We start from the raw sequence: 72,089 nt of genomic DNA, 5'->3' as shown, positions 1-72,089 counted from the left end.
TCCCAGAGTATTACAGGTATGATTTTCAGACTGTATGTAAAGCCAACATTGGAACTATGTTCCTGATATCAAGGACGTGAGATTTTTGTGTGGGAGCTTCCATTTCACTGTGTTGATTATACATTGTTGATGTTGCATCTGCGTAATATAACACTCATCATTCTAACATGATAGCAATCTTTTATGGTTTGTTTTGTTTTTGGGGGGTGGGGGGTATGTTTGTTTAAATAGTGATTTTCATAACCTCAGCATTATGAGATCCTGTTTGAATGTTTTGTTGGGTTTTTTCAATCAAATTCATGAGTGATGTGTGGGCTTGGGCAAAAAAACAACTAAACAACACTATGTAGTACATGTGCATTCTTTAATCTCTCCAGATATTTATTTACACCCAGATTGATGCCATTTTTACCTAGTCTGTTAATAGGTAAATATTATTTAATGCTGTGTGAACACAATTGTCTTAACAATTAGCATGTTGCTATTGAAGTTGTCCAGTCTGCTGAACTAATTGCCTTCTGGGAAATACCTTTATTTTTTTTTATTTTTTTGTTGTTGCAATTCCATTAAATTTGTAATTTAAATCAATGACTAATGGCTATGGATCCTTGCATACCAACAAAAGAAATATACTCTGCAAATGAACAAGCTAGTGAAGTGGTCTTTTTTTAAAGCGTTTTCAATGAGGTTTTAAACTGCCAGTCAGCTTTGCTTCGATTTAGTCTTCTGGTGAAGGAGTGAGTCTGGAGTATTAAAAAGCACAGGCTTCCCTGATAGGACCAGACACCAGCTCCTTCAGAAGCACTGGTCTTCTAAGTCTTTAATTAAGTGGGCTTCTTTTTTTAAACATGTGTTTCAGGCTGTGACTCTTAATCTGTTAAGGAGTATATTCTCTTGCAGGCTGCAGTCTCTTTTAACCAGATCCTACATCACAAACTTTGTGGAAAGCGTTCCGTCCTCGTCAAAGCTCTGCCGTTTCTGCTGCTAACCTCTCATTTGACGTGTCCGTTTGTTTTCAACGCTACGGAAACTATTCGGGTAAAACGGTCTTTGATGTGGAACAACTTGCCAACTGTGTTCCTCCCACCAGTCGTTATTCAAAGTTATGTCAGATCTGATATCTTGCCTGTTAAGAAGGAAACTGACTGATGCAGTGATTGTCTTAGGAACTAGACAGAGACCTAAACATTTTGTAAACTTTGAGATCTAATTTTCCTGTTTAAGGTAGACACTTCAGAGGCATCTTCACAAGCCAGGGCTCAAGAAAGTTAGGTGTTTGTTAAAGGTTTTCACTTCAATGTGCAAAAGGTGCACTGTGAAGGGAGAACAAACTGAAAGCACTCAGATATGAACTCTACCTGGAGTTGTTTTTACTGGTTATTGGATTGTTTTTATATATAAAAATATAATTTAAAAAAAAAAAAAAAAAAAAAAAAACTGGGACCCTGTGAGACTTTTATTTCGCAGCCTGGAATGCATATTGCTAAACTCTGCATTTATTTATTGATTTATTTACGCTGTATAGATGCTAAACAATGCATTAATTTATTGATTTATTTACACTGTATAGATGCTAAACGCTGCATTACTTGGAAGATCACACATTCTTTACGATGAAGATCACGCATAGCATTTATTGTCTGAACAGAACTGAACAAAGTGCAGTATGCAGTTCATAAAGAGCGGTATTGTAAGCAAGTGCCTTAAACAGAAGGGTGATAACAAGTGTGGAGATGCCAGCCACCTGGGAGCTGTGTCTGTGGTGTCTGTGGTGTCCAGTCGGAGCATGAACCGTATTAACAGTGTCCAGTCTCCTCTGTTGATGGGTATTATCCACTCAACACTTTCAAGCTGCACAGTAGAAGGGGTGCTCACTCGTAAGGGCTGCAGAAACGCCAGACCACCAACTCAATTGACACAGCAGACGGGGTCTTTTTGGATGAGCCTGTTTGGAGAAAGTGTGAATCCGGGCAAATGCTCCTCGGAGACTCGACATCTTTGTGTTTATTCCACGCTCCTTGTCAAACAGTGGGGTCGAGATTCTGCAGTGTGAAAGACCCCCACCTTATAAAGGATGCCCTGGCTGTGTTGAGAACTCTGCTGCTCACTGAGCACTCAATGAACAAGCCTGGATTGAAAGTGTGGTTGTATTATAATGCAGTATTGATGGCTTATATAAAACAATTTAAAAAAAAAAACTGCTTCTGATAACCTTCATAAGCTTACAAAATGGTTATTTTTCTAAGGGAAGCTGATGCAGAAGATGAATAAATATATTGGATATGGTTATCTCTGCTGTAATGCCTCCCGTTGGTATATTGCAGGTTTGGCTGAGTGTGTGCTTGCATTGTTTGATCTTTGATGAGATCAAGATGTTTGTTGCTGCACTCCAGCCTTTTAGACTGATACTGATGCTGCATCTTTATTAGAAGTGCTGTTGGTCCCATTTATTGAAGGGGCTGCACAGTTTGCTCCTTTTGATATAGGAGCCGCATTTCAAAATGGGCACAGCTCACTTGTTTACATGGTGAACTAGCCACTGCAGTTAAAAACACTACCAAGAAACCAAAATCAGGAACCCTGTTTATTGTATTTATGCTGCTGGCACAAGGCTTGTAATGTTATGTAACTACCACAGGGTGGTGCTAGTGGTTTTTACAGATTCCACAACTCACACTTCTGTCTCTGCAAAGCAGATTCTCTTAATTGCACTGAACTTTGCACAGGCCATTCTATTCTACAGGAACATGTGACTGCCTGATCTCCATGGAAATAATGAGTGTGCCATGTTCTATACCTTCTCTAGAGCGTGACATCATCAGCTCCTTTGTCGTGGGACGATGATGTTTGTTCCAAAGCGATGTAATGTTTTGGAATAAACAGTTTTGTGTTTACAGTATAAGGACGCTCTCACTCGCCGTACGAAACACTGAGCCCTTTTATTATTCTGACCTTTGTTTAACAAGGTAGGGTTCAGATCAAGTTACGTTTCTCACTGTTACAATACCTGCCTTCATGCATTCCTTCATAATGCTTCCGTATATACACAATACCAAATGAAACAGATTTCAAATGCACTAGGCTTTTCTTTCGAATAGTCACTGTAGTTGCTGTTGCTTTTTGGGGTAGACAGGACAAAGTCAGGTTCTCAAAGAGACTGCTTGACTATTGAGTGTGGTCTTCTTAGGACTGTCCTTGTATTAGTGCTGCACTGTTGAGATGGACCTGTGCCGGCCCTGCCTGCAGGCACAAAGTGAAGAAACGGAAGTGTGATTTTATTATTGACAATTGATTGCTTTATCTTGACTTCTCCCTCTATTGCGGTCCTATGTGTTTTTGACTGTGCAGAGTTGGACTATTTCCACTTCTCTGCAGCAGCTTGTAAAGAAAGCCTTGTCTTATTATTATCTCCTCCTCCACCCAGCTTGAAAAGTACAGGCTCTGAAAGCAAAAAGATCAAGTTGGTACAAGTCATCACACCTGCAGGCGTGTCTTTCACTTTATTTACCAGAATCCGCAGCGTCCTTTCTTCTGGAAGCGCATACGTAATCTTGGCTTTTTCACAAACCCTGACAGCCGTTGATGATCAGCTTAGTGTATTCATACATCAATCTTAAATAACGAGGCAAAACACTGAGCTGTTGATTTATGTATTTCTTTGAACTCGGCAGCGGAAAAGTTCCACTTTCAAGAAGCTGGGCGCTCTGCCTGCAGATCGTTGAGGGAACTTCCACGAAGCTGCTTTGCCAGTTTTGTTTTCATCTTTGTCTATTTTAAAGGCAGTCATATCTCATTTATGTCAGTGTCTGTTAGCTGTTTAAAGATTTAAACAGTTGAACACCCCCCCCCTCCTCCCCTTCCACACATAAAACAAATCATATTTTTGTGCCACTGAGCCTTTCAGTTCATGAAAGGTTTCCTGGCCTACTTTTATTACAATTACAAGAATACAATAACTGTCTGAAATAGTTCCCTAGTCTGTTTAGTACACTTCAGAGCGTGCCTGGGGAATGTGTATGTATACCACAATAAGCATGGAGTGCAGAATCGGGAGGGTTTAAAGCCCTCAACACAGTATAGCTGCCCTTTGTGTATTGCTGGCGTTGTGCGACGAGGCTGATTGCCATATTAAAACATGTATGCAGCCGTAACTATACCATGCTGCTGTTTGCTGCACCTTTCATGCAAAATGACTGAAGAGATGGAACAGGAATATGAAGCAGCTTGATCCCGCTTCTTTAGCGTCTCCACTTCATTGACTGTGATACAAAGATGATAAGCGACTGAACCTCTGTCCCAGTTCCAGTAGCTGTAACAGTAAGGGTAGATTTGAGTGAAACAATGTCGTGTTCACTTGCCATGATTTCATTTGTTACCTTTGCTGAAAAAAAACGTTATGGATAGCCTCTTGGAAGAATCCAGCATTGCTTCGCAGGGGACAAAAAAAAAAAAAAAAATGTGTTCAGTTTTTTAGATTTAATTGAATCAAATTCAGGCTGGAAATATGTCTTCCGTTGTACAGCAGTTTGATCCATTCCTGGTTTTACTATGAGTCTGATAATAATACATCTGAGCTTGTTACCTATACAGTGGCTAAAAGCTAAGCCTAGAAAGGATGACACAATGCTACTATGCAAGAGTAGGGTTATTTCCATCCCTAAATTGAATAAGGTAATTTTCAGCTTCAGAAGAAATGAGGTGCTGTAACAAAGCCTCGACTTTGCCAGCCGCGTGTTATGAGTCCCTCGCTACTCGTATCATAAAACCTCTCCTGAAATGCTGAACCCCAGTGTCTCTGCCCCTCATCTCAAGCCCCTCACTATTTTTCTTCCTTTACAAAAAATAAAGACGGCATTCTCAAAGGTTCTTTACATGTGTCTTCTATTATTTAGAATGCTTAATGGAACTAAATTGCACTGCTTGAAAACAACTGCTTTGGTTGGGACCCGAGAGCAGGTAGTTTTCCATTACATCACTCACTGTGTTCTTAATTCATTGGTATAAACAGCATTTGGCAAGTGATCCCCTTCAATACTTGTGGCTGTTTGCATGTTTGTTTGGGTTTTTGCAGTTGTAAATGCTTGCAAAACCCTCATTGCTCATAGAAACAAACAGCGCTAGTATATTCATCGAGAAACCGATCAAATTACCGTACGTAACTTAAAAGAAGAAAAATAAAACAAAACAAAGTCCGTCCCCCCCCCCCCCCCCCCCCCCCCCCTATGAAACGTTTAACTACATGTAAAGAGCAACTACACAATCTGGATAGTTAGCTGTGTGGGGAAGAGAGGGTTTACATACAGACCAGGGATTGCTGGACTGTAGTCAGGCCAAGTACTGCCACAGTCTGCAAATAACAGTTTAATTAAAGGATTACGTTTCGTGGAAATAGATCTTCATCAAGGGGGAAATGTTCTCAAGTGCATTTATGAAAAGATTAAAAATAACCTCTTTTTGTAGAAATTGTAACAATTTAAGATTATCTAGAGCCAACAAGTTGTGTTTATTTTCTTTCAGAATAAATGCTAATGCTCATGTCACATTGGATTGGATGGCTTTGTCACATTCCCCTGCAGTTTGTAAAAGAATAAGACAGTGCTGGATTGTGTATTGATTTGCTGCTGTAGGTTCAGCAGCCTGCTGTGATGCTTCCCTCCAGTGTAACAGGCCACTGATCTGGAGAGGAAACCGGGGAGGTGAAGGGTAAAGAGGGGCTGCACCCAGGAGTCAAACCTGCTGCTGTTTGGATTAGAATGAGAAGTAAGGAAGGGCTTGGGAGCTCACAGAGCTGCTTGTGTTCACATGGTGGAACAGTTCACAGGAAAAGCCAGAGTGCCAGGTAATGGAGGGCAGTCAACCGGGTGAATTGAACGACTGTTTCCTCTGCCTCCTTTCCTTATCTGCTTTTTTGGGGGAATAGTCCAGATTCTTATTGCAAACGATGTCATCTGAAGCATTACAGCCGATTAGAAATCCACAGGAGAGTGACCGGCCCCTTCGTGAGCCTTTTAATGACATCTCCTGTCTGATCCACGATGCAGAAGACATGCTGGTGCAGTGCAGGCATCCTCTCTCGGTGCCTGACTCCAGGGAAGGGGCATGTCTAGATTATACAACTGTTTATAAAGCTCCATGCAAATGTTAGCTAAACACTGGCCCTGTATTTAGTATGAAGCCCGTTTCCTGTTCTCACCTGCTTGTCCATCAGTGTAATATCATGCCTCCTGCCCTCCAATCACCCAGTGCCTATAATAGCTATCAATGCATTCTCATTGCATTCTCTGAGGCTCTTCGCAGCTATCCAGTTCCAAGCGGTTTGCATTAAAGGCAAGGCTGCATTCATAACCCAAGCCTGTAATACTACCCTTTTGTAAAGAAACACAGCAAGGGAGAAAGCACAGGCACAGCTGACAGGTGGCCGTCGTGACTTTAAATGTGATGCAGCTTAGCTGAGGCTTGAATCCCCAAGCCTGTCTTTGAAACGTGAAGGGAGTGGACTTTTTAATGTGCAGCTACAGGGGTGACACCACCAGGGGTTAGTAAGGGTGGTTCACTCAATCACGAAACAGAGACTAGGGCAATTTCATATTTTTCTGTGCCGCAATTCAATCAAGCTAGCACATAGTGGGTTTCATTCCCAGCATGCCATTGCAGTGGAAATAAGTGTGATGTAAATTGAATTGAAGGGCACATCCCCTTCTCTCAGTGTGTGTATAATTTGACCATGTTAAGTTTCTTATCTGTGTATATATATTTTTTTTATTTGTATATGTTGTGGCAGGCAACTTCTAGAACTTCGTAGAGTTTGCAGGAACTGTTTTCAAACATCCTTCTACAACACGTTCGATCCAGAGAGTCTGTCCTCTGTAATTTAATCAGTCTTTGAATTTTCTTTGACTGAAATGGGTTTGTTTTGAGGGTGATCCAACCTCTGTGTGTGTGTGTGGGGTGGGGGGGGTGAGGCAGATAACTTTAGTATGCCACTAAAAGGAAACCCCCATACCCCCCCACCCCCCCATGATCAGCATGGATTTGCAGAGGTGTCTGGACATGTGTGTGTGTGTGTGTGTGTGTGTGTGTGTGTGTGATCCGCATGTTTCTGCAGATGTGTCTGGACGTGTGTGTGTGATCTGCGTGGATCTGCAGATGTGTCTGGACGTGTGTGTGTGATCTGCGTGGATCTGCAGATGTGTCTAGACGTGTGTGTGTGTGATCCTCGTGGATCTGCAGATGTGTCTAGACGTGTGTGTGTGTGATCCTCGTGGATCTGCAGGTATGTCTGGACGTGTGTGTGTGATCTGCGTGGATCTGCAGATGTGTCTGGATGTGTGTGTGTGATTCGTGTGGATCTGCAGATGTGTCTAGACGTGTGTGTGTGTGATCCTCGTGGATCTGCAGGTATGTCTGGACGTGTGTGTGTGATCTGCGTGGATCTGCAGATGTGTCTGGATGTGTGTGTGTGATCTGCGTGGATCTGCAGATGTGTCTAGACGTGTGTGTGTGTGATCCTCGTGGATCTGCAGGTATGTCTGGACGTGTGTGTGTGATCTGCGTGGATCTGCAGATGTGTCTGGATGTGTGTGTGTGATCTGCGTGGATCTGCAGATGTGTCTGGATGTGTGTGTGTGTGATCCTCGTGGATCTCCAGGTATGTCTGGACGTGTGTGTGTGTGATCCTCGTGGATCTGCAGATGTGTCTGGATGTGTGTGTGTGATCTGCGTGGATCTGCAGATGTGTCTAGACGTGTGTGTGTGTGATCCTCGTGGATCTGCAGGTATGTCTGGACGTGTGTGTGTGATCTGCGTGGATCTGCAGATGTGTCTGGATGTGTGTGTGTGATCTGCGTGGATCTGCAGATGTGTCTGGATGTGTGTGTGTGATCTGCGTGGATCTGCAGGTATGTCTGGACGTGTGTGTGTGATCTGCGTGGATCTGCAGATGTGTCTGGATGTGTGTGTGTGATCTGCGTGGATCTGCAGATGTGTGTGTGTGTGATCTGCGTGGATCTGCAGATGTGTCTAGACGTGTGTGTGTGATCTGCGTGGATCTGCAGATGTGCAGGTGAGATCAGCGTGGATCTGCAGATGTGCGGGTGTCTGTGTGTGGGCTTGGCCAGGCATAGTTATACTGAGCTTGTTTAAAATAACAAGTGCAGTCATGGTGCATCTTTGCATGCAGAGACTGGTCCTTCTTACACAGTTTCTGTTCAGATACACTGTACTGCATGTGGGGCTCTGGAAGAATTCTAATTGAGCCTTTTTAACATCTGGATGATTTTCTGGCGTCGGGTGTACAGCGGAAACACAACCCAGGCTCCATACCTTATGAAGTTCTGGATAATGCCTCACTGACTATTAGTCATATCCGTTACACTGCTCAAATACCAGTAAAGACAAGGCCGTCGAATGCATTTACTGGAAGGACTTCACGAGTATGGAGAGATCTATATCTGCTTCGCACAACTCCTCCAGATCAAGATCATTACAAATTAAACAGCTGTGAGATCTTAAACCTCTCTCTCCCTCTCTCTCTCTCTCTCTCTCTCTCTCTCTCTCTCTCTCTCTAGTAGTTTGTCGTTTGCTAAATTCATGTTCCTTTTGTATTGCATTCAGCACAATTGCACTTGACTCTGCGTTGCAGCAGCCTGTCGGATGTTTAAAGAAACTTGCTTTCATGTTCGCTATCCTCTTGTCAGGGTGCAGTTCTGTCCCGGGGTGGGGGCCCACCCCCAACGGATGGGAGGTGGGAAAACTCAGCAGAATAAATCAAGTCCTGCAGTCAAACGGACTGAATAGGAGAAATGCCAAGCAGAGTGAGAAAGCACCCCCTCTCCCTCTCCCCCTCCCCCACTGAGACTTGGAATGCATTCCAGTTCTGCTTCAGTGTCTTGAAAATGATAATCACCATAACAACCTGACCCTACATCACGCAAACTGGCAGCAGTTCGTGCTCGAGCTGACAGGGGGCAGCACTGGCATCGGCCGTACAGAGGTCAGCACCTAACACTGGCTGAGAGCTTTACCTCTGAATGTACAAAACACGAGCTGTCCAAACCCTTGAAATCATTGCTTCTGCCTGCTTATAAGGATGATCAAATATCATGCTGAACAAAATGCTGTCAGTAATTGCAAACAGCTGATGTGCTGCAGGCGGTCTCAGACAGCCGTTGTGTCGGGCGTACTCCTTCTAAAAGCTGAATGTGGTAAAACGTAAAACAAGCAGAGTCTAGTAAATCACAGTAAAAGCACAGGCAAGCATGGTGCTGGGGACGGTGCTGGAGAGTGGGAGAAGTCAAACTAAATCAGTACAAGCATTGTGTTCTTCATCGTCTCCTTTCACTGTCCATTGTGCATTTCTTATTTCAAACAGTGCAATGCTTTATTTTGCATGGCATTAATATTTATGTCATTCACCACGCAGTTGCCCATCTATTGCAGCTCAGTGCTTTCGTGCTTGTGTGTATCCACCGCTGCCTTGTATTTGATGAAGCCCTCTGTCTTTAGGGTGCTATTGTAAAGGACATATTTGATCCTTGTAGTCTCTGGAGGACTTCCTGCCTCAAGAACTGTAAAAAAACATCTCTGCTCCATTTATGAGCCATGGAAACATGTTGCTTTAAATAGCCCACATTAGAGCAAATGGCTTCCACTCTGCTATTAATGGATGTGAGTTTGGATTGCTATCAGGGCCGCTCTATTGCGTTGGTGTCTAAGGGGGGACTAGCCAGTTCTATTTTGAGCTTAGAAAATATTCACAATCGCGTCCTGAATTGGAAAATGCATGTCTCTGGGGGCGTCTCTTAACTACAGGTGTGTTATTAACAGGTCACTCGTCACAATGAATGACCGGTACAGCAGCTCTCAGGAATTTGTACTACCCAAGGGGAAGATTCAGGCAACCAGCTGCCACCAAGTGACAGGTGTGATCATCCCATTCCAAAGCTTTGGGATCGGAAAAGGCACCTCAGTGATGTTTATAAAAATAATATACAGGGATTGTTCCAAGTTTATAATAGGCTCATACAGTGCAACGTTTACCCTGAAGGAAAAGATTGAAGGGGGGCAGAGTTTCAAAATTGAATGTAGAAAAATGTCTCTGAAGATGCCCACGATATGTCTTTAATACTGTGCCATTAATGCCTAACAGGAAGGAATACCAGGACAGTGTGTTCATCTTCACACTGTTTCTATATAAAGCAGTCTAGCAGTGTCTTAGTGAATTAACCTAAGCCTTTGTACAGCACTTGTAGGAATATCATATGAGAGAGAGAGAAACATGCTGTTTCTTATCTTTAACTTTACTTCCACTGTTTGGAATTCTTGGGTACTGTATTCTAGTGCCCAACGTTTGTTATAAAAGCATAACACTTTTCCATTTGCTCAGCTGTTTCTCTTTGAGAGATTTTAATCAGGAGCCGTATCAGGAATGTGTGAGGCAGGAAGTCTTCAGATTACTGTCTTAACTCTGGGCATGAAGAGGGGGGCTGGAGTGAGAGTCGTCATGAGGGAATCAGGAAAGCCACAAAAGAGAACCGATCCCACTGCAGCGACACAGCGTCACAACCCCATTCCGAGATTCAGTCATCTCCCTTAAATGGACAAGCCTGGGTGAAAGGTTAAGCTTGGACAAAGAGAACATGTAGCATTGTGTGTTCCTTGGTTTGTTCTCCTGTCATTTATTACCTGCTGGTGTGAATAGAAAGCAACACCTGTGCTTGCATGCCATATTAACTGCTGGCTCTCCAGTACTGCTCTGATGTTGATATTTCTTAGCAGTGTTACATAGGTATTGCAGATGGTTAAGTTCTGTTTCTACTGGTGTTCACTGCAGAGCACGTTGCAGTAGAGGATCATAGCTGGACTTCCATTGTAAATTTCCACAGCAGACTGCCCGCAAGCCTGCATCCCTGACAGCGCTGGGAGCTTGAAACAATGCAGTAATCTGAGCCCTCAAACTGCAACAGCAGAGTCCCAGACTGGTTATTCTCGTCTCTGACAGTCCAGCCCTGAACCAGCGTGAAGGGAGAGTGTCCGCTGGCAGGATCTCAGAAATCCACTCTGGTCATGTGAGCTGCTGAGGAACTGTCTGGCCCTCAGGTTAAAATGAAAGAATATGTCTCAAGTAGTTTGGCTAAGCTCTGAAACAATGTGTGGAATGTTTACTTTAATAAAAAATCAAAAGGATATCAAGGAAAGTAGTTTGGCTGAATTTTTGGAGGCTTTCTTGTTGATTTAGTGTCATTGCAGCGGCAGGATGTGCATTGGAATTGTGTTTATCATGCAAACACTGGAGTGGCTTTGTTCTTTAGGCAGCTGAAGAACGTTTAGTTATCCAATCAAGTTATGAATAGCCACCTGTTGTTTGGTTTTTTTTGTTTTTTTTTAAATGAAGGTCCTGAGGTTACACAAGTAATGCAGTTTTTTTCTAAGTAGAAATACTTTGATTTGTTTTTAATATCACCTGTTCCTTAAAAAACAAAAAAGTTGCTCGTATCAGAGTGTGTTCGGAGTGAAACTGAAGCTTGATCGCAAGGGAACTCAAAGAGGCGTTTTGAAACTTGACTGTTTGATAATATTGAATAGAACCAGATTGAATCGGTTTCTGGGCAGAAGCATTTAACAGAAACATGTCAGAAAGATGAAAGGATTTTATTGAAAGAATGTGCATGAGGAATAGGTTTAAAAATGCTTGACATAAGAGTCATAATTGAAGTGTATACAATCTCTGTGCTCTCTATAGCAACACTGTACAGCAAGCTACAAAGTGATTTGAAGTCCTTAGCAGCTAACAGCTGTGTGTATTTATATTGGAGGACGTGGAATAGAGCAGTCAATGCAAGATGGTCTGGCATTGCCATATTCATAAATATCATGTCGGGGGGAGAAAAGCTTCATTTCTTTTAAGGTATGCAGGTAGAGAGGCATGGCTCTCAGGAACACATTCAGCACAGTGCTGATGAGCTGCTAGTGCACAATCACATGCAGGCAGTGTTCCATACACAGGTAGAGAGGCATGGCTCTCAGGAACACATTCAGCACAGTGCTGATGAGCTGGAAGTGCAGCAGTGCAAAATCACATATTTGTATCTCCATTGTAGTTTTTGATGCAGTAATGTTCAGCACTAGCTTGTTTTTATCTCATTGTAGTGTTTGATGCAGTAATGTTAAGCAGCACTAGCTTGTTCCTGCGCTGTGTAGGCAGAACCCAAGGTAATCCACCCATCCCTGTCTCATTGCTGGCCTCCGAATTCCTCCAGTGCTTCCCTCAGGGGTCCACTTTGATACTTCCATCCTTGCATTCAATACAGTTCTGTCATGCATGAATTTGTGATACCTCTAGGCATGTTAGTCGTGTTTCACGGGGAACTGTTAGCTCAGTTTCAGTAAGGAATATCAGGTCCCTGTTCAGCACGCTCATCTCTTGAGATGATTATTCACGCACATCAAAGCCTCCCTTTAGCCAGCTGAACTTCATTTTAGTAACCCGATACGTTATTGAGTTCTCTACAGTCTGCTCAAGTTTAGTTTGTGTGACTTGCTTATTTAGGATGTTAAAATAATTAAATTCATGTAGGAATATAAGTATACTTTATATAAACATTAAACTCTAAAGATTCAACTCTAAAACTGAGGGAACACTAAGCCACTTTGTGGGTTGGAACTTGGTTTAAGCAAACTAGGTTTCAGGCCACTGCATGGCACACCAGGGGAGACGTGGGGTTTGATACAGCAACGTTGCCTTAAACTTGGTCTCCAGGTCTCCTGAAACCAGGTTTCAAGCCACTGCTTCTGAAAAAAGTTGCTTCATGTTCCTTCAGCTTAGGTGAAGGTGACAGATTTCTTGCAGAAACGCATGTGTGACAGCAAAAGAAATGGCAACGCACAGAAGAACACCACAAGACTCAAACCACATTCTCACTTCTTTTCAAACACCGCTGTCAACACAGAACATAAACCCCATGATAATCCTGCTCTTACTGTCCCCTCAAGTGCTAAATTCCCCAAATGAAACACACACAAAAAGAAGGAACTAAAAAGAAGAAGTTTAGCAGGTGACGTCTCATTCATGACCAGAGCAGATAAGTGCAGAACCAGCAGAATTATATTTAGCTGCTGCCGCGCGTCGCAATGGTTACAAGATTTCCTGATTCAAAGGCCAGACTTATTTATTTCACTGAATCTGTAAATGCTGTAGCAGAAATAGCACAACTTGCTGAGAGTTTAATATTAGGTAAAGCTGCAGCTCAGTCCTTATAGAAACATTAGGATAATGTCGCTCTGTCTGTCTGTCTGTCTGTCTGCCTGTCTGTTCACTTGGAGGTGATTATCAGAACTGTCAGACTGGGTCTGTGTAAAACCTTTTTGAACATGTTAATAATTCAGTTGATGGAAGTTTCCTATTATTAGCTGTGTTTTTTTAACAATATTTATTCATTGTAAACACAATGCACAATGGGAGACAGTGTAGCGGTAGAGAGAGGGGTGGGGGGTGGAGAAGTTGCTCAAGAACTGCTGGCTGACTGGAATTTTGGTTAATATCCTGAGGGAAGTGAAGCAGGGCTGGGAAAGTGACGCAGGGCTGGAGCCATCTCTCCTGCCAAGCTATGCTTAACAAGCATCATGTATTGTCTGAACAATTGCAACACATCCATTATGAAATTAAAAAAAAAAAAAAAGTTATTTTGTGATGCTACCTTTGCAATTCATTACATGAACTTATGCACATATTAACTGGTATTTAAAATCTGAACCACTGCTTGTTTGTCTGTGTAATTTCCAAAGAGGTCACAAAGAAGAAGAGGGTTATGTTGCTTTGTTCTGTTTCTGAAGGCAACACCTCACTGCAACCCGACACCCTGGAACTGAACGCCCAGCCTCCAGCTCCAGCACCAGTATAACATTACCACACTGCTTTTCAAGACTTCATGATAAATGGCCTCAATTGTTAGCTAATAAAGAGGCTCCAGTCCCAGTAAGATGATCTAAAACGACTTCCTTTTTCAACAAAAGATTTACCAGCAGCGTATTGTTAGAAATGTAACATTGCAAAAAATGTTCTGTTCATCCATTCTCTTGAGAACTGACAAGAAAAACTATTTATTAAAGCCGTAACGGTATGTAAGTATTTCTGTGAATAGACTCCGTCAATGCAGTTTATTTAAAAAGAAGTCACTCTGTAAATAAGTAATGTGACAGTTGAAATAATTTCTTACTTGATTACTTCCAATTGGCATGCACTGATAACCAGATGAATATCAGAGCCGTAATCAGGACAAGAGCCATTTCCCTGCTTTAATTAGCTCAGCACCCTTTCCACGGCTTTGATTAGTGGAACATTTCCTTTGTAATGCATTCTCTTCACTTCAATAGTCTCTCTCTGCCACGCTGGTGTGCAGCAGTTAGATGTGCTCTCAGCATACCTTGAGCCACTCTCCTTTAGTGACACTGCAATGGGGCAGAGAAGGCTGCTTTATAATGATGTTCCTTCAGAAGAATGGAACACGTCATTGAGAAAGACTTGTAGCCCAAACGTTTGTCCTTGAGCTTTTCAGCTTGGATGTTTAATAGTCACGGAATACAAATACATTACCAGTAAAAACGGCCAATCAAATCATTTTAAATCATTTTAAAAGAAGAAGAATATACCTCTCACAATATCCGAAGGCCAATTTAACAAGGAATGTGTTGCAGTCGAAAATGGGCCGCCTGGAGCAGACTGCCCATCTGTATTTCAGGAAATGCCTTCCATTCCAGTCTAATTCACGCTCCTTCCATGGGAGCCTGGGACTTCCTATGTCTGTGCAGCCCATTGAGGCTTCACCCCATTGAGGAGGCCTGCTGCACGCCCCTGTTTGAGACACTGGACCATTTGTCTTCCAGTGTGCCTGCCCAGGACATTTCCCCTCTCCCCTGCCCTAGCCTCAAGATATTCCCTAATGGACTGGAGAGGAGCAGGCATCTGATCATGCTCGTGTTGTGTTGGGATTGGAATGTTGATTCTTCGTTGTCCTCGTTACGGCAATTTCTTTCATCGGTGCAAACTGGGGGCACAGGGGTTGAATACTTATGCAAGATATTTCAATTTTTTATTTTTCTTAAAAATATTTCCCTACATAAAACCAATGTCACCTTACAATAATTGATTTTGAGTTTAAGTGTTTTAAAACAAAGAACGAAAATTCAATGTACCATTTGTAATTCAGTAATATGAGAGAATTGGTCAGGGGTCTGAATACTTTTGCAAAGCACTATATATATATATATATATATATATATATATATATATATATATATATATATATATGATGAACACTTTGGAGTTAGCATTAGGATTGGTCCTTTGTTCTTCCCCACTCTTTGGTGTCAAGTTGCAAGTCATCTGTATTTTCTTAAATCAATCACAATGTCCCATGTAACTAAACCTGTGCAAAAATCGAAATAAGAAAGATAAAATACAACCCAAATGCATTTCACTTGGACCTGAATTCCAGATTCTAACCCAGGAGGATAAACGTAGGATGATCTTGAGAATCAGCCCGCTGCGCCTCCTTATCCATGTCAAAGAGATCACACCCCTCTTCCCCCTATTCGCTGGGTCTGTCTCTTCTCTTGTTTGTCAATTACCAGTAATTACTCTCTGGCCCCAAACAGTGAAACAAGCCTGACATGCTCTGAAGTTTCCCCAGTGCAGGTGATTGTGCTCATTCACACGCCTCTGCTAATCGCTTCACACCAGGCTGAGCGTGGTGAGGTGTGAAGACAGCTCCTTCAGCTACAGAAAGGGAGGTTCCTGCAGTCCGGCTGCACTCTCAAAGGGAAATCTAACATGAGTGGAGACAACCATGCTTCAAAGAGAAAGAGTTTTGTCATTCAGAGACCAGGTGAGGCTAACCCAGTGCACTGCACCAGCTGTTTACAGGAAGGGAAAACTCTTCCGTGATGGAAAAGCTAGACCTTCTCATTGCTTGGTCAAGCTTTGCCATGATTTAACTGGGATTCAGCACTAGTTTAGATTTTTTTTACTATGGTATATCCCAGTACTTCTATCCACAATAAAACTATTACTTAAAATTATCTTAAAAGAAGACTTAGAAGAGGATGCTGGTAAGGGTGCTTGCTGTCTTATTCAGCAGCTGGCAATGAAAACTGAATACTGTTTACCTGCCATAATCCCCTTCATTAGCTGATAAGAGCTTGATCTCGCTCTGCATTTCTATGAGCTCACTACCTTGTACGTCTGATTTGAGCCAGCTCTGTATTTCTTTTAATATCATTAGGTTGTACTGTGCTCTGCTTATCAATTGGGTGTGGCCGCTATGTTTTTAAGTGTGGTATTTACAGTTGTATGTGAAAGTAGCTTTAATCAAGGAAAAATGTAAATCTCCATCCAAAACACATTGTTAGGAAGCGGAAGAGGAGAGTCACACAGTAGTGCACTTATTGAGGGAAAGGGATGGGTTTCTGTAGTGACTCTTGTCAACAGAAATAAATGCTCTCTTCCACAGCTTAGGAATGCATTGGTTTGACAAAGAAAACATGTTTTGTATGTTTGGTGCTTTGCAACTGTGGGTGACGAGAGATGATTCAGAGTCTGTTTTTGTGGTCTGATTCAAGCTGTGTCATTTGCGTTTGGATTTTATGGTTGCACTTCACTTTCAGGGGGTTTGTAATTGCACTGTAGTTACACACAACAAGTAGCAGCGCGTTTTATTGCAAAATAAAGAAAAAAAAGTTGCCTGCAGTTGCTGGAGTCTTCTGTGATTTCAACGTGTTTACATGCGTTGGTTGTGTGTTTATAATTATAATCAATTATAATGCAATTATACTTAGAGACACACTTAATAAAACGATGCAGAGTTTAACCATATAAGAAATCAATCACCCTGTGTAAAAACACTGGTAGAGGATTTGTGCTGTGTGTCTATCCACCAGTAGATGAATAATTGCTTTTAATTGCAATGTCTTTGAGAACGGTGCCTAACAAGAGTGGTTTGAACATTAATCTGATGATCAGACTACTCTGGAGTGGTGCTCACAGGATCATTAAGAGGCACATGGCAGACCTCACTCTCAAGTAAATGACGGAGCAGAAAAACATTACATAAGACATCTCACGCAGGAGTATTAGTTCTGTGTGTCTGCTGTTCGATCCCCCCTCCCCCAGCCCCCCCATCATATATACACTGCTCTCCAACAAGTGTGGGGATAGCAAGGAGAGACTTCAAGCACAGAGGATTCATATTGAAAATGGCAGAACGCTGCAGGAGCAAACTGCTGCCAAACTATATTGCTAACAACCCTTAATTGATCAGTGCTGGGGCCGAGGCTGCTGTATTGGCTGAAGAGAAGCACTTGCAGGTGATCTACACACCCAGGGCTGGCTGTAACCCTGCAGTGGATGACTATAATGAACCTGTTGCATTCACAGAGGAGCACGACACTCACCCTGCTGGGAAGGGGAGGCTTTTCTCAGCGATAGTTTTGTGCTCACCCCTCACTGTGGAAAGCGCTACATGTCTGTGTTTGAAGTCCTGTCAATAAACAGCTGAGGAGGGTAGTGAACCAAGTCCTGATTGGCTGAGAAGGATCTGGTGTTTCATGTGGTCTTTGGATTCTTGTAGCTGATTCTTATCAAGATGTGAGCGAGTGCTGCTGTATTGTTTTAAAAGAGAAAGGAAGTGAAGATGACCCTGTCTGATCTTGAGCGAGGTAGGGAGTAGGGGCTCTTTGATCAAGCAGTGGAAACAAGTGCAGTGCAATCTTTAACATGCCCCGAGCACATGGCAATGTCTTCATGTGGCTTATCTAAAGGACAGCACCTCCAGTACAGCCTGTTAGTGGATTAAGTGTGCAGCCTATGCTATGCTGCATGAAGGGTTTAGCCTTCTAATATAGCAGCTCGAAAGTCATGGCCATACAGCTGCCCTTAATCAAACTACTGCATTGGAAATGTAATGCCACGGCAGTGCCAGCAGCCAGAAAAATAGATCAGATTTAAAAGATACAGCAGTTGGTTTGCTGTAATTATTGTAACCCTTTAAGTTACAAAGGGACAGATGTGCCCCACAAAAAACAATGGAGCTAACTTTGTTATTATTGATGAGGTGCACAAAACAGTGTTTAAAATTCCCGACCGGTTGGATCTGCTCATCCTAATTGTCAGTTTCCTCCTCGTGCTACTTGAGTCATATTCAGATGTACTTTAAGAAGAAACCATTTGAACAACAACCATTGAATTCCTTGTGTGCCTGAAGGGATTAAAGAATTTTAAAACATTGTGTTTTTATATATATTAGTGATTGTAGAGGCCTGTTGGATAAGACTATCACACCATCGCACACTGAAACAAACAGCTCATTGTTAATGCTGCTGGTTTTGTTCACTATCATAGTTCAGACCCTGAACAGAATCCTAGACAGTATGTCCACAGCGCTTGACAGGTAAACACAAGGAACCATGGAGGAAGCCAGGCTGACGGACGGAACGACTCGCTCCCACTCCCTTTATCACAAGGGATTATTCACAATGAGCTGGACGACTGGAGCTCAGATCAAGCCCAGTGATTCAATTGTTCATGCGATTTGCTGCTATCAGTCTAATCAGTACTATCAATGCTTTCCACACGCCTTTTATTGTATTTCTACTCTCTAGATGCCTTGCTGTTTTTCCATTCCTGAAGGTTCTATATAATCCCGAAGGAGATATATATATGCAATAATTATTTTAGTCCAGTCTTAGGAACAGTGTGTAACATAATATGTAGTTTGAGATACACATTTTAAAGCACATTTGTATGCCAGGATTATAAAAATAACAGGCTCCGTCTCCTTGCAGAATCCCAATTATTAAAACCTTTGCATTCTGTTATAATTGTACATTACATATAAAAAAAAACTGAGACGGTGCTTTATTCTTCCAGGCAGGCGAAAGGCACAGAGGTGCAACTTACTGTGAAGCCTTGTTTTTTTGGCTATGGTAATGAATTGTTTAATTCAAGTTATCGAACTTCCTTTGTGCCTTCCCTTGTAAAGGGTAGTTTTCCAATGCTTTTCCCGTGGTCATGCCATGCACTTCCCGTAGTTTACCATGGTTTGTTGTGCTTTTTAATATGCTTTACCATAGCTCTACGTGCTTTACAATGTGTACCTATGCTTTGCAATGTTTTCAGTCTGCTTGACTACACTTTGCTTTTTATCTTGCTATGGGAAGCTTTCCGAAGGGTTGTTACCTGTTCCCAACTTCCTGTTTAATATAAGCCAGTGGTAACTGTGTTTGTTGAAGCTAGCTGCTCCAGAGGAGAGGCGCAGTGTTCTGCACACATGTTGCTTCCCTCCTCTGTTTAGTCATTCAATGTGCGGCTGCTGTCCTGAGGGGGGTTTCTGTTAATGACTTCAAGCTTGCTCTCTGCGGAGGCTTCCTGGATAAACAGTATTGTGTAATAAAGGAACAGGAAAATAAAGAAATCAACCCAAACAGCATGACCGTGTGAGCTGGGCCAAAACGGTGATCCTTCTCCAGATGACACGCTGCTGAATCACCATAACAAGCTTGTTGGACAGATAAAGACTCTAATTAATAGCAGCAGAATTACAATCCTTCCGCCTCAAATTATTGGCAATAATTAACGCTAAGCACCCTGCGGGTGTTATTTTCATGTCAGCGCATCATGCTCTCCAATGATCTCAAACCAGGAATTGACAGACTGGGTTAACCATGCCTGCTAATTACAGATTCAAACTCAAACTGCATCTAATTGTTTATGTGCAGCATGCAGCCATGCAGCCTCTCTGCACACAGGGATATACACAGTGCGGTATATAGAATATACACAGTGCGGTATATAGAATATACACAGTGTGGTATGTAGAATATACACAGTGCGGTATGTAGAATATACACAGTGCGGTATGTAGAATATACACAGTGCGGTATATAGAATATACACAGTGCGGTATGTAGAATATACACAGGTATGTAGAATATACACAGTGCGGTATATAGAATATACACAGTATATAGAATATACACAGTGCGGTATGTAGAATATACACAGTGCGGTATGTAGAATATACACAGTGCGGTATATAGAATATACACAGTGCGGTATATAGAATATACACAGTGCGGTATATAGAATATACACAGTGCGGTATATAGAATATACACAGTGCGGTATATAGAATATACACAGTGAATATACACAGTGCGGTATATAGAATATACACAGTGCGGTATATAGAATATACACAGTGCGGTATATAGAATATACACAGTGTGGTATGTAGAATATACACAGTACGGTATGTAGAATATACACAGTGCGGTATATAGTATACACAGTGCGGTAGAATATACACAGTGCGGTATATAGAATATACACAGGTATATAGAATATACACAGTGTGGTATGTAGAATATACACAGTGTAGAATATACACAGGTATGAATAGAATATACACAGTACGGTATATAGAATATACACAGTGTGGTATGTAGAATATACACAGTGCGGTATGTAGAATATACACAGTGCGGTATGTAGAATATACACAGTGCGGTATGTAGAATATACACAGTGTGGTATGTAGAATATACACAGTACGGTATGTAGAATATACACAGTGTGGTATGTAGAATATACACAGTACGGTATGTAGAATATAGACAGTGTGGTATGTAGAATATACACAGTGCGGTATGTAGAATATACACAGTACATCACTCTGGTTGAAGGGGTGGGTATATCAATCTGGACCACTCATCCTCAACAATAACCATTACATACACGTACAGCATACGAAGGTGGCTTCCAATGTATTAGAAATATTCGGTTTCAGTTTAACCCCTCTTGGGTGGATACGTTTTGATAGATGTGCTGGAAGGGCTGATTTATTTAAGGGCAAGCCATGCTGCCCAAACCCACTGTACTGTAGTATTGAAAGTATCTGGGAGGCTGTGCTCTCTTCTCAGGGGTGTGAAGTCTGGCACTTTGGAAATGGAGACATACTGCTCTAGTGAACACAGAACAGAGCAAGCCATTGAGAAAAGATTAGAAAAAGACAAATCGTGTTTATTGCTGAAATTTCCTTGGCAGCCAATGCCAGGAAGCATGACGGAGATCTGGTCTCAATACAGTCAGCTGCAATAGTTGCATTCCTGGAGTCTCTGCCTGGTCTGCTGGAGCCAGTGAAGGCCCTGATTTGATCTTGTGTTCCCCTCCACTAGCAGCACGCAGAGGACTTGTTGACACAGCACTGCACCCGGATTGAACACGGGGGTGAACTTGAAAAAAGCTTGCCCGAGGTGGTAGTTATAAATAAACAAGAGCGCTTGGCTGCAGGTACCTGCTGTTGCTACCCACCGTGTTTGCACAGGCTCCACGGTAAATATAAACTCCAACTATCCAGCTAAACAAACATCACCTGTGTGCTGATGGCGTGTAACATGATATCACTGCCAGCCAATCAGGTACCAGCTCTGGCAGCCTCCCGCTCCATGCTGGGTCTCGTTTGTGTTCAAGCTCTCCCCAGAACAGGTTGTACAATATAGTACTCGTTCACTAGAGCAGCACTCTGGAATCTGGCATGCACTGCTATTCATCCATCAGAGGTATCCTAGAGTTAAAGCTCTCCTTGAAAAACAGCAATATCTGAGTATACTCTGATAAATAACACAGTATAGTTTCATGCTTCAGTGTAAGGGTGTGTAATAAACAATCATGCATCTACCACTGGGCAGGCTCTTCCATCCCGTGGGTTTGGGGTATATGTTGAGGGTCTGGAACCAACTCCCCAGTAATGTTGTTGAAGCTGACACCCTGGGATCCTTCAAGAAGCTGCTTGATGAGATTCTGGGATCAATAAGCTACTAACAGCCAAATAAGCAAGATGGGCCGAATGGCCTCCTCTCGTTTGTAAAGTTTCTTATTTTCTTATGTTCTTATGTTTGGTTAAAGGTCAATTCCACGGTATTTCACAATAAACAAAAAGGTATGTCATATACCCAGCGACTTGCATGGTTTAAACCCTCAGGACAGGTATGGAAAAGATATGTTAAACACAAAGCAGGGTTGATGTGCAACACAAGCATAGTAAACCATGCAAGCACTGTGCAAATTCACCTTGCAGACTTCCTAAGAGCAATGCTGCTGCTCATGCTCCCTCAGATTCAGTATTGCACTTCCCAAAACTGTTTGGTGCATCCACTGCATCCGCTTCCATTGTTCTTTCTTGCTATGCTATTAAACTTAAAGTAAACCCATTTTAGTCCTGAACCAGTAAATTAAATGTGTCCATTTAACCACTGACTTGGCATGACTTCCCATGGTGCAATGCTTGTCCTTTGTTGCTAAATGACATCTGGTTTTTTTTCTTGAAAACTTTCGAAAACAAGGGGTTTATAGTATGTGACAAACCCATCTAAACAGTGACTCATAAAGTGTATGTCGCTCACACGCCTCTATTACTAACGTTGTAAATGATTGCAGTAATACCAGGAAACTAGACTGCGCTGACGTAGTAATTACAATAAGAGTTTGACTCTAAATTATTATATGGTTCATACTGTGGGCTGTTCCACAGGAATCCACGAGAGTCCTAATGATAGCTAAATTCCTTGTATTGATCCATTTCAAAGTGTGTGATGAAGACGTAATTGGGTCAGAAGCACGTTTTCTGGTCTTATGGAGTTCTGATTTGATCCCGTTGACACTCTGATCTGGGAAGATTTTAGGGAGAGATCATGTGAGATTATTTATTGCCTAACTACCTGGAAATTGTGGCAATCAAGGAGATTCCACGAAAGCTGTTGCCTGGAGTAAGGCTTCCTAAAGAAAATATTAAAGTATAAAACTTCCTGAGTAACATTACACTTTCCCACGGATCTTCACACACTTCACTGGAACTGCCCAGAAGTTTGGTCTGTACATTCTTGCATGTGTGAAAGGGATTGTGGGACCAGACTTCTTCAGTTATCCTTGAACTGACAAACCTTTGAGAAAGACCTTTAACTGAAAACACTCTTCAGCTGAACACCTAGTTAAATAACAGTGGAAACACCGCAAACTTTCATCCACCAATCAGCAAACTGCATCAGAGGGCACCAGCACACGTTCAATGAAAACATTCAGAAAGTTTTACTTAGTAGTAAAGTCTAAAAGAGCTCATGGCAATAAGACCCTGATAGGAACATGATTACAATCCTTCTGCATGAGATGTTATTTTTCGTAGATGATCTTGCCTGTGTCTTCAGAGCAGTAATGCCCTGAGTTCTATTGAGTAATTCTGACCGGAATTCCACACCCACAACTGGATTCCCATAGTTCCTGGGGAATACACACACACACACACACACAATTTTCAATAAATAAATAAATGGTTGTTGTTTGATTGAAAGTGATTGTTTTCATGATCTCAGGCTCCACCTATTCCTTACCGCTATCCCCCATGACGCTCACAATAGCAATGCACTGACTGTTACTGCACCCAGGAGAAGAGATAACTAAGCCGAGATAACACTCATGAGGACAACATGTGCAGTTACTACTCTGTGTAATAAGTGAGTCAAAACAGCAGCTGCAGGGTCTGCTTGTACCACTAACAGAGGCTACTGTGAATAAGAGTTCAGGCTTACATGCACGGGGAAGCGAAGGGGAAGAACACACACAAACAAGCACAGCAATCACAGTGTTGGCTCCAGACTTACAAAGAATGAATACAATGCATCTTGGATTTTCATGAAACTGTAATCAAATAAACTCCAACAACTTTGGCTACAGTTTTGTGAATTAAGCTACACTTCATTAATGATAGAAAATACCTCATTCAAGCCTTAAAGGTTTCATAAGAGACCTGTGGATTTGGCAATAGGATACCAAGTCTGTCGTCTTGATCCCAGTGCAGGGTGTCAGTGAAGCCAAGGGCTGTGTCTCAGAATGTACCCGGTTATCAGAGGGCTTATTTAGTCAGCATTGTAGGCTGTATCCCATGTGAGCGCATTGGAGAGGATGTGAGTCATGGCCAGCCAATCCAGTTCTCCCGGGATAGACTGGAGGGGGATACAGTCACACTTCAGCTCCAGGGTCCATACATAAAACTCACAAAAGTGTTTTTTTACATGTGAATACATTTTGTGTATGATATCCCCTATTGTGTAAAATAATTCACCGCAGGTTGGACTGGAGTACAGCTTCGGTTGTTCAAACTGTGCATACAAATATAATACAGCACTTTCACAAAAATGCATTCCAATAAACTAAAGGTGTTTTCATTACTTTAGAAGTGTTCCGTATGTTCTATGAACTGGGGGGGGCATCACTGTCCACACGGAAGGATGTGCTGGAATTCTGAGAAACCCTTAACAGTGATTGGTTGATTTCTCATAGGTGGTTTACAATGATGGTTATCAAAAGGCATCCTGGTTTACTGGAACATTGTTGTTGTTGTTTTTTGCTTTGTTTTCTGGGAGTGTGGATAGTCATGATTCTCTCCAACACCACACCCAAATTACAGGGCTCTGTCTTGCCAGGAATGCCTTGCAAAACCCTGATGTGTCCCTCTGTCTCATCACTGCGTCACAGACAGCCAAGGCTAATGGCCAGTCCTGTCTGAAATCCCATTAAAGGACCATGTACTGCTGGATCAAGAGCTCATTATTTCTGGTTCCAAAACTAAAGAAGGCATTGTAAAGTGAATCAGTGAGGTGTGTGTTAGCGGTACACTTGGCTAACCAATGATCAAGAAGGTGTACTGCATTATACTTCACAATATCCAAAGTGGAATGAAGCCGCTGTCCTCATTTCATACACGTGGATCTAATTCAGGCATGCATTTCACTGTCTATCAGCTCGGCACTCTAATGCAATTCCCCCACAGTCCTCAAGGCAGTGGACGAGTTGAGACTCATACAGGTGCCTGTCAGGGATCCTTTTCTGGTCAACAGCTTCAAATAAATACATAATTACATTAAAATGACATCGTGTTTGGCAGCGTTAACGACCAGCTATACTCGTGAGAGCCCACAGGCATTCCTCCCAGGGCTTCAGCGCTACCTCGAGCTCTGCTGGGAGCTCAAACGCTTGGAATATCTTTCCAGTCTCCTGGGATCCCAGTGTTCTCACTGCACTCATGTGATGAGAAGCGGACTTGGGAAGACACAGCATTTCTGGTCAATGATCTGGTCATTCAGTTCACCTTTGCAAACTTCAATGCACACCAGAAAGACTAGTACTTGACTCACAGTTTAAGCACACATCCTTGCACAGACTGTCTATCATTTTATAATTAGGGACTAAAAGTAGCACTGAAGGGTCTAAAAGTCCTTCTCTCAAGCATATAGTTTTCCAGCATGTGATTGGAATGCTCTACAGGATGGAGCAGCTATAAACGTAGAGGTATTTACTCCTTCCACCTGAAAAAAGAGCCTGTTCACAACTCAGCTGCTATGGGGTAAAGCAAGGAGCAGTAAAAAAATTCCACTGCGTAATTATCTTTCCCGAATCACAGCAGCTGCCTGCAGGGATGGTTCAGCGGGTGTTTAACACTGAACTCTGTTGTTTACCTCAGTCTCGTCTGCTGTGTGGAAATCCCCACAGCACTCACCCAGCTGTTCGCTGCCAAGACATTTGAAATCTGTGTTATTAAGTTACTAGGTGGATCCAACCTTCTCGGATACACAGCAGGTACCCTTTTTTATTTGTATTTCCTTCATATAAAACAAGGTTGATCACCTGGACAGTTTGGGGAAATTCAGGTCTTTTTCAAACTCACATCACAAAGCATTCAGTCATAACAACTTCTTTTTTTTATTATAGAATAAAAACATCAAGCATTTAGTTAACCTGAACAGATCCAGACTAAGCAATATAGTCATTTTAGAAATCAGTAGGTTTAGGTGAAGATGTGATGAAATCTGAAGCCTTCAGCTATCCCTGCAGGAACACAGACACCAGGCTGACTCCAGCATTCCAGAACAGGAACTCTGGAACAAACACTAGAACATCCAAACTGGAAATGCATTCAGAGGGAGACATGTTTGTTATGATCATGAAAGGTACTTTATACACATCAGCACATGGAGAACATGCTGTGTCCTAAATAAACCTTCAACCCTTGTGATGGCAGCCTCTCTGCCCTCTGGTTTAATGTGTAATGCATGAACTGTCACCTGCAAACACATTCAATTGCAGTGCTGTAGGTGCAATGCAGCTGAGGCCAGTCTCCTTGGCACAGTTTCTTTCCCCGCCCTGTACCTCAAGTCCCTGAGCGAAGGCATATGCACTGGCCCACTGAGTTAACAAACTAAACGAACATTGCAACATTCCACACAAGTTACTTATTAACAGCAGATTGGCGCTCATGTCAGCAGCTACACTAGCTTCCATCTTTGCATATCCCGAGAAGTTTTTCAGAAGGCAGATTTTCCTGTGCAATGTCCCCGATGTTGCAGCAGTGAATAAGGAGCAAGTGAGCGCTCTAGGAAAATTGTTTCTCATTAGTGGTTTTCTCTGGGTTATTTGTGGGGAGGGAAAAGGAGGATTTCGTGGTACATTTCCTCAACACTGGAACAGGAGGTGGTCAGCTGTTTCAGTCATTGAGTAACCCTGGAGCGGGTGTAATATATGTGTTAATATAATTCAGCTGTAACTGTATCAATATAGAGTTGGAATTTTTTTTTTTTTTTTTTTTTTTTTTTTTTTAAATAAACTTTGAAGGGAAAGTGTATTGAAAAAAATAGAGGTTTTATTAGTACAACACAGAACCCAGTTATAGACAGTTTACTGCATGTAGATTCAGAATTCAATTGAACAAGAAAAAACAGACAATAGGAGCCCAGATGTCTCAGTTCCAATAAGAATCGGCTTGATATACCCTCAATGCACTTTAAAAATAAAAAAAATAATCCAACACATAAGACAGGAGCAGAGTAAACCGATCTTTAATAAAAAGAAAAAAAAAACAAAACAAAAAAAAAAAACAGAAATGAAATACGATTACAGTATGTACAGAAGGGGGGGGGGGGGGGACAATCCAAAAAAAAAAAAAAAAAAAAAAAAAAAACACAAAACAAACAGGAGGGCAAGACAACACATCTCCAGAGTGGGGAAGGGACAGCAGTATTTACAATCACATGTATCTCACTACAAACACTACGTTCTTCTGTACCAAAATATATAGCTTTATTGACAGGTATGTGAAATGGAAATACCTTCATGATTTGGTCTAACGGGTGTAAAAGCCCCTTCCTTTGTTCATTTGAAATAATTAAAATTTTGCAGCGTGCATCAGGGATGTACGCTAGATGCAGTTAGCAGGGTTAGTTTATGGGAGAGAAAAAACAAAGAAACAGTTTCCACCCCTGTATTGTGCTTAAGGGAGAAGGACAATTCAATCTTTTAGTAATAAGGTTAGCAATACCAACGAGGCTGTCCATTCGATAAAGCCACCAACACAGATTTAAAACGAGAAATTATTTCTCACTTTAACTTTTAGGAACAACCTGTGGAAACAGTTTAAAAAAAAAAAAAAAAAAAAAAAGTAGGATTCTCTCTCATAACGGCCATAGCTAATATGAACAAAGTTGTAAAAGACACCAATAAATAATAACCAGTCTAAATATCCCTGCTAAAAAAATATATATGTTGAAATCTCAGTTACTTTATAGTACCAGAATGACAGAAACACGTTACATTTTAAGAAGCAGATTGAATGGCAGCAGATCAGTGCTGTTAGCTTAACCGAAGTCAGTAACGTGCGGCAGGCTCTTGGGGTTAACCCTTCACCTCCCACAACAATATGTTAAGACCCTGCATTCTGAATGATGAGTCACATCACTACAGAATAGTGTTTCATATCCGGTTTGAAAGAGCAGCATGTTTACTATGAGCATGGCACACGGGTCACTTAAGCTACAATTAAATACAAAATAGTAAATTATAAAAGCCCTGAAGTTATATTTCTTTCCTTCTACAAAATATACTGCTTACAGTAACAGTTAATTAAATCAAAACACTTACAATATAAAAACTGTTATAAAACTATTTCTGAACATTTGAAAAGTCTACTAGTCTATAGTATATAAAATTATACAACATCTTGGAGGAGGGGGTGTAATGCTCCCCATACTAAAAAGAAACCAAAAAAAAGCAATACAATAATTTTGAATAGTTAAATTAATACAAAACAATATTTATTTAGGGAATTTCTACAAACCTTAAAAAAAAACAAAAAAGTCTAAACAGCACAGCATTTTTAATAAAATAAAAAAGGAGCAGAAGCACTCTCCATGGGTACATTCCAGAAGAGGTTGTAGTCAACCCAGGGAGGCCTACAACAAATCCAATTCTAAGCAGCTGTGAAACATGCGGCCAAAACATTTGCAACATTGACATTTAAAAAAAAAAAAAAAAAGTGGCTTTTCTTAACTTTAAACATTTGGTATACACGGTCTGTGGAGACCCTGCTCCGAGTAGCCTCGTGGAATGGGGGTCCATTTCCTTCAAGAAACAAATGCTACTAGCACTGTGCAACAGCACCAGAGCTGGATACTTTATTTGGTCTATCAGGGCGAACTCCTGACAATTTCATGAAAGCTCTTTTGCGTCATATTAGTGTCGAGACAAAGTTGCTGGAAAAACAAAACAAAAAGGGGCCTAAAACAAATGATCAAAGACTTGCAACCTCACCTCTGGGCATTCTTTAAAACATGTTCTTTATCTAATACTTTCACCCGCCCCGCCCCCACCCTCAAGTGGCTACAGTAGCAACAGCCCCAAACGACGACACCCTTTAGGTCACTTCTGTTTGAAAATTCTAAACTTGTTGATTCTCTTTTGTTGTAGTTGTTTCATCTCCTGCAATCTATTTTAATTGTTTTAAGCACGACCAAGTCTGAAGTTTGTTGCTTCAGCATATAAGTAGCAGAGAAAGTCTTTCCCGGGAGCTGGAGGCTCCTCTGTTATGAAGTCCATAGCGGGCTCTATGCGTAGATCTCGGCTGTGGGGGCTTTCGTGTAGATGGGCTTCTTGGCGAGTTCGTAGCTTCCTTCATCCTTCTTCTTCATGCGGTGGATGAGGAGAATGACGAGGAGGACGGCGAAGACCAAGCCAACGACACCCCCGGCGATCAGAGCTGCAAAAGGAGACAAGGGAAACTTACATTCCTGAGGAACAGAACAATTCAAAATGGCAGACGTTTCGAGGATCAGGGCCAGATGGGTTTTAAAAGCCAAATCCATCTGGGTAAGTTTATCTGGAACCTAGAACACAATTCCTTACATTTGTGCACATGACGCTTTAGAGTGCTTTGAGAATGAAGTAGTTGCACTGTTACTGTATGTATGGATGAATTGGATTGGTTACAGTGCATACAACATCGCTTGTCCATAGCAGTTTGCCATTTCAGGAGCCACCTTACACTATATAAAAAAAAAAAAGTTGCATAAAAAAAAAAAAAAAAAAAAAAAAAAAAAGAAGGACAACAAAATTACCTGCTAAGACCTCTGTTCTTTCAAACACACTCTCGTTTGAAGTGCTTGCCATGAGCACGTTGGTGTCGACCTCATGGCTGGGCACCTTGCTCCTCACCCCCACCTCGTTCTGGGAGACCAGCTCTTTGTCATTCACCTCGTTCGTGCCGACAGTCCTCTCGTCTTCAGGGATTCTGTTGCTGTTAAAGTCCGGCTGCTCAAAACACACACAAAGAAACAGTGTTTGACACAGACCTGCATACATACAATAAAAAACACAAGGACCATTCAAGAGCCATGGTCTTTTAAAAAGGTTCTCTTCAACATGCCATAGTTCACTCGTGAACTCACCTGAGACTTTGAATCCACGTCATTGTAGTCTTTGGGATTCTCAATTACAACTTCATCTTCCTCCTCCTCCTCCTCATCTACAGAAGAAACAAACAAGTTAGGAGGCGAGCTTCACAAACTCAGAGTCATGTTTGTTCAAAAGCTTAAGCAACAAAGCAAAACCACCAGCCTGGCAATAACACACCAATCACAAGTGGTCTAAAGGAAATCGTCTGGCTGGTGCCTTTACTGCAGCTGCCACCAAGCTGTTATTTATTGGGCACAAAGAAATATGTTAAAGGGGGCAGGATCAAAGAATCCAGGAAAATGCCTGCAGCAATGTCCAAAACCAGGGAAAAACTTAATCTAAGTCAAGGAGACAAGCACTACTGCATTCTTTGGCACACTGACATAAAAACGTCAATCCGAGTTTTGCACATAGAAATAGATATAGAAAAGCATTATATTCAGGTTCACGTCGTAAGAGAGAGAGAGGGAGATTTACCTTTATCGCCGGAACCAGAGCCATCGTAGTCCTCATTGTCTTCATCATCATCATAAGTGTCAAGATCGTCCTGGTTCATGAAGCCGAAGTCTGAGCTGTTGGGAGAGTCACCCGAGGAGACCTCAAGGTCCTCATCCGATTTCTGTTCGGAAGGGAACCATGTTTCTGTCTCCCTCACCTGCTGATCAGAAACAAACAGAAAAAGAAAACAAAAATAGAAGTTTAGAGACCTTTCAGATTTCGCTAAAGTGTATCACGTCACCCTCTCAAAACACAAAGAGGTAGAATGACATGATCCATCTGAGTGATTGCGTGCTTGTCGCATTTGTAAACGCAGGGAGACTATTCAAAAGCAAGCTAATCTTGCCCTCGAGAGTGTTACCACGCTGGGCTGTGTGAACAAGCTTCTTAAATACATAGGAGCTAGTTAATGTCATGCTTTCTAATCCTACAAGCAAAGGAGAGGTCACTGCGGGTCAGGCAGGAACAGGAAGTCATCAGGGTAACCTTTAAGTCTCACATCTGTTACAGCAATAATGGGCTCTGGAAACAGGAAATGGAACACTGTGCTCTCCAGGTCAGGCAGTAATGAAGGTTTCATGTTAGTAGCAGGAATGCCAGTATGTGCTACTGGAGGGGAAGACTTCCTAATGCACAAATTATAAAGGAAGGGACAGTTTGTGGTTGATGTATGAAAGCATTAAGAAAAAAAAAGTTAATAGATCTATAAAATTTCAGAAGACATGGGTTAAAGGATTCAAAACACACAAGACTGTTATAAGATTTGAAAAACCAACTCTACAGTACGTTTAGACCACACTCACTCTCGAGTATTAAATACAAGCTATTAACTTAGCAGTTCTTAGCCCCCATTTAATACAGTCAGCGTTTAATTAATGCCTTTTATGGGCCACGTTTCTTCACTGGTCGGGAAAGGCTAAAATCCTTTAAAGCGATACTTCCTTCCACATATTTGTAGTTTTCATTTCAGACAGCAAATACAACTTCCACACAGACACCCTGCCTGCCAGGTCCCTGTACACTGAACCTCCTCCTCCGAAACAATGAAATTATCAGCAGGGATAGAGCCCCGTCACTCCCCTGGTCACATTAACATACTGAGCAAGACTGGCATTAAATCAGCAAGCCTGTGAACAAGGAAATTAAACCAGAGACAAAGACTCATTGTTCACAACAAAGAGAATTCCAGAAGGTACACTTGACCAGAACCTGTTTGGGTCCGGGTATTCCTTCGCTCCGGGAGATTTGACTGGCTCACCAGAATGCTTAGCTAGACAAGCGGTCGACTATACTCTTGAACGGCCCCTGGCTTGGGTTTTGGAAATACCTGCCCCTCTCCGCTTAACGAGCAAGCGCCCATTAAATTACATCAACCAACCCAATGCGAATGATTGAGACGATGCAGCAGCAGTTACGACACTTCTCTGCTTTACAATCACATCCCTGCTTGGCTTGCAACCTGCTGGTTGAACTGATCAGAAGACGACAAATGGGGTCTGTAGTAACTCTTCACACGAAGTAACTTTCCAGAAAGATTACCCTCTGGAGACAGCAAGTTCAATGGCTTCAGCGTCCTTCATCGAAAGAGGACGTGTGTGGATTAGTTTACTTCCGAGTGGAGTGCTCTTTCCTTTCCTGCTGGGGGCATGCTGCAGTTAGGTGGAGCTCTCTGTCCTAGTCCTGTACACAGGGCTGCAGTGTTGAAAGAGTGGATATAAAGAGAGAGGCCCGTCTGAGCAAAGGCATGCTGGAAGGGATTTATTGTCCCCCTTTCCAACATCAGTAAAAACACAGGATGAAGGAAGTCTGTGAAATCAAGCCCCTTTGAAAGGTTTCATGTCAAACAAAGATCTTCTGCAGTGTGTCTGATTAGAACTTGTTATACAATTTACAACCAAAAAAAAAATAAGACCAAAGCTATGCCACCCATCTTCCTTGAGAAGGCATCCAGTAGCTGGCTGCAGAGGGCACACCCAATGGGAGCAAGTAAAGGGATGTCAACATGGGCTGGAGTCAACAGTTCTCAAACCCCTCCTTGCTTCGTTTCTTTGGAAATCCCTTGTTTAAACCTGGTTTCACTCGATTTGCTGCCAGAGACTCCTGGTTTACTCACGGCTTGCTCAGTTCCTAAACACCTCCCTAGACAAGCAATGCGAGTCACAGATCCGCTGAGACTCACCAACATGCACTACTCAGACAGAGTGTCTGCAGACGGGGCCCATTAAATCTTTCACAAGTGTGAATGCCAGAATGAATAGGATCATTAGAAATAGGGCTCCGATAGCTTCCCTTTGACCCATATCACCCTCAATGCATAAAACAGAGCTGCCTATTATACGTTTTCCCGAGATCCATCCTGATCAAGCCTTTCTACAGGGAAACAAACTTGTGGGTAGAGCATTTATCTGAGCCAATTAGAGCAACTAAAAGCAAAATAAAACTGACAGACTCCCATCAGAGTGCATGGAAGGAGTCTTGCATTTTTAATGAAGATTACTGGCCTTTAACTGAGCGCCTAAGGCAATGACAGAGGGTTTTAACAATCTTGTGAAAAGGGTCCAAGTGCTCCTTCAGTCTGAAACAGAAGGGTTACTGAAACTGCCAACTAAGCAAGCATCAAACTCAGTGCTCAAAAGTTTATTTAAAAATAAATAAAAATTATTTTGCAAGTGGAACTAAACTCTGATGTTCTATTGTATTGTTTTGCTGGTCCCTTGTTGGAAGATTACACACACACTTCTTGTTCACACCAGGCACACAGTGTTTCGCGACCGCCTCTCCGCACATCTGGGAACTTCCCTGAAACACCTACTCATTCCAATAGAACCCCCCCCAGTGCCTCAGAGATGGAAAACATCTGGAGGCCCTTCCTGCTTTGTTACATCAGAAATCAGGAAAGGGAACATCCTGTTGTACAGGTTGAGACTGGTTTTAAAAAAAAATTTTTTTTTAAAAATGAGCTTCAACCAATTTACTGTATTAATACAATTCAGGACATTTCAGACAAAAGCCTTTTGCCCGACACGCCCTAAGAGAAGTAATTTAACACCGCAGTTCTACCTCCTTTCAAAACACATACCTATACACACATGTATTTGAATATGTCTTGACATATACATGTATTTGAATTGCCCTTTTGTGTTTTGTGGTCTATCCTTAGAAAGCCTGCGCACGCTGCATGGAGAGACCGGCTTTAGATCAGATCACTTAAGCAAAACGAGCCCAGCCACACCTCCCCAAAGAGCACGAAAGTGATTCAGTTTGGAAGATCGCTGCAGTGCTGTGACAGTCCAGTCCATGAAGGGTTAAAGCTGCTTCCCAGTGCTCTCCACAGACTGCCTGTGAAAGTGCAGAGTGAATCTGAGCAGCCTGCACTCCTGCCCTGAGCTCACCGCACACACACATTCAGGACCATTGTTACACAGTCTACCTCATGTTCAGTAACTTAATTAACTGGAGCATTTTTTTTTTTTTTACTTAGTCATTTCAAGTTTGAAAGTACTTTGCATGAACGCTGTTGAGTTCAAGAAGTTGCCCAGCCAAAACTTTTTTTTTTTTTTTTTTTTTTTACACATTGTGTGCATATACTTATTCTAAAAATAGAAAGTTAACATGGTACATTTATACATGCATTAGTCACTGAAGACAATCTTTGTAAATTGGGGGTTTTCCCAAGAGAAAGACATCTCGGCTCTTTTGCTCTTACTGTGCAATACTGTATATCCTGTGTGGGAGTCGCTTCACACATTTGAAACATGAGTCATGCCAGTCTATTCCTCCTCCAGCGACGGCTGTGGGTGATCTTGTAAACAGTCAGCGACCGAGGGGATTTACATGCACGAGTTCACTCGCCTGCCCTGTACTTCCCCGTTTCCTCGATTCTTATTAATTCAGCTACAGCGGCCCAAGCCATTTCACCATTTCCGATAACCCATTTGATTGTAATGACATTGCAAAGAATCAAAACAGGCACATGTTTGCAGTACAGGAGAGTAAACGAGTAGCAGGCTTGTAACAGAAGTGCTGCCAAGTTACTGTTGAGCTGGATGGCAGATGCTTTTTGTTCAGGGGCCACCCGGGGCGCACTCTTCCACCATTGTAAGCCTTTTGATATGTAAATCAGCCCATAACCGTCAGGTGGAAGTCTTTGTTTAGAATGTCAAGAACCAGGAATAGCAACTGGGATTGAAATGCAAAGCACAGTTGGGGAAGCTGTTAAAAGCATCCTCAAAAAACAACCCATGGCAGGGCAAGACTTTAGGAAGTGGACATACAATCTTCAAGAGGGTCCTATTCAATGAACACAAACCAAGGCGATTGTTTATACCAGACAAACACAGTGGTGTGTTCACTTCCACAGAGCCTCAACCTCCATCTGTCTGGGGCTGGCTCTGTCTGCTTCAACACCGCAATGAATGTGTGCTGCCTCCTCTCTAGCAAGGGAGCACACATGTTTAGCAATGCACCCCTCTACAGTGTCTGGCAATCACACTTTCAGTCATTAATCACTAATCCCAAACTGTCTTACAAGAAAAGAAATCGACATAACTGCTAAAATGCACATGGGATTCTGTGCACCAGACCCTCCAAAAAGTCTTACAAAACACCACAGGGACCCCCACCCCAACATGCAAATCCCTCCCATCTGCCATCTGAGGATAATGACCCTTGACTCTCATCCCATCACTTCTACCATTTAGAGCACTGGTAGAAGCACTCATTTTACTGAGGGGAATAAAAGTGGTTTACAGTATTATTCAACGATCAAATGGTTTATAATCACTGATTATAAAAAGACCCATTTCGTTATATACTCTATAAAATCAGGAATAGAGCCAAATGCAGCGAACCGGTTTGTTTGCTCCACAACATGCAACAGAAGTTCTCCAAATGCCGTTCAGGCAGCCACAGCACAAATTGCCCAGCCGAGTTGTACTGTACTGGGGAATCACGTTGCAGTCCTTCCTGGTCAAACTTAATTACATCAGCCGCTCCCTCCCCTGCTGGCACCAGAACCAACTGGATTTGGCACGCACATTGCATCTTCAGTGGATAAACGGTTCAGCTCTGCAGTGAACGCAGCCTCTGCTTTTAGAAGCTACTCTTATTTCGCTTGTTCTAGCCTTTTCACAGAGGAGGACTCCATTTTTAAAAAAAATTAAAAAGCTTAGTTTGAAACCGCAAAGTCGAAGCGATGTAGGTCTGATTGGAGGGGTTGGCAAGTATTCACTTAAAAACAACAAAAAAAACCAAGATAAAATGGCAGAAGCACAAGAAACTGGCGAGACGTTTGAACAATTGAATACCTTCCTATAATTATTACAATATGGTTTGTCAAAATGTCATCAAGCCTTTGGACGCGATTTGCTTTACCTAGAAAGGATGACCTCTCCTCTCTTGTAGAGCTCTGATTTTATACTGTGGAGACAAGCTGCAGTGCAACACGAATACAAGAGAAATGCCTTGAACCCCCTCGTGCAAGGCATGGTACCCCCCCCCCCACACCCCCACCCCCACCCCCCATGGTCGTGCTGGGGGTCGGTGTTTATTCAGCGGGCTGTGGGGAAGCAGAATCTCCACTTTTACCTCGGGGTCAGCACGACGTACCGTGGCTCCCCGACGAATAAAACCCTTCGTCCAGATCCTTGGCGGAAGAAGAAACAGACTTCACGTCCCACGTTTGCCGGGAATGAGGAACAGTAGTTCTTTTAGTTGACCGTTTAGAGACCAGGAACAGGTGTTTATTTCAGGGGAGTCTGTGGAGCATGGATACCACTTTACAAAAAGCCCTTGTCCCATGCTGAGGGGTAGAGACATGCTTTTCTGACCCAGAACACTGGCTTCAGTATCTCCTTCCTTGGGCTTGGTCCTCTCCATTGGCTACGCCTGGGTGGTAGATGAATAAAAGTCCAAGAACTGGGCAGGAACAAAACTCCAGGATCCTCTGAAAACAGAGCTTTCATTTTCTAGGCTTTGAAACAGACTTCCAGTCGAAACGTTTGTTTTGGAATGCATTCAACTTTTTTTAGTTCTTCTAAATGCAGCACTAAGGAGTGTTTAAGAGTCAGAGACCACTTTCTTGACCAGAAAGTCTTCACTCCAAATCGTTCTTTCTACTTCAGAAACTTTGTTTCATGCAGAGGCTGGTAGAGAGTCACAGGCTGTTTCTTGCACATGTTTGAGTTGGAAATGGTTCTCTTTCCTTTCAGCAAGAATAATTGAGCTTAAAAAATGACAATTTGAAGGAGATATAATTGAGAATATAGCCCCCCCAAAGTTTCTCAATCACAAGCAGAAAAAAAGTTTTAAAACCCATGAACAGAGCCAAAGCACAAACCTGCCACAGTGAATTTAAAAGGCAGCTCTGGGTTTTCTCTGTACACATTTTAATCTCTGGAAGAAGACTTCACTGTTGATCTCTACACGGTTACTCTGTTCCCTCACAGTTTTGAACACGTGATTAACTTTGTGTTAATTCAAGGTTAGGTGCTGCAGTGAGTCCTTCTCTCTACTAGAACATTCCTGGCTTTTTTCTTGTGTTCTGAAAAAAAACTTTCTGGAACAAAACCGAGAGGCAAATCCTACTCATGGGAAAACTAAACGAAAGCATTAAAAAAAAAAAAAAAAAAAAAAAGAGAGATTTGAACACGAAGCCTCCCTCAGAAAAGGCACTAAGTCCTACATAAGGTGATGGCAAGGGCAGTCCTGGTCCCTATTCATTTAGGATACAAATCAGTTTATTCTGCATGGTGAATCGTCTTCAACTTTTCTAAAAATCGCTATTAAGAGACACCACCGCAAAAAGAAAAGCAGCCCCCTATGCTAGCATTCCTGCTGTAAACGGGATTTTATAGCCCAGTGGACAGCAATGCTACAACCTTCATTATACCCTAGTGAAAAGTATTTATCATGTTCTCCCTGCAGCCTTTCACTGGCATTGAACCCTGCCCAGAAAACACACACACGAGAGTGAAGGATTTCAAGCGTCAATCTCAAAGGCCCACATTCCACCGGGACATGTGAAATAACACAGCGCCTCCCGATAGCAACGGGCAACAGCTTGAAGGTCAAAGAGGGAGTGAACAGAGGGGGGCTTTCCCCATTATGACTTTATATTAAAAACACACAGAGAATGATTTGTACGAGACAAGGACGGAAGAGGAAAACTTCAAAAAAGTGAAGAACAACAACAATGAGGAGGAGAGCTGATCGGGTGAAGCGGTCTTGCATTGCTGATGTTTAAGACACATCTACTGGGGTTCAGGGGGTTATTGCAAGGGGGCAAACACAAAGTCAGACTGATTATTCAACTGTTGAGAGAGACCGTTCCTGTATACAAGAAAGGCAATCAACCACCTAATTGAAAAAAAATCAAATGGAGGGGGTAAAAAAAAGAAACACTCCATTTACATCCGTTCAAGTGTGTGAAATCCCTAAAGGGGTCCGATAGAGGTCGACAAAGGTCAAATTCCACAGGAACAATTTAGAAAGAAAGAAAAGGGAAGGAGAAGAGCCTCTGCATGGTTCTGAGGGATTCCACAGACTATTCCTGGCAAAACATTACAAATCCAAACCACAACGCTGCTCTTTGTGACAAACCCTTTCTAGATCCATCAAAAAGGGAAGAAATAACATCATCCAAGAAAACCCTGAAACAACTCCAGTGGAATATTGCCTCCTAGAATGCATTCATAGCAGAGTAAATAAATAACTGATCTATTCTTCAGAAGTATAACTCTGTTTAGTCCTCGTGGGGCTGCTTCACGTACTACTGAATGTATCCTGAATGCACAGAGCACATGGACAATCTCCACAGAGCTAAATCCATTCTCAAATCAGGCCAGGCCTCAATAAGCCTGTCACATTCAATAGCAGATTAGGCTCTGAACCCTATCTGGACAGCACACCTATCCCAAGGGCATAATGAAAGCTGCCTCTTCATTGCTTTCGTCCCTGGGCAGAGCCAGCCACAAGCCACCAGGATCCACTCCCAAACATTCCTAAATAACAACGATGTCCCAACTGTCACGCTCACCACTCTCTCCGATTAGCCTATTGTGGGTAGTGCTGTTCTCAGGACGCAATATAACCGGTGGTTCAGTCTGTTTTATGGCACTGGCACCATATGGCAAAATTAGGAGAATGTAATTATACTGCCTTCACTAAGAGAAGAAAATACCCCCTCCCTCATCTTTTCTTGACTGAAATGTAATCCAAAAATTTCAGAATAGTACAGAGTCCAAAAGGAAAAATGGGATTATCATTAATGTCTCAGTTTTTCAGAACAGAAACGCAGACACACACACACACACACAGGTATAATTAAAAATCACCCAACATGTTAAAAAGTAAAGTCGGGATTTCCAAATATGGTAACCACTGCCTTGAATTACATCACAAACGCGTCACAGCATAAAGTATGCATGTTAATTCCATGATCCTTTTCTCAATGTGCCCCTCGACCCGCTAACAAATACATACATTTTATAATGTATCCTTGTTCATATATTTAAAGATGCAAGACCGGATTCTAATCAGACAGCTACATTCTCAGAGCACGTTTCTGATCATGAATGTGAAATGCTAGTCTCTCTCCCTCAGTATGGCGTTGCAATCAATCTTTATAAAACACTCAACTTGCCTAAATGGTGTGAAAGTTTCACTTGTGTGGAGTCAATGGTTCAAGCATAGCGCCTAAACTCATTCCACACACACAGTTAAGATGATACACACAAAGTTACAATGTAACCAACTTCCCAAGACCAAAAAAAAAAAAAAAAAAAAAACAGGCGCATACATCTAGAAAACTTGAAAGCCAGCGGTCCGCAGTTGTGGGTGGAAGGTTTTGTTTGTTTTACAGTGCCGTATTAACACCAAGTTATCATCTTTCTCGCTGCTGGGACAATCAGCATGTTTGTGTAACTACGCTGTTCCCTAGTCCTGGTCCTGAATACATGCGATCAAACTATTAACTATTGGTAATTAAACAAAACAGACAAACTCGTGTTAGTTTAGTTACACATTCCAGTATCACATCATTCAATTTGTCGTATAAAACTTGCAAATAGCGTGTTTTCTTCTGTTACAAAGTGTCGCGATTTGCATTAACCAAGAGGACCGCATTTGAGAAGCCAAAACACAGCTTGAGACGAATTCACTGTAGTTAATGATAAAATGTAAATATAATACATACACACACACACGTTGCACTTACCGATTCAGTGTAAACCGATCCTAGGAAAAATAAGACGAGAAGTGCACAGAGTTTTTGCATTTTCCAACAATGTTCTGTATCAGCAAAAATAAAAAAAAATATTGCCTTTGACTTCTTTTTAAACAGACTAAATAAAGTCGAATATTAAAGGTGGTCTGATGTGTGTTCGTCTATACTGTGGTTTATTTCCGAGGGTTTTTTGTTTTAATTAGTTCTTCTAGTTTAACTTGTGCAATATTCCTTGCGTCTTTCTGGCTTGCTTTCTTCCTTGATCTTAATGAATTACAGCACGCAAGACCTCTGAGTTTTATACACTCCGCCTCCTCTGAGACGGGCCAATCAGCACACGCTGAAAAAGGGAAACGCCAGCTTTTTCAGTGCGATGTTTTCTGTTTCTAATTCCAATGGTCATTTTCCACACGACACGAAGTAACGATCTCGATTTAAAAAAAAAAAAAAACAACAACAACAACAACCCACAACCGTTTCTATTACAAGATTCCGGTTTTAGTGAACGAGGTTTGTTCAAATATTGAAAAAAGTTTTTTATGTTTTGTAGCCTGTACCATGAGCTTCATATTGATAAAAATATATGGCATTGATAAGTTATAAAAACTGACAATAGTAAATGTGTATAGTTAACATTTGAACACAATCGATTCCTATGGTGTTTGATCCACCTTGCTAATTATATTTCCATGTTAAACATGTTTGTTTTTATCAAAAATGAATAAATGTTCGTGTCTTTCCGTTTCGTGTCTAGCACAAAAAGCTGAATGGCTGAGTTTTTTTCCCGGTTATAAATATTTAAATCCGTGTAAAAAAAAGTTTTCTTGCCGAGTTAAAACAACATTTACATTTTTTTTCCAAGAAAAACTATAATGACGACAGCTTCCGGAAAGCAGCGTTCTGTGCAAGCCGAGTCTCGTCCCGAGGGGAGAGTGGAAAGTACGTTGCGGAAATGTCAACAAGGTGTCGCCTCACGCTTTCTACACGTTTTTATTCGATTACCTGTCATGTTTCACTTGTAATCGATCTATCTAACTTCACTGTTTCGAGCTTTTACAGTGTACTAGGCTACAGGTAAAACATAAATAAACTAGTATATGATTACAACACAGACACACGCATGCACACAGACACGTCACACCATTTTTCCTGATTCGGGGAAAGCACAAGGACAGGCCCTCATACTCTGGGTGACTCCTTTTCTAATAAAGCCACAGCTAACACTGAGCCTGATGTCAGCATGACTCACTGGCTCAGGGTGTTCATGATAACACATGGAATGCTGTAGTGGCTGGGAAAAGGAAGCAGGCTGTTTTGTTTTTTTTTAAATGTGGGAGAGCCCCACTTCGATCACACATGGAAATTGTAAATCCCCAGGATGTCTCAAGGTCTGTAAAGTTCATGTCCACTGTGTCCAGGCCATGTCCAGACACATAGCTGTATTTTTCATTCATTTCCTTTCACTTTTCACCCGGGTTCGAATCTCGCTTGGCTCACAGCAGTGCCCCCTGTTAAAATGGGTCCATATCACAACACAAACAGCACTCAGTTGAAGTCAGTGTTGCGCTATGTTTGAACCCCCCAGACCTGCAGGATGTTGAAAAGAAGACGTCAGCTATGAGCTGTACAGCCCTCTGGTCTTGTCGTTTGTCTGCTTGTTTTTTACAGGCGGTGAAGTGGGTGTGACACTGTATAATTGTATCACATATGATAATAGTACATGAATATCAAAAAAACTCCAATCCACTGCCCTCAACAATGGCTGTCATGTTTAAATAGTATGGTTGAGATCTATCAAGTGCAAGCTAATCAACAGCCTCAGTCAAGTGAGGAGGATCAAATGGGTCTGGAATCAAAGGACAATCCCCTCCAAGCAGCAAGCAGCTATTAGCCTGTGGATTATGTGCAAATGCAGTGTGAGGTGTGGAGCAGAGCAGCAAACAAAACCCAGAGAGACGGAGTGAGCCGTCAGACATGATCACATCCTCAACCATGGGCTGGGAGAAAGCAATCAGCTCTGTGATGTTCTCAAGAGCAGAAAGTTTAACATTGATGAACGCAACCTGAGGACGGTTCCCTGCTTTAGCAGAATGGCTTCACTTACAATGGCACTGAAGTGTCTGGACTGCCCCCTAGCCCAGTGAGAAGAGTGCTGCCTGCTTACTTGCGACCTGGTATAGCAGGAGACAGCCACTGTGCAGTATTACAGTGTGTAACACATCTCTACCCACGGCACGTTAACTCCACAACAGAGTTAGAGAGCCTACCCTCTCCAGGCACCCTGTTACAACAGAATTCCAACAAAGTGTCTGGGGAGTTCTGGAAATACATGAAATGACATTTTAAAAAAGTACAAAGAGGAAGAGGAAAGAGGAAGAGGTTTTTATTTTTAAATCTAGGCGAGGAATTTCCATGCCCATGACGTGATGGTGTTTGAAAAGAAGCTCTGGGACTTTATAGAGGTAACTTCCTGATTTTAGTTTCCTCTGTACCATGCTCTCCAGGGCGCTAACTGAAAAACAGCTTGATCTGCACCTCGACAGATTGCGAGATTTCTGTTTAATAACCTGCCCCAGTGAGTCATTGAGGGCTGGGTAAAACAAACGACAAAGCAGGTCTCACAAACCAGATCTGTTTGTCAAAGAGCCGTCCCTGGAGCAGGGAGAGCTAATCTTACTGATGATAATAGCGGGTTAATATTGCTTACACTCGTCTTAAAGGATTTCTAGAACAAAGGGATCCAGGTGGTTATGAAATGGCTGTCTCAGTTTACGCACAGTGCACTGTAGACCAGCGCTACACACTCCAGAACTGAGCATGCTGGATCGTCATGGTGACCGGCCGACCAGCTTCCTCACCGCAGAGCAATCTGGAGGCATTCTGAAGGGGCAATGCAGGGAAACTCAGACTGGGAATACTGGGAATATATAGCGTAGTTTGACCTGATAGACCGATCATCATTTGGCATTCGTCATGAGAAATGGCATGACTTCAAATGTTTTTCTAAACCCTAATTCATTTAAAACATAATCTGTTGCATTTAAAATGACTATTTTATTTATTTATTTTAAGAGATGTTAATAATCTTGCAGTATATATATATATATATTTTTTTTTAAAGAAACGCATTTCTGGGAAATGCAGTGTTTGTCTCTCAAGCAGTGGCTCGCAATCTGTTTGTAATGAGGGTGAAGTATTCTTACTCGAGGGTAATGCAGAGCGCTGTGTGTGTGGGGCGCGAATGAAGAGCAGATGCTGCCACAATAATTGAATAGGATCAAAGAGAAGCACCATGAATATGGTGATAAAGCAAACAGGCCCTACAGTGCTGATAAGAAACTGCCTTCGATAAACACAGAAACACTTGGGGCATGCAGCACGCACTTGGGGCATGCAGCACGCACTTGTTTTGTAAACTATAGACGCTGCATCTCTCTGTTCTAAGACAACAACAGACTGATGGAAGTCTGACAGCAGGTTATTGTTTTGGCTGCCCATGGTGGCACTCCACTCCGTTGACATTGGTATGGCAGTGTAGCAGGGAGAGATCTGTGCTGACTCTGCTGGCGTGTTCACAGTACTGCAGGAAGAGGGCGGCAGCCTTCCAACAACCGTGAGTCATGGCGGTGACACGGGGAGGTGGGAAGGTAGGTGTGTGGACTTTCCCCCTCTCTGAATGGGTGAGAGGTGAGTCTTGGCAGATTGCTAGCCCTATATAAAAAATGCTCTGCTGTTTCCTCAGGTCTGCCTTTGTAGACGCGCTGTGTGTGTGCGGAAGCGCTGGTTGAGGACGGAGAGACCAGCTGAGAACAGCGAACAAGTCAGAGAGTGACAGCGGGGAACCCTTGGGCAGACCCCGAACTATTGTGTAGAGCAGGCAGGGAGCCGACAGAGTAGGACGGTGATCCGGGTCGTGCCAATAGAGGCGACCAGGATAACGCTGCCGAGTGCAGCACCTTTTATTTGTAATTTTATTACTGTTTTATTTTCCCTTGTTCTTTTCGCCTTCTGTTTTCATTATTATTTCTTTGGGCACCTGCGAGTGCACTTGCTGTTCGCTTACCAGCTGTGGTATTTCCGTGGTGCTGTCTATCATCGTTGATAGGCAGCCCACGGCCAACAGTGCCCTCTGCCGGAAAAAAATAAGAACTGGTCTAAAATAAAACTGGGCACCTGTGTGGTGTTTTCAATTACACCTGTCTGTCTCCTAGTCAGTGAATTATCCACACCCCTTCCACACGTGGTGTTAGAGTGGGATTCACTGGCACTGCCCAAGCAGTGCGTATTCAGAAGGAGGAGACTAGCATGGATGCTACCCAGTTTTCCGCAATGATGGACCTCCTGCGCCAGACGCTCACCGCAGCAGTGCAGGGGGAAGCTAGACCCACAGCTCCAGACCACTCCAGCCAGAGACCCACCAAAATGACGGCCGAGGATCGACCGGACGCCTACTTGGAGGTGTTCGAGGCTATGGCAATCTCAGCCGGCTGGCCCCAAACCCAGTGGGCTAGCTATGTGTTGCCCCAACTCACCGGGGAGGCTCAAGCAGCTGCGAGGACGCTGTCCCCGGATCAGATGATGGATTACCCCATGCTGCCACACCGGAGGGGTATCAGAAGAAATTCCAGGAGGAGCAGTTTGCGGCAAGGGAGCACCCACAGGCCATCGCCCACCGTCTGAAGGATTACGCCCTGGGTTGGTTGAACCCAGATCTGAACACCAAAGCCAGGGTGGTGGAGATGATCGTGGTGGAGCGCTTCCTGGAGTGTCTAGCGTCAGGACCTCGGCTGTGGGTCCAGCGGCAGGCACCAGACACGCTGGACCGGGCGGTCGAACTTGCCGAGCGGTACCAGGCAGCGGAGCCAACGCCTGCGAAACTGCCCGGGAGGAGTGCGGCTACTAGATCGTCCCCTCAACTGGCCCCGGAAAGGGTGAAGGGACTGGGGTGAGGTAGTCCAGGATTTGGTCGGGGGGTGTCGGCGGGAGCTACCAGCCCGGGAACTGGGGTAAGGTGGGGATACCCACGGGCTGCTGCAGTGTCGGACAGGGGTCTCGCGCGGACGCCTTATCGGCGAGCCCCTTTTATGGCTCCAGTGTTTCCCCCTTTTGCCAAAACTTCGGGGAGAGAAACCAGCCCACCAAAGTGTTGGACGTGCAGGGAGGTGGGCCACCTCGCCCGGGACTGACCCGTGATGGAGTGTGACCTCAGCCGACCAGGTAGGCGCGTTCAATTACCTCAGTCACTTCAGCACAAGGGTTTTGTTATTCCTGTGACAGTGGATGGTACAAAAACCCAGGCTCTCCTAGACTCAGGGTGTGGTCAGTCTCTAGTACAGGAGAGCCTAATCTCACCGGGGCATAAATGAATATTGGGACGGGTGCATATTAAATGTATTCATGGGGATGTCCACTCCTATCTCAAGATCAATGTGTGTATGACTATTGGCCAGCAGGTGACGCAGGTGCAGGTAGGATCATGTCCTCGATTGCCAGTACCAGTAGTTCTGGGACAGGACTGTGAGCAGTTTAAAGATTGGTTGGCTGCCCTGACAGCCCTGTCCTCTTTATTGCCTAAGAAAGAGGAAGTAATTGGAGAGATTTTTCCCTTTCCCGATCCAGAATGGTTTTGCCATAAATTTAAACCCCGTAAAACTAAACGGGAGCGCCGGATCGCTAAGAATGAGGGCTGGCAATGGAGGGAGTCGGAGAAGTTTCAGGTGGGGGCGGTTGGTGAAGAGTCCGGGGGGGGAGGTCGCGGAGCCAGCGCAGGGGTCTGGCTCGGCTGCCTCTGCTCGGGATCGACCTGACCCTGAGTTGGAAGCCATGGGAGCTGATTTCTTAGCTCGCTCCCGTGACTTCCGACTCGAACAAGGGCATGACGACGTGCTGGGCAGGCTCTTTGACCAAGCAGCGGTGGTTAATGGTCGGGTGGTCGAGCGCAGACGTGCCGCCACGTACCCCCACTTTGAAATTGATCGAGACCTGCTGTACCATGTTGATAGATTACCCCAGACCGGTGAAGTGCGTCATCAGTTGCTCATTCCTCAGCCCTTTAAGGAGGATTTGTTGCAGCTGGCTCACGCTATTCCCCTGTCTGGTCATTTGGGAAGGGATAAAACTAAAGCCAGGCTTGTGTCACGGTTCTTCTGGTTGGGGCTGGATGGCGATGTTAAACGGTTTTGTGAGCGTTGTGGGGAATGTCAAAAGGCCAGCCCTAGAGCCGTTCCACGAGCCTCACTGGTGCCTTTGCCCCTAGTGGAAGCTCCGTTTGAGCGTATTGGGATGGACATAGTTGGGCCATTAGAGAGAAGCGTGGCAGGATACACCCATCTACTTGTCATTCTGGATTACGCTACATGTTATCCAGAGGCAATTCCCCTCCGATCTATGTCCGCTAAGTCTGTTGCCAACGAGCTGGTAAAGGTTTTCTCCCGGGTGGGGATTCCCAAAGAGATACTAACCGATCAAGGCACCAATTTTATGTCCCGGCTAATCCGCGGAACATGTAAGCTTTTGGGAATTAAGACCATTAGGACCTCGGTGTTTCATCCTCAGACAGACGGTTTGGTGGAACGCTTTAATAAGAACCTTAAGAACATGTTGCGCAGGTTTATTCGTAGTGATGTGCATTACTGGGACCAGCTGATTCCCCCCCTTCTCTTTGCTATCAGAGTGGTTCCCCAGGCTTCCACGGGGTTTTCACCATTCGAGCTGCTGTATGGGTGGAGACCCCGGGGCGTGCTCGAACTGGTCAGAGAGATGTGGGAGGAGCAGCAGGACAATTCGACCAGTACTGTCCGGTATGTGTTGGACCTGCGCAAACGTCTTGAGTCTGTGGGGAAATGGGCGCATGACAATTTGCAGCAGGCATAGCACAGACAGGAGACACAGTATAACCGAGGAGCCCGGTTGCACACATTTCAGCCGGGGGAGTAAGGTACTTCTATTATTACCCAGTTCTGAGTCGAAACTCTTGGCTAAGTGGCAAGGACCCTTTGAGGTTACACGCCAGGTTGGGAAGGTGGACTATGAGATCTGCCAGCCGGAGCAACGGAGAGATAAACACATTTACCATATCAATCTCTTAAAGCCTTGGTTACAACCAGAGGCGTTGTTAGTGGCGCATGCAGATGACGTCACAGATCTGGGACCTGATCTTTCTGTGTTGGCAAGAAAAGGATCGGTACAGATTGCTGAGAATCTGACACCAACGCAGAAATGTCAGACTTGCGGTCTGGTGGCGGAGTTTCCTGACGTGTTCTCTTCCATCCCAGGGCAGACTCGAGTAGCCCATCATCATATTGATATTAAGCCGGGAGCGCTAGTTCGCCAGAGGCCGTACCGTATACCTGAGCTTAAAAGACAGGTAATAAAAGTGTAAATCGACGAAATGCTGAGACTGGGAGTAATAGAAGAGTCCCAAAGTGACTGGAACAGTCCGATTGTTTTAGTCGATAAGCCAGATGGGTCAACTCGATTTTGCATTGATTTCAGACGAATCAATGAGAAATCGAAATTTGACGCTTATCCAATGCCCCGAGTAGATGAGCTGCTGGAGCGTCTAGGCACAGCTCATTTTATGATGACACTGGATTTAACGAAGGGGTAGTGGCAGATACCCCTGACTCCGGAATCTAGAGAGAGGACGGCGTGCCAGAGGACCTTTCTCGCCTTGAAGCTGGAGGCTGTGTAGTAAGCCAGTGCTATGCAGCCCAGATTTTGGTAAGAGATTCACCCTGCAGACGGATGCGTCAGAGACTGGTCTCGGGGCAGTGTTGTCGCAGGAGGTTCGGGGAAGCGAGCACCCAGTCCTGTATATCAGCAGGAAGCTCCTTCCCCACGAGAAACATTATAGCACCATCGAGAAGGAGTGTCTCGCAGTAAAATGGGCAATCGATGCACTCCGGTACTACCTCCTGGGGCGACACTTCACCCTGGTTACAGATCATGCCCCTTTAGCATGGCTTCACCGGATGAAAGATAGCAACGCCAGAATCACACAGTGGTACTGGCCTTACAGCCGTATGCCTTCAGGTTAGTCCACCGAGCAGGAAAGCTGCATCAAAACGCAGACTTTTTCTCTCGGGAAGGCATGGGGGTGTAGGAGTTTCGAACGAACCGGTGGTGTCATTCTGAGGGGAAGGATATGTAGCAGGGAGAGATCTGTGCTGACTCTGCTGGCGTGTTCACAGTACTGCAGGAAGAGGGCGGCAGCCTTCCAACAACCACCTGTGAGTCATGGCAGTGACACGGGGAGGTGGGAAGGTAGGTGTGTGGACTTTCCCCCTCTCTGAATGGCTGAGAGGCGAGTCTTGGCAGATTGCTAGCTCTATATAAAAAATGCTCTGCTGTTTCCTCAGGTCTGCCTTTGTAGACGCGCTGTGTGTGTGCAGAAGCGCTGGTCGAAGACGGAGAGACCAGCTGAGAACAGCGAACAAGTCAGAGAGTGACAGCGGGGAACCCTTGGGCAGACCCCGAACTATTGTTTAGAGCAGGCAGGGAGCCGACAGAGTAGGACGGTGATCTGGGTCGTGCGGGTAGCGGCGACCAGGATAGCGCTGCCGAGTGCAGCACCTTTTATTTGTAGTTTTATTACTGTTTTATTTTCTCTTGTTCTTTTCGCCTTCTGTTTTCATTATTATTTCTTTGGGCACTTGCTGTTCGCTTACCAGCTGTGGTATTTCCGTGGTGCTGTCTATCATCGTTGATAGGCAGCCCACGGCCAACAGTGCCCTCTGCCGGAAAAAAATAAGAACTGGTCTAAAAATAAAACTGGGCACCTGTGTGGTGTTTTCAATTACACCTGTCTGTCTCCTAGTCAGTGAATTACCCACACCCCTTCCACAGGCAGGTATTTTTTTTTGTCCATTTTATATCTGCTTTTTTCATAGGGGACTGTAAAAACCAATCATTTAAAGCCATACTCTATTAATTATATAGGACTCTGATCTCCTGAATGTAGATGCCTTTTATTAAGGCACGAAAAAAAACAAGGTGTATTTCTTTTTGTTCTTACGAAACGGCTTTCAGTTTAATATTCTTTATATGCGCCCAGAATCATAACCAGCAGTCGGGCAAAAGTTCATCTTTGATCAGCTTTGCACTTCTCAGGACAGGGGTAACCTTAAAGCAAGAGCTTAATGAAACGCTGTATAAACAACAACAATGGTAAAACAGACTGCTTGCAGCAACAAGATGCAGTAAGTGAAAACAGCAACAACCAGGACCTTCAGTGCACCATGGCATCAGACTCTCCCTGGGGTAGCAGGGCATCAGACTCTCCCTGGGGTAGCAGGGCATCAGACTCTCCCTGGGGCAGCAGGGCATCAGACTCTCCCTGGGGCAGCAGGGCATCAGACTCTCTCTGGAACAGCAGGGCATCAATCTCTCCCTGGAACAGCATGGCATCAGACTCTCCCTGGGGTAGCAGGGTATCAGACTCTCCCTGGGGCAGCAGGGCATCAGACTCTCCCTGGAGCAGCAGGGCATCAGACTCTCCCTGGGGCAGCAGGGCATCAGACTCTCTCTGGAACAGCAGGGCATCAATCTCTCCCTGGAACAGCATGGCATCAGACTCTCCCTGGGGTAGCAGGGCATCAGACTCTCCCTGGGGCAGCAGGGCATCAGACTCTCCCTGGGGCAGCAGGGCATTACTCTCCCTGGTGCAGAATGGCATCAAACTCTCCCTGGGGTAGCAGGGCATCAGACTCTCCCTGGGATAGCAGGGCATCAGACTCTCCCTGGGGCAGCAGGGCATCAGACTCTCCCTGGAGCAGCATGGCATCAGACTCTCCCTGGGATAGCAGGGCATCAGACTCTCCCTGGGGCAGCAGAGCATCAAACTCTCCCTGGAGCAGCATGGCATCAGACTCTCCCTGGGGCAGCAGGGCATCAGACTCTCCCGGGAACAGCATGGCATCAGACTCCCTGGGGCAGCAGGGCATTACTCTCCCTGGAGCAGCATAGCATCAAACTCTCCCTGGGGCAGCAGGGCATCAGACTCTCCCTGGGGTAGCAGGGCATCAGACTCTCCCTGGAGCAGCATGGCATCAGACTCTCCCTGGAACAGCAGGGCATCAGACTCTCCCTGGGGCAGCAGGGCATTAGACTCTCCCTGGAGCAGCATGGCATCAAACTCTCCCTGGAGCAGCATGGTATCAGACTCTCCCTGGAGCAGAGTGGCATCAGACTCTCCCTGGAGCAGAGTGGCATCAGACTCTCCCTGGAGCAGCATGGCATCAGACTGTCCCTGGGGTAGCATGGCATCAGACTCTCCCTGGGGCTTTCCTCCACTCCTGCATGATATTCCAGGTGTGTGTATTCCAGGTAGAAGTGGTTTGGAATGATCTTGCCACATATTAAGATCATTCATTCATTTCACAGTAACATTTGCCTTTGGTTTTGGATTCCCGTTCTAATAAGCAGTGGCATGAAACTCACACATTGCTGGCACTCCCTCCGGCATCAACCTTCCCAAGAAAACAGAACTCGTAACCACACCCCTGAGACGATTATTGGAAAAGCAATGTGTTAAAACTATTTTTAGCAGGGACGGAAATTAAAAAAAAAAAAAAAAAAGGATTACCATCACTGAAGCCCTAAAAAAAGTTGAGTGCAGTATTATATGGCAAATGCACAGTAAAGCTTAGTGAGTAAAGCTCGGGGTTAGAGCTGAGCTCATCATGAAGAGCACACTTGATGTAGTTTAAAGAAACAGACTTGAATAGTTTAGCAAAGCTGCAGAATACACTCAACTGTGCCTTTCTTATGTACCAAAAATGGCTGCGCTATATTCCAAATTAAGTTGAAAAGTGCAAATTACTGCAGCTGATATGTTACATTTCTACAAAAACTCTTTATATAACAGGTTTCGTGTCAAGCTTTTGTACAGGGAGGGTCCAGCCGAAGATGTTCTGTTCCTTCGTATCAATAGAGAATCTTTGGCACAGCTCCGGCGTTGTGTAATAAAGGCATTGAATTACATACAGCGAGCCAACCCAAAAGAAAACAAAACTGCTCATTCAAAGAAACAAAAACAAAAGAAAAAGATCAACCAGACATTTCAGATTTCAGCTCTGGCCCCAAGGAAAGTGGATCAGCATGGGGATGGGAGCTCTGTGTGTGTGCATGGATAACATTCCTTTCCCTGAGTAATCAGCCTCCAAACCGATAACCTGTGCTTACATTGGCAGAGAAGTAGGACAGAGTTTACACATGTTCATCGATCACAGGGCACTTTCTGAACTGTTTGTACCGCACACTGTTTCATCGTGAAAACATCAAATCCTCCAGCAGAAAACAACGAATACAGACGCACCCTGAGTGTACATGTTTGTTCAGGTACTCAGTGTGTGCTGTGTGTAGAGCGCTGTGCAATGAGATATGGGGTTCAGGTACTCAGTGTGTGTAGAGTGCTGTGCAATGAGATATGGGGTGCAGGTACTCAGTGTGTGTAGAGCGCTGTGCAATGAGATATGGGATTCAGGTACTCAGTGTGTGTAGAGCGCTGTGCAATGAGATATGGGGTTCAGGTACTCAGTGTGTGTAGAGCGCTGTGCAATGAGATATGGGGTTCAGGTACTCAGTGTGTGTAGAGCGCTGTGCAATGAGATATGGGGTTCAGGTACTCAGTGTGTGTAGAGCGCTGTGCAATGAGATATGGGGTGCAGGTACTCAGTGTGTGTAGAGCGCTGTGCAATGAGATATGGGGTGCAGGTACTCAGTGTGTGTACGCTGTGCAATGAGATATGTGTACTCAGTGTGTGTAGAGCGCTGTGCAATGAGATATGGGGTTCAGGTACTCAGTGTGTGTAGAGCGCTGTGCAATGAGATATGGGGTACTCAGGTACTCAGTGTGTGTAGAGCGCTGTGCAATGAGATATGGGGTTCAGGTACTCAGTGTGTGTAGAGCGCTGTGCAATGAGATATGGGGTTCAGGTACTCAGTGTGTGTAGAGCGCTGTGCAATGAGATATGGGGTGCAGGTACTCAGTGTGTGTACTCAGCGCTGTGCAATGAGATATGGGGTTCAGGTACTCAGTGTGTGTAGAGAGCGCTGTGCAATGAGATATGGGGTGCAGGTACTCAGTGTGTGTAGAGCGCTGTGCAATGAGATATGGGGTGCAGGTACTCAGTGTGTGTAGAGCGCTGTGCAATGGATATGGGGTCAGGTACTCAGTGTGTGTAGAGCGCTGTGCAATGAGATATGGGGTGCAGGTACTCAGTGTGTGTAGAGCGCTGTGCAATGAGATATGGGGTTCAGGTACTCAGTGTGTGTAGAGCGCTGTGCAATGAGATATGGGGTGCAGGTACTCAGTGTGTGTAGAGCGCTGTGCAATGAGATATGGGGTGTGCAGGTACTCAGTGTGTGTAGAGCGCTGTGCAATGAGATATGGGGTGCAGGTACTCAGTGTGTGTAGAGCGCTGTGCAATGAGATATGGGGTGCAGGTACTCAGTGTGTGTAGAGCGCTGTGCAATGAGATACTTCAGGTACTCAGTGTGTGTAGAGCGCAATGAGATATGGGGTGCAGGTACTCAGTGTGTGTAGAGCGCTGTGCAATGAGATATGGGGTTCAGGTACTCAGTGTGTGTAGAGCGCTGTGCAATGAGATATGGGGTTCAGGTACTCAGTGTGTGTAGAGCGCTGTGCAATGAGATATGGGGTGCAGGTACTCAGTGTGTGTAGAGCGCTGTGCAATGAGATATGGGGTGCAGGTACTCAGTGTGTGTAGAGCGCTGTGCAATGAGATATGGGGTGCAGGTACTCAGCTGTGCAATGAGATATGGGGTTCAGGTACTCAGTGTGTGTAGAGCGCTGTGCAATGAGATATGGGGTTCAGGTACTCAGTGTGTGTAGAGCGCTGTGCAATGAGATATGGGGTTCAGGTACTCAGTGTGTGTAGAGCGCTGTGCAATGAGATATGGGGTTCATCAGTGTGTGTAGAGCGCTGTGCAATGGTATGGGGTGCAGGTACTCAGTGTGTGTAGAGCGCTGTGCAATGAGATATGGGGTGCAGGTACTCAGTGTGTGTAGAGCGCTGTGCAATGAGATATGGGGTGCAGGTACTCAGTGTGTGTAGAGCGCTGTGCAATGAGATATGGGGTGCAGGTACTCAGTGTGTGTAGAGCGCTGTGCAATGAGATATGGGGTTCAGGTACTCAGTGTGTGTAGAGCGCTGTGCAATGAGATATGGGGTGCAGGTACTCAGTGTGTGTAGAGCGCTGTGCAATGAGATATGGGGTTCAGGTACTCAGTGTGTGTAGAGCGCTGTGCAATGAGATATGGGGTGCAGGTACTCAGTGTGTGTAGAGCGCTGTGCAATGAGATATGGGGTTCAGGTACTCAGTGTGTGTAGAGCGCTGTGCAATGAGATATGGGGTTACAGGTACTCAGTGTGTGTAGAGCGCTGTGCAATGAGATATGGGGTTCAGGTACTCAGTGTGTGTAGAGCGCTGTGCAATGAGATATGGGGTGCAGGTACTCAGTGTGTGTAGAGCGCTGTGCAATGAGATATGGGGTTCAGGTACTCAGTGTGTGTAGAGCGCTGTGCAATGAGATATGGGGTGCAGGTACTCAGTGTGTGTAGAGCGCTGTGCAATGAGATATGGGGTTCAGGTACTCAGTGTGTGTAGAGCGTAGAGCGGTACTGTGCAATGAGATATGGGGTGCAGGTACTCAGTGTGTGTAGAGCGCTGTGCAATGAGATATGGGGTTCAGGTACTCAGTGTGTGTAGAGCGCTGTGCAATGAGATATGGGGTGCAGGTACTCAGTGTGTGTAGAGCGCTGTGCAATGAGATATGGGGTTCAGGTACTCAGTGTGTGTAGAGCGCTGTGCAATGAGATATGGGGTGCAGGTACAGGTACTCAGTGTGTGTAGAGCGCTGTGCAATGAGATATGGGGTTCAGGTACTCAGTGTGTGTAGAGCGCTGTGCAATGAGATATGGGGTTCAGGTACTCAGTGTGTGTAGAGTGCTGTGCAATGAGATATGGGGTTCAGGTACTCAGTGTGTGTAGAGCGCTGTGCAATGAGATATGGGGTTCAGGTACTCAGTGTGTGTAGAGCGCTGTGCAATGAGATATGGGGTGCAGGTACTCAGTGTGTGTAGATCGCTGTGCAATGAGATATGGGGTTCAGGTACTCAGTGTGTGTAGAGCGCTGTGCAATGAGATATGGGGTTCAGGTACTCAGTGTGTGTAGAGCGCTGTGCAATGAGATATGGGGTGCAGGTACTCAGTGTGTGTAGAGCGCTGTGCAATGAGATATGGGGTTCAGGTACTCAGTGTGTGTAGAGCGCTGTGCAGTGAGATATGGGGTGCAGGTACTCAGTGTGTGTAGAGCGCTGTGCAATGAGATATGGGGTGCAGGTACTCAGTGTGTGTAGAGCGCTGTGCAATGAGATATGGGGTGCAGGTACTCAGTGTGTGTAGAGCGCTGTGCAATGAGATATGGGGTGCAGGTACTCAGTGTGTGTAGAGCGCTGTGCAATGAGATATGGGGTGCAGGTACTCAGTGTGTGTAGAGCGCTGTGCAATGAGATATGGGGTGCAGGTACTCAGTGTGTGTAGAGCGCTGTGCAATGAGATATGGGGTTCAGGTACTCAGTAGGACTTAAAAACTTAAAACTTTACCCTGCTTTATACTGCATTGCACTTTTCAGTAAACAATTCTTATTTCTGACCGTGTTTGTTTTAGTACATGTAAGGTTTTTTACCGGTACTGTAGACTGTTTTTCCACGTTGGTAAATAAATCTGAATGTGACATATTCCCACCTACTGACTGAATTCCAGGGGTCGGGTGGAGGCTCGTCTTCATTTACACAGGAGTAAACAGCAGCCACAGCCTGTGCAATGGAAAGAAAAGGCGATGTATAAACAGCCAGTGATAAACGGGGTTACATTGTCAATAGAACACAGCCCTCCTCGAAGTTCCAACCACTCTCAACCAGAGAGCTGGGACAGTGACATCTAGTGGTTATTCAGAGAAAACAAATAAGACGCGATTTTCCAAAATTGGTCAAGTGGACTTTGAGTGAATGTTTACTCATTATAATCAATTTCATAGGTATAAATCCATTATGTTTTTCTATTTCAAATTCAAAAGCTGTTTCAGAGTATTCAATTCTTTAACTACAAATGCTTTTTCTGTAATACACACACACACACACACACACACACACACACACACACACACACACACACACACACACACACCCGCAGCTTCATAGCCCTGTCCCCTCGTTGTAGCTCCAGCTCCAATGCGATTTACATGAAGTCGAGGCACACTTTGAAGGGTAAATATTTTTGCAGAAAGCCGATGTGTATCGATCCTCAGGTGTGAAGAGCGGGCCAGGCCAGAGTGAAACGAACACCCCAGGCAGTCTAGAGACTGAACCCTGCCTTTAGTGTGTGTCTGCGTGCGTGCGTGTGTTTGTCTCTTGGTGTGTGCGTGCGTGTGTGTGTGTCTCTCAGTGTGTGTGTGCGTGTGTGTGTGTCTCAGTGTGTGTGTGTGTGTGTGTGTGTCTCAGTGTGTGCGTGTGTGTGTGTCTCAGTGTGTGCGTGCGTGTGTGTATGTGTGTCAGTGTGCGAGTTTGCCTGCATGTGTGTCTCAGTGTGTCTGTGTGTGTGTCTCAGTGTGTCCTCTAGCCTGGCATCCAAATGGGGGAACAGCCAGTTGTGCAGCTATGCAGCTGCCTTGACCAGGGGTGGAATGCAGGACATTTGAAGGCAGTATGTGCTGTACATGTGTATACCTTGGTAATTGTGAAAGGCATGGCTGCAGATTCCCATGTTATGCCATGTGTTTACCATGCCTTTCTGTGTCTAGCATGACGTTTTCAACGTGCGTCTATTCTTACTGTGGTTTGCATTGTGTGCTTTACAGCGAACCCCCTTTGTGTTGGTCTGCACTTTGAAATGCCACTTTCATAATGATGTTACAATAATCACACAATAGTAAGATAACACTGAGCCGGGGAATGCAGGTGCACTCTTGTGTTTTTAATGATACATAACATTACAAACTGGTACAGACATTGCACTGCAGCAAAACCACCGTGGATCTGCTTGTCCCTTTAATCGTGGTAGGATATGTCTGAGAGAGCGTGTCTGCGAGGCGTGAGCATGCATGTCGATATCTGTGTGTTTGCATGCAAACATGCCTTTAGGAATCAGTGCGCTGAGGGAGATTCCTGTCTTCCATCCCCAATGTGCAGTAAGCATGAGAGACAACAGTTCTGAAGCGCATTGGAAACCATAGCCAAAGATTTGCCATGACTGACTGCTATCTGGTGCTTATAAAACGATTTGATTTCACTAGCTATGTTTCAACCTAAAGCACAGTTTGCTGGCTGGTTGGCATGAACTGTTCTAGGATCATCCTCACTTTGAGTAGCTTGTGTCGTCGTTGTACACAGATTATAACTGACATCGTCCTAACTGGCGCACTCAATAGCAATCTGGTAGTCTGATAATGACTTTACGGTTTACATTTAAAGAATTATTTATTTTGCCAAAAAACATGAACAGCTCCCTCTGGTGGTAAAAGTCTTAATACTGCGCTCCATTTATATTGCACTTCCTGTTTTTACAGCAATAATACGTAGTGTCAGCACATCATTTAATCTGTGATTTTTTTTGTGTGTGTTTAGTTTGATTGAAACCCAAATGCGCGTGAGTCATCCTATTTGCATTTCTCTATCTAGTCTCCGGGTTTTGTTTATGTATCTAAATAGGCTTTGTGTATCCTCAGACCGCGGAATCATTATCCTTGTCATTTTGCGAGGCTCCAGCCTTCCTTGCCGCGTTGCCCGAGGCAGTTTTAACTGATTCGCTTTCTTTGGTTGACGGCAGTAAGTTGGACTGATCTCGTTTTCCCATCTTTTCAATTATAGAATCTCAACCCAGCCCAAATCTGTTTGCCTCTTTATTATTTCTAGAAGCCAAACCGGTACCCCTCCATACGCTTCTATTGCGGCAATCAACTGCATAACACTGAGCTGAGACAGGAAGATTCCCTGTTAGAACAGGACAAACAGAACTGACCATTTTCTCCACTAGGTGGCGACAAACCCCCAGGCATGAACTGAGCAAAGCAGTTGATGACACTGTTTATTTTACTTGAATACAATAAATGAAGAAAAAAAAATCATACTGAAATAAACAGAGCCGATTCTGACGGTCACTGTTGTCCCACTGTGTTGAAATCAACCCATTTCAGACTAGAAAGTCCTGTTACGAATCACATTGTAGTGTTTTATTTGTGGTTCTGTACTTCTGTATACAGTTTGCATGCATTGTTTCACACACGCATTATATATGTCACTTCCTTTCAGGAAGAACGTTTCTTTTTGTTTAGTTTCAGCTGTATTAGTTGCTGATGAAGTATCACCCCAGTTATTTGAGTTGTTTAGCCCTCATGCCAGGGAATGTTGGTCTTGTGGAAGGAATGGAAGACTGGGTTGTCTGCATGTTCTTTGTTCACTGTTGCTTTTACTGCGTATGTGAATAGTTCTGCAAATGAGGCTGAAAGGATTGCAGCCGTTCATTTTCAACGACTTACTAAACATAGCACAAAACCTATTGAAGTCCCCAGAATGTAATAACTACGTTTCATTTCAGTGGTTGCAGTTTCACTTCTTCAATGGGTTTGCTTTCTGTGCACCCTGCCTTGTAAAGGTTTCCCACAGTAAAAGCAGAGCTAAGTGTAATGAAGCACAGTGAAAGCATGGGGAAGCATAGGCAAACATTGTAAAGCTCAGAGATGTTTGAGAAATCATGTTAAAAAACATGAAAAAAACCCTATGGTAAATGCATAGCATAACTATGGGAGAAGCATGGAAATCTGAACCCTGACTGTGACAATGTACCGTGGTAACCTTTTAAAAGCTGCTTCACCAGGTTGAATTGGCTGCAGGGTCACCAGCTTGCTCCTCTCTTCTTCATTAGAATCACACTCTATATCAAGTTGCAGCGCCCTGTGTCTTCCCTCCAAGCCTTGCTTTATCTGGTTTAAATCTGCTTTGGGTTCTTTTTTCACGCTCGTGAAATCTGGGGCTGCGTTTGTAAAGCACCCCTTCTTCAGCACGTCATCCTTCACCTGACCCGCTAACCTTCAACTCTCTGCTCGTTATTTTCATTGATTTCGCTGAATGCAATAAAAGCGAACCTGTCAGTTCAGCTGCTGCCATGTCAGGCAACAAGTGTTAAACGGCCTCAACCCAGCAAGCCACAGTCCATAAATCCAGCCGTGCTCCGGTAAGGGTCTCTCCAGTGGGAATACCTCATCACTTCATTAGGCTTCATCAGTCGCTTTGGATATGCTTTGAATGTTTTATGTCAGCCAATACCTAAGCAGAAGTGCACCTTGCGATTGTGCAGCTTCTTAAGATAATGTCTACGGGTGCCTCATAAATCCAGCCGGTCAGTTGTGGTTGTTCACTTGCAGGGGGCTGCAGGTACCTCCTGATTATTAGTTTCAATAGTAAATGAAAGCAAAGCCCTGGGGGAGCATTGGAGCAAGCCTGAGGATTTGCTCTGAAAACATGCAGGCACACACAGCAGCAAACCCTTCTCAGGGAATTCATTGGCCACAGATGTTTCTTGTTAAAAGTTTCTAGCCCTGTTGCCACTGGGCAGCATAGGGTTACTGGTTCTTGTTTCTTTAATGGCTAAATCACCTTTAAGGAGGATGTATTCCTAGTAAAACAAAATACAAAAATAAAGAAAGAGATGAAATCAATCCTCTCCTGCATATAGTCCAATATTCGTGTCTGTGTGATTTATGTGTTTGTGTACTTGTTTGTTTGCTTGTTTCTTTGTTTGTTTCATACACAAGGATTGGTATGGATTCACAATGGTGTGAGATGCTAAAAGCTGAAAGCCCATTGCATTGACATACTGCATCATATCAGGACCTGTGTGCTGCCCTATTGGAATAGCAAAGCGCTGGAGGTATTCCTTTCCATCAGATTTCACAGTGAGTTCTCATTGTATCTGAGATATCACCAAGCCATTTAGTATTCCTTCTTTGTATTACCCTACCCCCCCTGGTCCTCGAATCTGTGCCCACCAGAGTATCGTGTCCACGATGGCAGCTGACCCAATCTGTGACACTGCAACACTAACTCAAGTGAGTCACAAAGGGAGCTAAACTTCAGCAGTCTCTCAAACAGTCAGCATGCATGGATCTCCGAGGGGCTGCAGTCACTTGTGCCAATGTCTTTAGCCCTGATATGGTGCTTGGTTTTCATGGTTCAGGAGGAGACACAGCCCCAGTGCTGGGTCACTTTCTTCAGGTGCTTGTTCAGCATGGTTCAGGAGGAGACACAGCCCCAGTGCTGGATTACTTTCTTCAGGTGCTTGTTCAGCATGGTTCAGGGGGAGACACAGCCCCAGTGCTGGATTACTTTCTTCAGGTGCTTGTTCAGCATGGTTCAGGGGGAGACACAGCCCCAGTGCTGGATTACTTTCTTCAGGTGCTTGTTCAGCATGGTTCAGGGGGAGACACAACCCCAGTGCTGGGTCACTTTCTTCAGGTGCTTGTTCAGCATGGTTCAGGGGGAGACACAGCCCCAGTGCTGGGTCACTTTCTTCAGGTGCTTGTTCAGCACGGTTCAGGGGGAGACACAGCCCCAGTGCTGGGTCACTTTCTTCAGGTGCTTGTTCAGCATGGTTCAGGAGGAGACACAGCCCCAGTGCTGGGTCACTTTCTTCATGGTTCAGGAGGAGACACAGCCCCAGTGAGGGGTCACTTTCTTCATGGTTCAGGGGGAGACACAGCCCCAGTGCTGGGTCACTTTCTTTATGATTCAGGGGGAGACACAGCCCCAGTGCTGGGTCACTTTCTTCATGGTTCAGGGAGAGACACAGCCCCAGTGAGGGGTCACTTTCTTCATGGTTCAGGGAGAGACACAGCCCCAGTGAGGGGTCACTTTCTTCATGGTTCAGGGGGAGACACAGCCCCAGTGCTGGGTCACTTTCTTCATGGTTCAGGGAGAGACACAGCTCCAGTGCTGGGTCACTTTCTTCATGATTCAGGGGGGAGACACAGCGCCAGTGCTGGGTCACTTTCTTCATGATTCAGGGGGAGACACAGCCCAGTGCTGGGTCACTTTCTTCATGGTTCAGGGGGAGACACAGCCCCAGTGCTGGGTCACTTTCTTCATGGTTCAGGGAGAGACACAGCTCCAGTGCTGGGTCACTTTCTTCATGATTCAGGGGGAGACACAGCCCAGTGCTGGGTCACTTTCTTCATGGTTCAGGGGGAGACACAGCCCCAGTGCTGGGTCACTTTCTTCATGGTTCAGGGAGAGACACAGCCCCAGGGTCTCCGATCACCTTCAAATATCTATTAGGCAATTGTCTCACCAAGCCCACCAGTCAAATATTGTATCGATGCTCTGTGGTCATTTGTAAGTGTTCCATTGTCCATGTTATTCACAGATCTCCTGTTCTAGTAGATGTTGTTGCATTTGTCTTGAACTCCTGCAGTGCTGTTTCTCCTCTAAGAGCACAAGCCAGCCCTAGACTCAGCGTGAACTCAGGATGACTGCTGTGTAATTGAAAAATACCGTCAGTGGGAAAACGGATCTGACAAACAAGCAACACAAGAGCATACCCAGAATGACTGGCTGTCCCGCCACAGTGCACCATTAAGGGTAATTAGCATGTCTGGAAGGATGTACTCTTGACAAGCGCTTACGTTAGCGAGTGTCGTGTTTGTGATGCTTCCTTCACACTTTGGTATTTTCTGCACCTCAGACCTTTAAAAGAACCACTGTCTCTTTAAACCCATGAAACTCAATCCCAAAGAAAAACAAGTGCTGCCCCAGGAATATATTAATCTCGTAGTGATATAAAAGAAAGTAACCCAAGATGGTAATTGCTTTCATATTTGTTCAGCTGCATGGAGTCTCTGCATGTAGTTAGCAGTGTCACAGCTGAGCTCCTGTTTTTTGTCAAGATTGACAGCTCCGTTTACTAGCCATGCATTAATGATAGGGGCAAGCTGCTCTGCCATTATTTTTAAATTACCAGTGTAATGTTTGTTCACTGCAGGCTCCCCTTTTTTGTTTGAAAGAGAATCCAAAATATTTGATTACAATTAAAACTTCACAGATCTCAGCGGAAAAACAATGACATCATTTTTTCGCAAAGCTCCAAAGTGGTGCATGGATACAATTCTCATTAGTAACTGAATCTGCCCTAACCTCTTCATCACCGCCAGCTCACGTTGTAGTCATTAGAGTCAAAATTGGCAGCTTTTTACATCCTTCAAATATTTCACTTGTATACAACATTGCATACCAGCTTGGGTTATCAAATCTATCTATCTATCTATCTATCTATCTATCTATCTATCTGTCTGTCTGTCTGTCTGTCTGTCTGTCTGTCTGTCTGTCTGTCTTCCTGTCTTCCTGTTTGTCCATCTATCTATCTATCTATCTATCTATCTATCTATCTATCTATCTATCTGTCTGTCTGTCTGTCTGTCTGTCTGTCTGTCTGTCTGTCTGTCTGTCTGTCTGTCTATCTGTCTTCCTGTCTATCTATCTATCTATCTATCTATCTATCTATATATCTGTCTGTGTGTCTGTCTGCTATCTTTATCTATCTGTCTGCCTGTCTGTATCTATCTATCTATCTATCTATCTATGAGGTCCCCCTGCGCTGTGGTTAAGCAGTCACCATCGGCTCCCGTCAGAGGTCCCCCTGCGCTGTGGTTGAGCAGTCACCATCGGCTCCCGTCAGGGGTCCCCCTGCGCTGTGGTTAAGCAGTCACCATCGGCTCCTGTCAGGGATCCCCCTGCGCTGTGGTTAAGCAGTCACCATCGGCTCCTGTAAGGGATCCCCCTGCGCTGTGGTTAAGCAGTCACCATCGGCTCCTGTCAGGGATCCCCCTGCGCTGTGGTTAAGTAGTCACCATCGGCTCCTGTCAGGGGTTCCTCTGCATTGCTGGTGAACTGGAGAGCAGCAGCAGGAGTCAGATCTAAGGATTTATTCAGAGGCAGGTCTTAATACGACCATCCTAATAAAGCTGCTTTTTCATGGACATCATTTCACTGAATTTCTATTGCAAGTAGCAATGTTAATAAGTGGGTCTGTAAAGCACTCTGGAGGAAACCCAAGCAAGGTTAACACACAGTTAAAGAGCTGTGCTGTTTAGATCAGTCACTGTTAAGATCATCAAAACAGACCATGCGGATTGCTTTCTTACTGGATACCTACTATAGAAGGCACAGGTTCTCAGGAATTCAAGCAGGGATTTGACTTTCCAGTGTTACATAGTAAACCCAGTGGTGGTCATTGCTGGAACTTACCAAGTCGTTAGTTCACTGTAGGGCTCCTGTTTCATCGAAAGGGAAGACCACAGTTACTTTTTGGACTGTAAGAAAGAAATTGTTATAAAGCTGAAAAAGAGAGAGAGAGAGAGAGAGAAATGAAAGGGGGATGGATTAGCTGCACCTTGAAACATTGGTGTGGTAGTAATTATTAGTACGTCTTCGGTTTCATTCATGCGTTTCACTAATGAGGTCGCTCTCAGTTATATTTTTGTCCAGCTACACCAGTTCTCAGCACATTTGGTTTATTTTCTCATCTTGAAGCGAATAGTTAATACCAGTACGTTTCCAGAATAATATTGTGCCTGGCGAAGCTCAATAGAAAATACATCCATCGCAAAAATAAACCCAAACACAGGCCGTTCACTCAGTAATTTCAAGGTCATGCGTTCAGAACTGAGCTGGCGCAGGGCTAGCTCAGCTGCTACTCACAGTCCCTGCAAGTTCCTAAGCCCCAGGACCAGGTGCTCACACCAGGGAATACGTACAGGGTGATGCTGCTCTTTGGAACAGTGAAGGTCTGCGTGTTTCAGGAGTCCAGAATTATTTACACAGCCCGAGGAAAGCGATGATTGCACTTTATAAATTAAAGTCAATATTATTTTGTGTACAGATCTGCGGGTTGATGTTTGGTTTCAGGATAGAAGAAGATGGAAAAAAACAGGTGGAATCTGACAGAACATTAAGTGATATTCATAGCAGAAAAATTATATTTCCATCACAGGAACCCACAAGCACGTAAAACACACACCGGGAATCTGAGGGCGGTGGGCAAGAGAGGGGCTCGCAGGATGCTGGGTTTGCTTTTTTAAAATGTTTTTAATAATACTTTTGCTATAAAAGAAGCCAAAGAACAGGGTTGGAGTCCTGGATCGGGTTAAAAGGCCCATTCTGACTGTGAGCGGAATGCGAGCCCAGTCTGAAACTGGATCAAGCGCACATGGTTTTTTACAGGTGGAAACAGTCAATATATGTCCGGGAATGCTTACTGAATTAATCTAGGCAAAGGGATGCAGGCTGAAGCGACAAGATCACACGCACATAACGTGATAAATGCGATGCTTCACCATTTAGCTCCTGGGCTCATCAGTGTTTTTCTGGTCCACTCTGCACATTTTAAAAGCTTAAACTGTGTGGTTTTCGAGCTTGCCAGACATGCGCACATATAAATACATCTATGCATACACACTGAGCAATAGAAGGAGGCTGTGCCAGGCTATACAAGCACCATGCCTAAAAAAAGAAAAATGGAACAAAACGCACTTTTTACTCATGAAACGTGACACCACATCATTCTAAACTAAACCACAGCAAGAGCTCTAATTAAATTCAGGGACAATTATATATATATATATATATATATATATATATATATATATATATATATATATATATATATATATATATATATATATAAAACTGCAACGGTACAAAAGGGATTATAAGGAAGGTGAAGCCCAGTAAAAGCTGCTTTTTCTAGCCATTTTAAAGTCCTGATTGAATCTTTTTCGTTTGCTGTGTTGTGGTTCTCTTGCTGACTATCAAACCCCTTTAGCTGTCTCTCGTGAACACTGTGAAGTAATGCAAGCCCTTGCTGCCACACATTCGGAACACTTTATCTTCAGGTAACCCTCAAGTAACAGTCTCAGGGTGCAGGACAGATGGGATACTTTGTCTGCAATGGAGCACTTCTGGGGCCTCGTGTGTGCTCTTGGAATAACAAGTCTACCTTTATAAATGCTTTCAAGCATATCAGAGTGTAATAAAGCACAGTGAACACGCAGTGCCCTTAGAGATGTGAGAAAGCATGCTAAAATACATGACACACCATGGTAAACTGTGGTAAGGACAGTAAACAATACAGTGCAAATGTACCATGTTAAACTTTTATAAGGATAATCAAATTAATAATAATAATAATTATAATAATAATAATAATAATCAGTAACATCAGGTGGTATGCATGCATTTTTGCACAATAGAAACTTGTGAGTCAGTACATTACAGAAACAATAAGACACAGTAATAATTAGGAGGTCAATGAGCCAAAAGAAGAAAAGTTATTCAGAAAGGAGCCTGTAGGGGTCACTGGTGCACAAATGAAGACATGCCTAAGCAATGAACAGTAACATGCTCTTTATTTCTGTGTCAGTGTTGATCAACAACAACAAAAAACAGCACAGCAGATATTTATTCATTTGCTTCATGAAAAGGAAAAATGTGTTTAAGGCTAATTGCAGGTCTATTTTAATGGATGTTGTTAATATGTGCGACATGCTTGATAAATGTTATTGATAAACTTATTGAAACACTATCTTTAAATGAACCGCACAATTCCAATGTTCATTCCGTCAATGTGGCATTAGTCTCTGAATTTGGGAATGGGTGTGAAATTAGTGCACAACACATTTCAATTCATCAGGTTTAATTAATCTTCTTCAAGATGACAAGGAGAATCTCTTTACTATTCACCTTCAATGGAATTCCAAATCCTTCTATCCTGTCAAAACACAGGACACAGTACAATTTGGATAAACAAATGTCACAAAGGCTCCCATTGACAGTTTAGCAGCAGCATCTTGGAGTCGAGCAGCCGGATTGAGGTCAGACTCAGGGCGGCAGTGACACTTGTTAAAACTGACTTATTTACTAAAAAAGCAGGATCTTAAAACTGTGACTGAAGCAACAAACCAAGGAGAAGTGCAATAAAGTGTGATTCTCATGGTTTACCTCGACCGTCTCAATGCGGTCCTCTATCAGACATGACTCTGCTGTCCCCTGCCAATGCCCAGAGTTTATATTCCAATACCTTTACTTGCTGCAGGCTCTCGAGAGACATAACAGCTGCTCATTTCATGAAATGGCTCCATGCTTTCATTCTGGAGTAACTTGGCCAAACAGCCCACCCTGAGTGTTCCTGATCTATCTGTGCCGGACAAGAAGAAGACATTCTCTGAACAGCATTCCAACATGGCAATGTTCGAAGTGAAACAAAGGTTTCTGCTTGTGCCAGTATAGTATGAAGTAAACCACAAGCTGGAATAGATTCCCTGTTGGGTTCTGCCACTCCACAAGAGCAGAACACAATGATCTCAGGGGGCTGTATCTGTTGTGTTCACCTTACACCCTTTCCTCAGTTCCTCAAGCGTTTCTGAAGTGGTACCCAGTGGGTGTTCATCGCTGCGTGCTGGCAGATGCCACACTCCCGACTCTCTGCCTGCTTTGCAGATTCCATTACCCCCTACATGTCTTCCCCAGGACTGTATACAAGCATACACCAGGGAAAATGGGTTTTACAAAGAACCAAAATACTTGATAACCACTAAACGTGAAAAGAGCATAGAAGCATGATAATACAGCATGACTACCTGAACTTTCCACTATTAAATATCCAGACAATGGCAGGGCAGCATTCCAAATGAAATGTGTTCCTCGTTCAATTGCCAGTTAGAGATTTCCAAAATCCAATTGAGGGTGCCAGGAATGATTAATGGCATGCATTCAATTAGAATTTTTTTTTACTGAAATGTAACACGCATGTACAGTTTCAGGGTTTTTAATTTTATTTATTTTTTATTTTTTTGGAAAAGTATTCGCTGTGGAATATGTTTTAGATTTCTGCCTAATGATCTGTGGTGATAAAAACAAACAAGAAGGGTTTAATTTAACACTTTCTTCAGAGGACTAGTTTCATTCAGAAGCAGGATCTCTCCCACATTCAATAAATCTGATACCTGACATTCATTTACTGCTGTCTTGTAAACACAAGGAGTTGGAGAGATGTCTAATAAGACAGGGCTATTGGTTCTCTGCTACGTATCAATGACGCTGGCTATGGGTTTATATGAGCATCTATTAAAAGATAGTAAGCAATCAATACAGATAACATCATTGAATCTTTAACCATTGCAGTGCCATTGTGCAGCTAAATAACATCTATTTCTTGTGCCAAGCAAATAGGTATCTGGGATTGGTGCAGCTACCCATCACTCAAGCCTAACCCTAACCCTAACCCTAACCTCTCACTCCAGCCTAACCCTAACCCTAACCTCTCACTCCAGCCTAACCCTAACCCTAACCCTAACCTCTCACTCCAGCCTAACCCTAACCCTAACCTCTCACTCCAGCCTAACCCTAACCCTAACCTCTCACTCCAGCCTAACCCTAACCCTAACATCTCACTCCAGCCTAACCCTAACCATAACCACTCACTCCAGCCTAACCCTAACCATAACCCCTCACTCCAGCCTAACCCTAACCCTAACCTCTCACTCCAGCCTAACCCTAACCATAACCACTCACTCCAGCCTAACCCTAACCATAACCCCTCACTCCAGCTTAACCCTAACCCTAACCCCTCACTCCAGCCTAACCCTAACCATAACCCCTCACTCCAAAGCCCAGTGTCCAGGCAAAGAGGTCCTCCCAGCAAAACAGCACTGAGATCCCACAGGATGTTTCACACCTTCAGTTCCAAAGGTGTAGTCCCATTTCTGGTGCTCTGCACTGCAGTGACAAACTGAGGTTTCCCTTTAGAAACGTTTTGGGAACTGGTGGCTCATTACGTAAGTACAGCTCTCTCTCTCTCTCTCTCTCTCTCTCTCTCTCTCTCTCTCTCTCTCTCTCTCTCTCTCTCTCTCTCTCTCTCTCTCTCTCTAAAAAAATGAATATTTAAACCATGCACAGGATAAGATGTAATTACTGAAAAAACAAAAAAGTAGCAGTGAATAAATTGACTTTATGCAATATACTACTTCCTGTTAAGAATGGGTCTGGTATGTGCTACAGTAGCACACTCCTGGTTGAACTGCAGTGCATTGGCAATTTACAAAGCCCATGCAATGATTACATTAAGGCTTATAGCTGAAAGAAATGACAGCAAACCTCAGCACAGTTACCTAGCTTTACACAGGGCTGCAGGAAACCTGGTGAAATCTGCCAGTTTTTTAATAGTAATTTCTGGCAGATGTAATGAGTTCATTCTGTTAAATTTATGACTAGAGTTAGAGTAGGAGACTTAATAGCACTGTAAATCCATGCACTGGGGGTTTACCTCTGGGAACTTAACCAAACAGAGATAATGAACTCTCCCAGCCTAGCCCGTATTAACTATAGGCAATTCTAAATTCCTCTCTGCTGTCAGCAGCACATGGCACGGATCCTGCATGGTGGCAACAGACATCATACATGCATGTTTCTAATTGTCACTTATATCGTATGCAGCTTCTCAAAACGGTGATCGAGTTTGTCCTCGATTGCAGCTTGGGATCTAGATAGCTTCTGAATTGCCAGCAACCCAGAAGTGAATGCCTTGGACCAGTGGTGCTCAACTCTGGCCCTACAGATTTATTCCAGTCCTGGTCTTTATTCCAACCAGATCTTAAATGAGTTCATTGGCTCTTAGCAGCTTCAATTAACTATGCTTGGAGTAAAAACCTGGACTGGATTCAATCTTGAGGGCCAGAGTTGAGTACCACTGCCTTGGACCCATCCTCTATGATTGCAAACACACAGATGCACACATCCGTCAGACAGTAATAATAATAATAATAATAATAATAATAATAATAATAATAATAATAATAATACAGCCAGGTTGAATTAGTACACATGCTAGTGGTATCTGCTCTGGAACGGGTTTCTTGCACAATCCATCATTTAAAGGAGGTCTAAGAGACACGTGTGAAACTTTTATTTATAAAAATCAATAAAGTAATAAGTAAAGTAAAACGGCTTCTTTAAATGACGTAATTCAAGGAATTGGTCCTTGTGACTTGTTTCCTATGGTGCATGAGTCACAACAGTGGAAAGTAAAGAAGATTTTAAAAGAAATATATTGCACTTAAATTAGTTTGGACATCATGACATCAGAGAGTAATTAAAGTGTTGTTTTGTTGGAATTCAATTTCCAATTCCTGAGTTCAGGTTTGTAAGGTTTCTGAGCACCTGCAGCGCTCTGTGTGTGAAGTATTTTCACTGGAATACTTTCAAAACCTTTTTTTTTTTTTTTTTTTTTTTTTTTACACAGAGGCAGCATTACGCCATTCTTCCCTCTTGGAAAACTGGGATTTAAAGAAGTCTCCTTCAAGATACGACACAGAATTGCAGGAGAAAAAGGAAAGTCAAGTTTCTCCTTTCAATGCACAAAAAAAAAAAAAAAAAAAAAAGCTTCAGCATTGATCTCTTTACTGGGAACCGGAGGACTGAACAAGTGATAGACGTTTCACTATGGGACTGAATTGTGGAGCTGAGAATAACGATTTGGAAAATTTGATAGTCCAAATAAAACTTCACTGGGGTTTGAATCTGTGGTTTTGCAAACTTGTTGTGTTCTTATTCCAAACTACAGCAACCTCTGGAGAGTGTTCTCTTGCTCGGATTCAAAGGAAGCTCAGAGGATGAAAGTTTTGAAACGTCTCCCTCTTTTATTCGGGTGCTGGACTCTGCTCTATCTGGGTCTAGCCCCAGTAGTACTGAGCCATAGTGGGACCGCGCACAGTAGCCCTGACGGCAGACAAGAGGCGAGCAGAAGCGCGAGGAAAGAAAGCACCCTGCAGTCTCGAGCAAGGGGTCCCGCGACGCCGATGACTGGGGGCCATGTCATGGGGAGCCGGACACCGTCAAACGGGGCGAGGATCACTCAGATTAGGACAGGAGCCCCTTTGATTCGGGGCGAGACAGACAAGACAGCCGCCAAGGTCGTGTCGTCTACAGGTGGACATGATGGAATCGGGACCGGGCACGCCGGAGGGGCGATAGACCTGGGAAGGAAAGAAGCCGCGCGTTCTTGGGTGCCTGGAGCGGCGGCGAGGACGGGGAGCGCCTCAGTAAGAAACGCAAACCCACACGTTGGCACCCAAGAAGCCAGGATACCTTCCGTGGGCAGCAGGGTCGGGGACGCTGCTAAAACCGAGACCGAGGCGTCCAGATCTGGGGATCACATAACTGTTAGCCGAAAGGCAGTTGCCCCGCTTGCGCAAAGGAAGTCCAAAGCTACTACTGGACAGGCTAAAATCCTCAAGGACTCCTCCAAGCACCCGCTAGTTACACCTCATGACTACATGCTTTCACTGTATAGGACTCTATCTGCAGCAGAGACGACGGGGCTGAACAGCAGCGTGCTGCAAGAGGCTGGACTGGCTAACACCATCACCAGCTTCGTGGACAAAGAACAAGGTAGGCTACTCGCCCCTTCTTCTGTGCGTTTGTGTGCGCCGTACAGTATTCATTATTGTTATTATTATTATTATTATTATTATTATTATTATTATTATTATTATTATTATTATTATATTATTATTAGTAGTAGTAGTAGTAGTAGTAGTAGTAGTATGGTTTTGTTTTACAGGACAATGCTCTGCACATTCATTGTGATGAATGCTTTACCAGTGACCCTGCCTCTTGTATATGAGATAATGAAGCACGCATGCACCTGAATGCTTTACTATATAGACGTAATATGCCGTTGTTGGTTTCATAATGTTTATTTATTTATTTATTTATTTTTATCTTTTTGTATTAGAAAGCTTAATCATATTTCGGTTTGTATTGACCCTCGTAGAATAACGCGGTTTGGTAATACAAAACTCGATTCGGATCTCTTGGATAAAATAAACATAAGTCATTACTATTGACATCGTAACGAGACCTTACAATGAGATGGTATGTGTATGTACATTTATGACATTTTACTACTACTGCTACTAATAATAATAAATAATAATAATAATAATAATAATAATAATAATAACATAATAATAATAATAACATTTTTAAACATGCCCAAAGTTAATTAATGAAATATAAATCTCATGGAAGAGAATGTGGCGTTTATTTTAAATATTGTACAGCTATTTTCTACACAGGCGCATAAACGTTACCATATAAACACTACAGAGTTTTATACAAAGTAAAATGTGTCTATAATCTCTTGCATGCGGTTTAAGTTTAATTGCTTGTAAGTTTATGATTAAACATTTCAGTGGTTACCGGCTTGACTAAATTACATTTTAAAAAGTTTCAGTAGAAATTTTTTTACGCATAACTATAGAGAAGCTATAAAAAAAAAAAAAAAAAAAAAGCCAACAAGATGCTCCAATATATTGTGAAAAGTGTTGAATTTAAATCAAGGGAAGTAATTTTAAAACTTTATAATGCATTAGTAAGACTTCATTTTGAATATTGTGTTCAGTTCTGGTCACCTGGCCACACAGCCTGTCTCATTGCTGTCCAGATCCAGAGCCACACAGCCTGTCTCATTGCTGTCCAGTTCCAGAGCCACACAGCCTGTCTCATTGCTGTCCAGATCCAGAGCCACACAGCCTGTCTCATTGCTGTCCAGATCCAGAGCCACACAGCCTGTCTCATTGCTGTCCAGTTCCAGAGCCACACAGCCTGTCGCATTGCTGTCCAGCTCCAGAGCCACACAGCCTGTCTCATTGCTGTCCAGATCCAGAGCCACACAGCCTGTCTCATTGCTGTCCAGATCCAGAGCCACACAGCATGTCTCATTGCTGTCCAGATCCAGAGCCACACAGCATGTCTCATTGCTGTCCAGATCCAGAGCCACACAGCATGTCTCATTGCTGTCCAGATCCAGAGCCACACAGCATGTCTCATTGCTGTCCAGATCCAGAGCCACACAGCATGTCTCATTGCTGTCCAGATCCAGAGCCACACAGCATGTCTCATTGCTGTCCAGATCCAGAGCCACACAGCATGTCTCATTGCTGTCCAGATCCAGAGCCACACAGCCTGTCTCATTGCTGTCCAGATCCAGAGCCACACAGCCTGTCTCATTGCTGTCCAGATCCAGAGCCACACAGCCTGTCTCATTGCTGTCCAGATCCAGAGCCACACAGCCTGTCTCATTGCTGTCCAGATCCAGAGCCACACAGCCTGTCTCATTGCTGTCCAGATCCAGAGCCACACAGCCTGTCTCATTGCTGTCCAGATCCAGAGCCACACAGCCTGTCTCATTGCTGTCCAGATCCAGAGCCACACAGCCTGTCTCATTGCTGTCCAGTTCCAGAGCCACACAGCCTGTCTCATTGCTGTCCAGATCCAGAGCCACACAGCCTGTCTCATTGCTGTCCAGATCCAGAGCCACACAGCATGTCTCATTGCTGTCCAGATCCAGAGCCACACAGCATGTCTCATTGCTGTCCAGATCCAGAGCCACACAGCCTGTCTCATTGCTGTCCAGATCCAGAGCCACACAGCCTGTCTCATTGCTGTCCAGATCCAGAGCCACACAGCCTGTCTCATTGCTGTCCAGATCCAGAGCCACACAGCCTGTCTCATTGCTGTCCAGATCCAGAGCCACACAGCCTGTCTCATTGCTGTCCAGTTCCAGAGCCACACAGCCTGTCTCATTGTTGTCCAGTTTCAGAGCCACACACAGCATGCCCAATGTTCAATATCATTCAGCAGCCTGGGGGTGCTATCATTTAGTGACAGCTTTCACAAAAGTGATATAGAGCTTTCAAATTAAATAAATATCTGAAATGTATTATTACAAGGTTCTGTCTGGCTCAGTGTACTATTACATGGTTCTGTCCGGCTCAGTGTATTATTACATGGTTCTGTCCGGCTCAGTGTATTATTACATGGTTCTGTCTGGCTCAGTGTATTATTAATTAATTTTAATTAATTTGTAGTTTTGTTTTTGTATACAACAGGCACTTATGACAGGTTTATCCAGTCAGTGAATGTCACATTCAGAAAACATGGACACATTGCAAATTAAACCAAATTGTCGTAATTTAAAATAAAATCCAATTACTAATAAATAGTTCTGAAATCTAATTCAAATGGAGGGGGGGAGTTCAATGAATGTTTATTTGTTTCTAATATTTTCTTTCAGATAAAATTATAATTATCACCTAATCAAAGGACACCGCTACAATATGGGGCACCTAACACAACCCAACAAATACAAACACATGACAAACACGCAGTGTAAACAAGTCGAAAACGAAAACGTTTCTTTAAGCATTTCTAAACAATAAACAGTGTACGTATTGCTTGATACACAGTCTCATGTTTTCTTGTATTTATTTTCTCTGTCACAGATGAGCACGGGCCTCCTATCAGAAAGCAGAAGTATTTGTTTGACATCAGCGCTCTGGAGAAGGACGGCTTGCTTGGAGCTGAGCTGCGTATCCTTCGGAAGAGGCCATCTGATCCCAGGAAAGCTCATTCCTC

At 43.9% G+C, this 72,089-nt stretch overlaps 3 protein-coding genes across 5 annotated transcripts in view; 2 read left to right on the top strand and 1 right to left on the bottom strand.

Annotated features, from left to right (window-relative positions):
* LOC121319470 (oxidative stress-responsive serine-rich protein 1-like) overlaps positions 1 to 645 on the top strand; it is a 5,306-nt gene extending 4,661 nt beyond the window's left edge. For both annotated transcript variants that reach the window (XM_041256920.1, XM_041256921.1), the window contains one exon: positions 1 to 645. This exon is cut by the window's left edge and continues 1,002 nt beyond it. The gene's annotated coding sequence lies outside the window, so the exon portion shown is untranslated.
* A 27,609-nt stretch (positions 646 to 28,254) lies between these two features.
* Positions 28,255 to 39,862, bottom strand: LOC121319469 (syndecan-4-like). 2 transcript variants are annotated; one of them, XM_041256917.1, is made up of 5 exons: positions 39,534 to 39,862; positions 30,299 to 30,479; positions 29,815 to 29,891; positions 29,485 to 29,677; positions 28,255 to 29,126 (listed from the first exon to the last, which is right to left on the bottom strand). In XM_041256917.1, exons 1-5 carry the CDS (start codon positions 39,591 to 39,593, stop codon positions 28,975 to 28,977), a joined length of 663 nt encoding a protein of 220 aa, XP_041112851.1. In that variant the 5' UTR covers positions 39,594 to 39,862; the 3' UTR covers positions 28,255 to 28,974. The 2 variants fall into 2 exon arrangements, with proteins under 2 accessions (XP_041112851.1, XP_041112852.1); XM_041256918.1 differs by having other exon boundaries at positions 30,299 to 30,476; positions 39,534 to 39,856.
* A 28,014-nt stretch (positions 39,863 to 67,876) lies between these two features.
* The window catches only part of LOC121319468 (growth/differentiation factor 5-like), a 6,043-nt gene continuing 1,830 nt past the window's right edge, over positions 67,877 to 72,089 (top strand). Inside the window, exons 1-2 of the mRNA XM_041256916.1 lie at positions 67,877 to 69,059; positions 71,957 to 72,089. The exon at positions 71,957 to 72,089 is cut by the window's right edge and continues 1,830 nt beyond it. Of these exons, the coding sequence (XP_041112850.1) occupies positions 68,282 to 69,059; positions 71,957 to 72,089 (911 nt within the window). The 5' untranslated portion in view covers positions 67,877 to 68,281. The remainder of the gene's footprint in view (positions 69,060 to 71,956) is intronic.

This window comes from Polyodon spathula, chromosome 8, assembly GCF_017654505.1.
Source record: "Polyodon spathula isolate WHYD16114869_AA chromosome 8, ASM1765450v1, whole genome shotgun sequence".
Classification (NCBI taxonomy): Eukaryota; Metazoa; Chordata; class Actinopteri; order Acipenseriformes; family Polyodontidae; genus Polyodon; species Polyodon spathula.
Note: the sequence above shows the minus strand (reverse complement) of the source record. Positions and strands in the feature narration are given on the sequence as shown.

What these genes read in the sequence shown, in the direction of transcription:
- LOC121319469 (XM_041256917.1), bottom strand. Translation starts at nt 39,593, where the DNA reads ATGCAAAAACTCTGTGCACTTCTCGTCTTATTTTTCCTAGGATCGGTT. An exon ending in CTCTGGTTCCGGCGATAAAG is followed by an intron (nt 29,892 to 30,298) that starts GTAAATCTCCCT and finishes TTTCTTCTGTAG; the next exon opens with ATGAGGAGGAGGAGGAGGAA. An exon ending in ACGTGGATTCAAAGTCTCAG is followed by an intron (nt 29,678 to 29,814) that starts GTGAGTTCACGA and finishes TGTTTTGAGCAG; the next exon opens with CCGGACTTTAACAGCAACAG.